Source organism: Nannobrachium achirus, assembly GCF_963921795.1.
Source record: "Nannobrachium achirus genome assembly, chromosome: 14".
NCBI lineage: Eukaryota > Metazoa > Chordata > Actinopteri > Myctophiformes > Myctophidae > Nannobrachium > Nannobrachium achirus.
This window is the reverse complement of record NC_137821.1, coordinates 52,089,472-52,161,560: the sequence shown is the minus strand read 5'-3', so window position 1 is coordinate 52,161,560 and position 72,089 is coordinate 52,089,472. Positions and strand designations below refer to the sequence as shown.

The window sequence follows — 72,089 nt, the reverse complement described above, 5'->3', positions numbered from 1 at the left end:
GCTGGTTGAATCACACACTGCCTTCTCGTGGAAGAAATGGTTGATCTTCAATATAGACAAAGTACGGCCGCGTATATGTGAATAAATGTGCATTGTTTCTGTGTTCGGAACGTATCGATACATATCTTGCCTCCATTCTGAACGGGAGTGTAGACCAATTATTGGTTTACAAACAGAATGCACAGGTGACTGTTTTCCTGTAATCAATTCCCAACAGATCCCCACACCTGTTGTTTTGGGAGTGCTGGTTTCAGCTCATTCAACCTCTTGTGTGTTTGCTAGTGAGGTGGGGTTCATTTGGTGCCAACCTTTGCGCATACTGGTTCTTATCAGTGTGACGTGCACCATTAAGGCATCTATTAATGGGGCTTTCTTATTAAACCGTGTCACAATTCCCTGTGATATACTAGCGTCACGTCCAGGGGGTGTACTCCTACATTAGCCTTACATTAATCCTCTCCTGTAGTAGCTTCTGCTTTGATGACGTCTATGGCTACAGGAGAGTCTTAACGCTTTGACAGACAGGTCGGGAGTATGGTCTGCAAAACTGCTACTGCGGCTCTACACATGCATACATGCGAGACATATCTTCCGTACAAGTTCTGCAAGGTGTATGCGACTTGTAAGGTAGCCTTGTTTAATGTATAAGGCCGTATTGTTAAATAAAATGAGTTTTTACCAAGTGTGTGTCTTTTCCAAATCGAACTTAAGCCCTTTGCACACAGGACAGTTGCGTTTTTTCCGTTTGCTGTATGAATAAAACGCATTGGATTTGGTGTGCAATGCTGTGCGTAATCTGCGCTGCGGATCCCAAAAGGAGTCATAAAAGGAGTGATGAGTTTTTTACCGCATGCGACAAGACGCACAAATCGAACTGGTTTCGATGGAGAAAAAAACGCACGGCCGCAGCCACTCGTCGCGCGGCTAATTCGGATCCGGTGTGCATGAGGTCATAGAGAATCATTGTTTTCTTTAAACAAAATGAAATTGTCCGTTTTATCCGTGCGGATAAACGCGCCTGTGTGCAAAGGGCTTTAGTCTGCTCTAGGCGGGAGGGGCGGTATCGACATTTTGTTACCGCGATTACCGTCTTCCCATTTACCGCCCGTACTGCGGTAATTACCGCACCCCCCCCCCCCCCCCGTATCTATTAATTAAGGTTCGGCGATAAGCTAAAATATTCATCTTCCCAAAAGTCGCCTCTCCACAGCCTGACTGCCCGAGTTATACTTCGCCGTACAGCACAGCGGGTTTGGCTTTGAAAGGAGCAGATCTACAAGCTCACAACACATCGCATCTGCGACGCGTTCTGAGGCTAGCTACTTGAGCTTTTCAGACAAACAGCTATGTGTGAACAAACCAGAAGAGGACGGGTAGTCAGATCGTGTACAGTGATTCTGTAAACTCACGTCACGTCTCAACTCTCAAATTGCAGTGATTGAGTGCTGCTATATACAGTTTTTAGTTACAAGACTTGACAGAAACGGTTATAAAATCGCCGACGCGCCGCCGGACGGGGCACAAAGCGAGACGCGGTGGAAAAAGTAAAATTGTTTCATTTTCGGTTTTAGTCCACGCGGCCCGCGCTCCGCCAGTAATTAACTGCCACAACACAAGGTATGTTCCTTGTGTCGTGTGGATTACAGAGAAAGTTTACGCTGCTCTGTACTCCTCTACGAGGCTGCTGCCTGCCCAGGCTTTGCAGGTCTGTGTCTCGAGTGACGTATGTGGCTTCCAAACATGTGGTACACGGCCCAGAGCAGAGCGGCATGGAGCGCATGCGGTCCTCGCTTCTCCCCTGTTTTAAAACTCGCTTGTTTTCCAATAAAAAATAGACTTTCTTTTTGTCTTTTTTTACCGCGGTAAGCACACTGACACCGCGGTAGACCTCGGTATACCGCGGTACGGCGGTACGGCGGTTACCGTCTCCAACCCTAGTCTGCTCTCTTTCCCCTCTACACCAAACGTCTTTGCTAAAAAATAGCTGAACTACAAGCTCACAACGCCTCGCAGCGCGAGGCGTTGTGAGCTTGTAGATCTGCAATTTTTGGGTTCAAGTGGTTAATATAAAAAGGAGAAAGGTTTCTATCAAACAAAGATTTGGAGGACCCCCTGTAGTAACTCTGAGGACCCCCTAGGGGTCCCGGACCCCCTGTTGAAGACCCATGCGCTAAGGAAACAGGAGACAGGCTCCTGCCCTAAGGGCCTCATGGCTCGGGAACCGTTGGTTTTCAACTAAGGCTGCTCTTTACACACTTACTATTAAACAAATAATATTGCGTAACACATTATTTACTTGCCCCTTAGACTCTAAACACTATAGTAGTAGTCGGACACGGCAGTGCGACTGCTGCTGCCTCACAGAAGAGAGTTTATGCGGCGGCCCGCATTCTCTGCAGGCCGTAACGTTTGAGAGATTTATGAGTTCTTAAAACTGTCGAAAAAGCCGTGTGTCGTGTCAAAAGATGGGCCGTTTGCCACGCTGTTCTTCTCCCACGCAGGGGAGTCGCACCAAACTCTGGGCCCTGGGTACTTTAACTATTGAAAAATGGCAGATATACAAGCTCACAGCGCGGCACCGAGTGCCGCGCTGCGAGCTTGTAGATCTGCTATTTTAGAAAAATTGTTTGAATATTACATATATATGTTTCCATGTCAGACTTTTGTCATTGGTGCTCAAACTTTTTCATGTGAAGGACACCCAAAATGATATGTACTTGGCCACGGACCCCCATCTCAAAATATTTCGTTCCAGGGACCCCCCAGAAGCAAAGTTTTAGTGACAAATTTTCGCTTAAAAAATACATATATTCAAAGATTTGCACACATTTTCACGACTTTTCAAAAATAGCAGATCTACAAGCTCGCAGCGCGGCACTTCTTGTATATCTGCTATTTTTCAATAGCTAAAGTATAAAATAATTCCAGGCTCCTCCACCTTGGGCCCCCCCTTGTGACACTCCTGCTCCCATGTCTCCTATTAGCGCGCCGCAGCTCAGGTGATGAATTGAAACAACAGCTCTCCCTGCGGAGAGGTGTATGTTATTAATTAAGGGATTCAAACCTGTGTGTCCCGCGTGGGGAAACCAAAACATCTGCCGCCTTCGTAGGCAACCGCCTCAAGCGTAGACAGGGTAGATAATGGGCTTGTGAGCTTTGGGCAGGGATAGTTGTCAACCAGTAGATGTCATGTCTGCTATTCTCAATCGAGACAATGTACCAGTTATATTGTATTAACTCAGTGTTTAGTGGGTACGGGAGAAAATGGGAATATGTATTTCATTGTTATTGGTAATGTCAAATCAGTGACAGTCTTTTTGTGAACCTCTTCTCATATGTAAATTGTTAAACCAAATTACGTCAATACCTTGACTAGTACAACTGTTATTGAATGGAAAGCAAAGTTTATTTGCTATTATGCTGTTTTATTAGCTTCACAAATCAGTATAAGCAACCAAAAAAGTTTGAAAACCACTGTATTAACATACTATACCATACAGATTGGTTAAAATAAGTTGGCTAACATAGTTACCTATTTATTATTTTTATTTTTCATTAAAATAAAGTTACAGTTCCTCATCAAAGTAATTACAATCGCTAAAACGATAGAAAGCCGTAATGAAAACATTTTAACACTCATCTTTTCTTTTTTTCTTTAAGGGGAGACCTTGAAATGTGAAAGTTTGAGAAACACTGAGTTAAAACGATAAACATCATTACATTTTCAATCACGAGATCTTTTATTTTGCTTTCATTCCATGGTGGCGCTCCTCCCAAGACGTTCCACACCCCCAGCCTGGGCGATGAGGAGTTCGAGATCCCGCCCATCTCGCTGGACCCCGACTCGTCCCTCACCGTGTCGGACGTGGTGTCCCACTTCGGGGAGCTGTCGGACACGGGCGGTCCCTCGGACAGTGGCAGCGCCGTGGTGGGCGGGGACGACCCGTCCTTCGCCTCCACCTTCGTCAACCCGGCGTCGCAGGGCCTGGAGCACCTGAGCCTGGGGGTCATCAGCCAGCATGACCACTTCAAAGGCATGGTGAGGAGCAGTGTTGTTTTTGACAGCAAATTTTGATTTAGTTTTAGTCATAGTCTTTTGAATAAAATGTCATTTAGTTTTAGTCATTTTAGTCACCTGAAAAGTATTAGTTTTAGTCTCATTTTAGTCGACTAAATATCATAAGATTTTAGGCGACTAAATCTACAGTGGATTTAGACGACTAAAATGTATTTTGGCAGGCCTTGATGGCATCGTAATGACTGATTTTACACTTGATTGCGTGCTGAAAATAGCAGATCTACAAACTCACAACGTGTCGCAGCGCCGCGCGTTGTGAGCTTGTAGATCGGCTATTTTCAGCACACAACACCTGACTAGCGTTTTAGTCTAGTTTTTATTTTGTTGACGAAATTGTCAATATATTTAGTCTTAGTTTTAGTCATCACAGCTTAGTTTTTAGTTTGTTTTTATTTAGTTTTTGTCAGTGAAAAAACGCAGTCGACAAACATTTTTTGTCATAGTTTTAGTCTACAAAATCAGCACTGGTGAGGAGCAACTCAACCTTAACGCTTCTGAACTGTATTTGATACCAGCAATTCAGTGTAAATGGAACCTGTAGGCCAGGGTTACCAACACTCCTGAATTCGACAGGAGTCTCCTGAATTTTGACCCCATCTCCTGCCATGCTCCTGAATTGTCAATTCTCCTGAATTTCTCCTGGATTTTCTATCAAACTATCAAAAAATCACCAGAACACAGGAAATTACTATGTTCAAAAATGTTGGCAACCCTGCCTGTAGGCACCCTGTGTGTTAAAATTGGCTAATGGGCAGAGATGGGCTCAAAATACAAAAATGTATTTGAAATGCTTACCAGGATACTGTCACCAGGATAGTATCTAGGTGACAGTAGGCTATCCTCGTCAGTATTAAACTAAGTACTGACCAATTATTGTTTTTTTTAATTATATTTTTTTAATTTATTTTTCTTTTTTTTTCCTTTTTTTTCTTTTTATTTTGTGCCCATCTCTGCTAATGGGAGGGCGGGTAGGCCGATTAAAGGAGTAGTTCAACCTCAAAATGACTTTTTTTCTATTGATTACTCACGCCATGGAGACTTGAGTTCAATAATATTTGTTTGTATTTTTTGCATTCCTAAGACAAAACATTGATTTTAGTAAATGTAACCCCATTGTATCCGGATGGGGACCCAAATGCATTCAGGTCCTCATCCGGAATCAATGCATACAATTCAATACATTTATTGTAATCAAGTCTTAGGAATGCGACAACAAACTAAAAAAATATTATTGAACTCAAGTCTCCATGGCGTAAGTAATCAATTGAAAAAAAAAAAAAAACATTTTGGGGGTGAACTACTCTAGAATTATTGACTGCTTTAACTATTGAAAAATAGAAGATATACAAGCTTGTAGATCTGCTATTTTTGAAAAACTCAAATCTTTGAATATATGTACCGGTATTTTTAAAGCGAACGTTTGTAACTCAGATTTTGCTTCTGGGTGGTCCCTGGAACTAAATATTTTGAGATGGGGGTCCGTGGACAAATACATGTAATTTTGGGGGTCCTTCACATGAAAAGGTTTGAGAACCACTTACATAGTAGTCTCTCGAGAACAGACTAACTGAGCTCCAGTTAAGTGAAAAGGACCTTTTCTTTGACGATTGCTGACATAGAAACATACGTTTTTCAAATAAACCTTAGAAGGATTCAAAAGACACTTATAGAATAGGGACAAAATTCTAATTTTCACGATAAAAAAAAAAATAGCAGATCTACAAGCTCTGTGAGCTTGTATATCTGCTATTTTTCAGTAGTTAAAGCATAAAATAATAATACACAATAGTGTGTGTACCCGTTCTGAATGGGTTAAGCTGTTGTCTTCAGACTTTTCCTTTTATTTTGATGACGAAATACAAAAGGTAGTGTTTGTACACACTACCTTTTGAACTTGTCTAAAATTAGGGCTTGGGTCATTCGGGGCACTTGTTACGTAGGTATGTACGAGGCATGACCTCATGGGTTTAAATGTGGCTCATGACCTGAGACATCACATGTCTGTTTGGTCATGTGCCTTCTCATTCATGAACCTGGATGCAGCGTTTCACAATGGAGATTAGGATTGGGCAATGTGTTGCTTTCTTATGACGGACGGAAGATAACAGGAATATTATCTTCATTGTAACTATGCAACAGTGTTTCACCAAACAATTCACCAAAAACGTCAAAAATGTCTGATAGCTTGTAGATCTGCTATATATATATATATATATATATATATATATATATATATATATATATATATATATATATATTTTTTTTTTTTTTTTTTTTTTTGAGCGGTGCCAACCGCTCCTATAGACCGCTTTTTTACCAAAACTATGATGTCACAAATGATGATGACATGAGTTCGCTAGACCAATGAAACACCTCGATTCTGTTGATCTGTCCATGATGTCATAGTCACAGAGGCACCCGATTGGTTCACCCTGATTTAGAACACGTTTAGGCCGCGTAAAATACGTCATAACGCGTTTAGGCCGCGTTATGACGTATTTTAGAATATTGCCATGCATGCCTATCAACACTGATTTGCGCAGGAATTAGTTTGCACAGCTCACTTCGCATGGGTGCGATTTTCTTTTTTAATCATGACCATTTCTGCAAATCCTTGAATATACAGTACATATTTTTTAAAGCAAACCTTTGTAACTCAAATTTTGCTTCTGGGGGTCCCTGGAACAAGATATTTTGAGATGGGGGGGGGGGGGGGGGGGGGTCAGCCAGCCAAATACATATAATAAGTTTGAGAACCACTGACATACAGTAGAAACATGCGTTTTTCAAAAACCTTTAGATTTAGAAGACATGTAGAATGGGGTCGTATAGCTTGTATATCTGCAATTTTTTATAGTTAAAGGGATATTCCACCAAATTTGTTTTGGTAATTTTATCGTCTAATCAGGCTTTTATGAACACCCTGAACAGTTTTTAATTTCCTTGATTCAATATTTAGATATTTGATGTAAATGTTACCAGGCCCTCCAGGCCCAGGGCTTCTCCCCACACACACCCATTGCAACTTCAAACTTCATTTTAACCATGATAGATTCATTAAAAACACCCATTATTTTTTCTGGTGACTCATATTACCCCCCTAATACGTGAGCAGGCTGTGTTTTTTTCGATAACTTTTTTCATTTATTTTTAATAAATATTTTTTGTATTTCATTTTTTCCATTTTCCCAAATAATTATTAAAAATAAATGAAGAAAGTTATCGAAAAAACACTGCCTGTTCACATATTAGGAGGGTAAAATGAGTCACCAGAAAAAATAATGGGAGTTTTTTAATGAATCTATCATGGTTAAAATACAGTTTGAAGTTACAATGGGTGTGTATGGGGAGAAAAGCCCATAAGCTGTTTCCCTGTTGAAAGTGGAATATCCCTTTAAAGCATAAAATAATGGTTGAAGTAATAATGTGTAATAATAATGCGTAATAATCATAGCACCCCATCTTTAAGTTTCCTTGTTTTATCCCTGTGCTTCCTCCGCCGTTCACTTCCACAGGACGTGGGCCATCCCATTGGCTCTCAGTTCAATAGCACCCCATCTTTAAGTTTCCTTGTTTTATCCCTGTGCTTCCTCGTCGTTCACTTCCACAGGACCTGGGCCATCCCATTGGCTCTCAGTTCAGCAGCTCCTCGCCAATGACCATCGACGTGCCGCTGAGCGACATGGGCCACAGCCTATTGGGGACCGCCCAGCTGACCACCATCGACCAGTCGGAGCTCAGCGCCCAGCTGGGCCTGGGCCTGGGGGGCCACGGAGGCATGCTGCAGCGCTCGGCCTCCCCCGAGCACCCTCTGTCGGCCACCGCCTCCCCCACCAGCTCCCTGCAGGACGACGACATGGACGACTTCAGACGGGTGAGTCTGGAAACTTAAAGGTTCTTAAATTAAATCTTTTTTCCTACACCATTGTTTCTCAACCTTTTGTCTGCATGGGCACACTTTTCATGTCCCAAGAATCCATGGGCACCAACATAATACACGGGTGTAAATATCGTCACTGTCGGGAAGAAACCTTGTATCTACAAGTTTCAAATTTGTACGTTTCTTCGCAAAGTAAAGCCCTGCTTCATCATACAAGGCTGTCGCACAACAGTAGTGAAAACAGCAGATCTACAAGCACACAACGCCTCGCACCGCGAGGCGTTGTGTGCTTGTAGATCGGCTGTTTTCAGTTTAAATCATTTTTAAAATGATAAATACAATACTGGCTTTCAAGCAGTTTCAAGGGGCACACTTGACCCTTCTCAGGGGCACACCAAAGGTCCCCAGGCACAGTGGTTGAGAAACACTGTCCTACACTTCTATCCTTTCCTTGTATGTTAGTCCCGCCCACTGAGTAAGCATTTAGGAAACGAGAGGAGAGAAGAAAGGAGTAGTCCGAGCGTTTCGGGCAAAAATCGTGCCCGCAAGAACATGCCATATGGAAAGATTTTGGCTATAGGGCCATCGCAGATTTGTCTTGGGAAACGTGTGGGAACCAATCAAAGTTGGGCTCTCATAGATTTAACTATACAGTAAAATAATACAAAAAATTAATATGCTTTAAGTAGCATGTGAGGGGTCAAACGAGGTGTTTTTCGGGATTCTGAATCGAATGCAAGTATTTGTTTTGCACAAAAAACACACCGCACACTCTACTCCAAATAGGTGAATTTATTGACAACGTTTCAAGCACTATCTCTTCATGTGGTCAAACTCAATAATTAATAATAATTGCTTTAAGTAAAACATTTGCGTTCTGTTTCCACCACGGCAGAGCGTGTTGGTGGAGTCCCCGGTGTCCCTGGCCATCTCGCTGGACCCGTCCCTCACCGACTCCCCCGTCCTCACGCCCGCCTCCAGAGTGGCCTCCTCCGCCTCCACGGGGCGCAAAGGGGGCGGGCGGGGCGGCGGGGCCAAGGGCAGGAAGGCCAAGAAGGACCCCAACGAGCCGCAGAAGCCCGTGTCGGCCTACGCGCTGTTCTTCCGCGACACGCAGGCCGCCATCAAGGGCCAGAACCCCCACGCCACCTTCGGGGAGGTGTCCAAGATCGTGGCGTCCATGTGGGACAGCCTCGGCGAGGAGCAGAAACAGGTAGGAGACCACCAGGAGTATACCTGTAGTTCAATTCAATTGTATATTAAGGCCTTGAACACATTTGTGTCAAGCTAGACTTGAACTGCTTTAACCGTTATTTTATGCTTTAGCTCAGGGGTCTTCAACAGTGGGTCCGGGACCCCTAGGGGGTCCTCAGAGTTACTACAGTGGGTCCTCCAAATCTTCCAAATCCTTTTTATATTAACAACTTGAACCCTAATGTCCATATTCTGAGAAATGTAGGCAAAAATAGCAGATCGACAAGAGCTTGTAGATCGGCTATTTTCGGCAAAGAGGTTTGGTGTAGAGGGGAAAAAGAGAAGACTAAGTATAGAGTAAGAGGTCAAGTTTATTAAGTATTGACGGTTCAAGTAGTTAAATATCTGAAAACACAAATTGACAGGAATCCAAAATAGACTGATGATTGTGCTGTCAAACGATGAAACTATATGGAATCCATGAAAAGGTTGTGGGCGTCCCTGCTTCATCTCTCTCTCAACTAAGGGGTCCTCCTTGGCCTGAAAATGTGGAAGACCCTTGTATTAAAGTATCAAATCATAACTCATTATCTTGTTATCTCAAGATAACCTTCCACAGACTGTAACCTCGCGTAGCCAGGCTTACTCATCTGCAAAGAGAAAAGCTTGGGCACGACATGAGGCAGAGAGCGTTCTAGGAGGTGGGGCTTCGGCCGTGTGACTTTTCCCAGAAGGTGTTGGAAAGTGTCTCTTGTAGGGTGTTTGGTAGTCTGGGATCACTTCACTTGTTGGGGTTGTATCCGGTCGGGAGCGGAAACCACAACACGTCATGTTGTAGTCAGTTTTAACCCAAAATGATTCCCCTGCGCTCAATGGGGATTGATTGGGGAAACGAACAGGGGGAACCAAAACAAAGCGACGCCGCTTCGTCTAGTGGTTTCCGCTTTAGGCGGAAACCAAACGACCTGTTGTGAACAAAGGCGAGGTTAGGTGTTTGGTGGAGAGTCACCTTACTAGTATTTCTAGCTGATGTTGACCATCAGTCGTCAGCATTAATCACTGGGCACCTAAACATTGTGGGCACCTCAATGTTAAATTGGATGAATTAATAGCTGTCTGTGTTTTATATGGGCTGTGTCAATAATGTTGACAAATAATAATAGCTTGCAGCAATGTCAAAAATAAATAAATAAGTTTGTTCATTTTAGGGAACAATGAACTTTAGTTCAAAATGAAGAATTATTAACTAGTTAGAATTTGATCTAGTTCATGTAGAAAGTGAACTTTCCCAACACTGTCTGCCTGAGAGTACGAATGGAAACAATTGGACCCGAAAGGATCCACTTTCCACTTGTCCCATTTGTATTCTCTCAGAGCTAAATGGACAATGACGATCTCTCTCTCTCTCTCCTCTCTCTCTCTCTCTCTCTCTCTCTCTCCCTCTCTCTCTCTCCCCCTCCCTCTCCCTCTCTCTCTCTCTCTCTCTCCCTCTCTCTCTCTCTCAGGTCTACAAGAGGAAGAATGAAGCGGCGAAAAGAGAGTACCTGAAAAACATGGCAGCTTACAGAGCCAATCAGATGTCACAGGTGAGGCCTTTTTCTACACCCGCATTACATCAGAGCATCAATCATTCAGAATGAACTTGTTGGGCATTTAGGGGAGGGTGAACGCAACAACCAAAGTGGTGAATGGTAAATGGTAAATGGTGCATTGGACCGATGCAAACACAATTTAACCCATTTAGGCCTACAATTATTGACTGCTTTAACCAGTGAAAAATAGCAGATATACAAGCTCACAGCGCGGCACCGAGTGCCGCGCTGCGAGCTTGTAGATCTGCTATTTTTGAAAAATCATGATTTTTCTTTGCAAGTCTTTGAATATATCTATTTAAAAGCGAACATTTGTAAATCAAATATTTGCTTCTGGGGGGGTCCCTGGAACAACATATTTTGAGATGGGGGTCCGTGGCTAAATTCCTGTAATTTTGGGGGTCCTTGACATGAAAAAGTTTGAGAACCACTGATTTAAAGGAAGGATTTAGAAGTCGGGCCAAAGATCGGGTCAAAGATATTCATGGACTTGCACACATTTTCACGATTTTTCAAAAATAGCAGATCTACAAGCTCGCAGCGCGGCACTCGGTGCCGCGCTGTGAGCTTGTATATCTGCTATTTTTCTAAGGTTAAAGCATACAATAATGGTTAAAGTGGTTAAAATCGAACGCGACTCGGGCGCGTTCCAGGTATTTGAGAGTTAAAGTAACAGCAAAGGTGATACACCTTCCCCTACAACCACACCCTCCCCTGGATGATGACGCGTACGTCCAGAGACAAATGAACTCACCTAATTATTCAAAAAACTACAGATTATAGAAAAACCCCTGAATGTTGAAAGGTCAGGATTTTTTTTGTGTAATTGAGGTCAGGAAACATGAAAAAAAAGCCTAAGAATAAAAAAATTAAAAAAATTGATGTCATAAGACCTTTAAAGCACAGCTCAAGACCTATTTATTTATTCTTCCTTTTTTTTATTTTTTTTTTATTTTTTTTATCCCACGGTTTTTGCAACCCATTTTTCTCACCCGGTGACTACCTAACCTGTAGTCCTGGTTTCCACTCTCCCCCTGCCGCGCCAGGGGACATTGGGGAGCACCTGGCTGGCTAGGGGGAGGTAGTATAGAAACCAGGACTACTGCATGTTTTTGTGTGAGGGCCTATGCCCAAGGAGACACGGGGAGAACATGCAAACTCACCACAGAAAGGCCCTGTTTTTTTTTGTTTTTTTTTTAGATTTGTTTTTGGGCTTTTTATGCCTTTATTTGATAGGATAGTAGACTGACAGGGAATGGAGAGAGAGAGATGGGGAATGACATGTGGCAAAGGTCGTCCGGATCGGGAATCGAACCGGCGACGCCAGCAGGCATCATAGCCTAGTATGTGGTATTGCGCCTTGACCACTAGGCCAGCAGGCGCCCCCCAGGCCCTGTTTTAAATGTTCTTCAGTGTTTTATGTTTTTATTTTTTCTGCTTTATTGTAGTCATGTGTATTTTTTCTGTTAAGCACCTGTGCTTCATTTTCTGCTCTGTAAAGCGCTTTGAGCTGCATTTCATGTCATGAAAGGTGCAATACAAATAACTTTTATTAAAGTTTATCAATTAGCCTGGGATCGCTTCCAATTTTGGGGTTTGATCCGGTCGGGAGAGGAAACGGCCTAGGTCATGTCGTAGTCATCAAAGGACTACACTTTGTCCAGAAAGATCAAACCGGAATCAGCTTTAATCCAAAATAATTCCCCTGCGATCTACAAGCTGCGATCTACAAGCTACGAGCTTGTAGATCTGCTATTTTCAGCACGCAACACCTGAGAGCAACCAAACATAAAAAGACTCTCTTCAGCACTAGTCCCTCCCTAACGTTTTAGTCTTGTTTTTATTTTGTTGACGAAATTGTCAATATATTTAGTCTTAGTTCTAGTCATCACAGTTTAGTTTTTATTTAGTTTTTCTCAGTGAAAAGTTTTAGTCGACGAAATCAACACTGCTCTCCTGTCTCTCCTCTCCTCTCTCCTCAAGGCCCCCATCGAGGTCCTGGACACCACCCCGTCTCCTCCACCCCCGGCCCCCATCATCACCTCCGCCCTCTCCTCCGCCTCGCGCCCGTCCCGCGCCCAGCAGTACAACCCGGAGGAGAACACCATCACCAACATCTGTGCCTCCAACATCATCCTGGACCTGCCGCAGGTTAGGAGTGGTTAGTGGTTAGGGGTTAGGGGTGGGCGATATGGTGATAAATAGCATTGAGACCATACAATAGGCCCTATTTTCGGGGCTAGATCTCGATATTTTCCGATGGCCTGAAAATCCGACGGCACGGAGATCCGAATCCGATGTCCCAGAGAGAGAGAGAGAGAAGTCGGGTCCATTTGAAGAACTATAATCCAGCATTTTGAGGTGGAAACATGGAGAATGCACAGGCTTAATCATACATTTGCTGAGAGTGAGAACCATAAGTTATTGTTTAATGTAACTTGGAGTTGGAGGAGAGCAGAGCTGGTCAGTTAGTAGGCTAACTTCTAACTAGCAAGTCCAGAGTCTGTGCCTGTTGTGTTAATTGACACGACGTTTTGTGTGTGCGTGTGTGTGTGTGTGTGTGTGTGTCTGTCCGTCTGTCCCTCCGCTCTAATAGTTGAACAGCGGCATGGTAATAGGAAGCGAATCAACAGAAATTCAAGAAAATGCCCATTTTGCCTGTTTCCATTCACTGATAAAATGCGATTCTTGGAAGATAGTTCATGTCGGACAGGCGCTATTTTTTCCAGTCAAGTGAGACACATTATTGAACATGCACTCTAACCCAGGGCTCTTCAGCCTATAGATTTCATATATAACTCTCAAATACCTGGAACGCGCCCGAGTCGCGTTAGATTTGAACCACTTTAACCATTATTTTATGCTTTAACTATTGAAAAATAGCAGATATACAAGCTCACAGCGCGGCACCGAGTGCCGCGCTGCGAGCTTGTAGATCTGCTATTTTTGAAAAATCGTGAAAATGTGTGCAAGTCTTTGAATATTTCAATAATTGTAGGCCTAAATGGGATAAGATAAGAGAGAGAGAGAGAAGAGAAGACACTCCACTCCACATACTGTAACTACTTCAACCCCGCAACAGCAGTGCGCACGATAACAGCTGATATACAGTACAAGCTCATCACAGCTCGTTTGCGGATGTCTCTCTCGCTCTCGGACGTTAAGGCCATCGGAACAGCACCACGCGCCCCTATTTTCGTCCATGCTAAACCCTAAAATTCTTTGCATTTTCTTACTATTTAAAAAAAACATGTTTAAAGGAATAGTTCACCCCCAAAATGACTTTTTTTTCTATTGATTACTCATGCCATGGAGAGTAGAGTTCAATAATATTTTTAGTTTTTTGTCACATTCCTAAGACATAAATGTGATAACAATACATTTACCTCCATTCATTTCGGATGGTGACCCGTTTCGAAACGGGCCACCATTTGGAATCAATGGGGGTAAATTTACTCAAATCAAATTTTTGTCTTAGGAATGTGACAAAAACCAAAAAATATTATTGAACTCTACTCTCCATGGCATGAGTAATCAATAGAAAAAAAAGTCATTTTGGGGGTGAACTACTCCTTTAAGTACTTCAAATAGCCAATCTACATAAACACGTTGTGAGCTTTTAGATCAGCTATTTGAACAATTTAAACATTTTCAAAATGTTTCACTAAAGTTTAGGGGTTTAGTGAAAATAGGGCCCAATGTCTCCACGATATGCCTTTTCAGAGATATCGTATATATCGTGATAGAATGAGGGAGTCTTATGAATAAAATCCTGTTGAATTGTTAATACAGAGATTCATTGCCGAATCCATTTAAACCTGTACTTTTGGTCTAAATCAGTAGTTCTCAAACTTTAAAATGTCTCCCCTTAACTCTGGGGTCCATTTGGGTCAAATTTAGACCTCCCAAAAGGTAGACTGGGATCACTTCACTTTTCGGGTTTGTAACCGGTCTGGAGCGGAAACCACAAAACGTCATGTTGTAGGACTACAATTTGCCGGAAAGATCAAACCGGATTCAGTTTTAACCCAAAATATTCCCCTGCGCTCAAGGACACACTTATAGGGCCTACCTAATAAACTCCTTGATGCGGAGTAGTTTTGGTTTTGAAAAATTAGTTTGGTATATGCATCTTTTAGTCCAACTTTTAGCGACTGGCAAGACTACACTAGGCTACTGGAGCATTTTAATAGGGATTGGGGAAACAAACGGAGGGAACCAAATCAAAGCGCCGCCGCTTCTTCTAGTGGTTTCCGCGCTCTAGGCGGAAACCAAACGGCCTGTAGTGAACGAACACCAGGCTTTCTCTCAGAAAGCCTGGTGGGTGAGGTTACCCAAAAGGAACCCAGAGAGTGCCTGGAACCCACTTTGAGGACCACTGGTCTAAATGGTCTCTTTTTGGTTTTTGTTACCTTGTAGGTGGTCGTACTGTTAAGTAACTTGAAAAATAACCACAAAACATGAAAAAGAATTGTGATAAGATCGTGCATCGTGACACCGCTTGGAAAAATATCGTGACATTGTATTTTTTCCCATATCGCCCACCCCTGCCGCAGGTCACCACCCGCTCCCGCACGGGCGCCATCAAGCCCGCGCCCCTCCCGCCTCCCCCGAGCCCGCCCACCGTCACCAAGATCATCATCAAGCGGGCGCCGTCGCCCTCGGGTACGGGCGTGGTGGTGACGGCCACCGCGGCGCCGCCCTCCTCCTCGTCGTCATCGCGGGCACCGCCCCCGCTGCAGCAGATGCAGAACACCAAGGTGGGAATGGATTTGGGGATATGTCGTTGTAGTTTAGTTTGTTTTGACTTCTTTCTAATTCTGTTGGTTTTAACACTTTTACTGCCTGGTATTAATTAATTAATCCAAACGTTCACTGCCATGAGATTTTTTTTTTTTTTTTTTTTGTGTTACCTTATTTTTGCTGGCAGCTGGAATGCACCATGTGACCCGTTGTAAACAAAAAGCCTGGTCTCAAAGGAGTAGTTCACCCCCAAAAATGATTTTATGTTCAGTACCCCTGTATGTCCAGTATTTTAAAATGGGAAAAAAACGTTTAAAAAAAGAAGAAAAAATCTTTTGATTACTCACACAATGGAGACTTGAGTTCAATAATATTTTTTTTGTATTTGTCGCATTCCTAAGACACACAAAAAAATTATTATAGTAAATTTACCCCCATTGATTCTCGATGGGGACCCAAATGCATGGGCCTGGATGGGGACCCAAAGGCATTTGGGGTAAATTTACAGTCAAGGGTCAAGTAAATTTACCTTTGATTCTCACACAAATGCATGTGGGTCCCCATTCAGGGCCTTGTATTTGGGTCCCCATCCAGAATCAATGGGGGTACATTTACTACAATACATTTTTTGTCATAGGAATGTGACAAATACAAAAAAATATTATTGAACTCAAGTCTCCATGGTGAGACTAATCAATAGAAAAAAATACATTTTGGGGGTGAATGGACACTGGATGGACACTTTTTTTTAATTTATTCAGCTCTATCTCAGGAACCATTTGTCCGATTGACAAAATTCGATCAATTAGTGGGCCCCCTCCCAAAAAATATTTTTTCATTTCACAGTAAAGAAAAACATACAAAATCTGGGCATATCTACCTTGGAGCCATTTTGGCTTCTGGCACGGAAAGAGTTAACCATGATAACCTTGATTGCAGAACACGTCGCAGCTGCCGCCGCGCCTGCAGCAGATGGTGCACCACGGCCACCAGGCCCCTCCCCCTCTGCAGGCCAAGCCGCGGGGAGGCGGGGCTTCCTCGTCGGCCCCGCCCCCGCTGCAGATAAAGCTGGTGGCGGTGAAGAAGGAGGCGGACGCGGCGGCCATCTTGGTGGCGTCGTCAGCGGGGGAGGCGACCACCACCAAGCTGAACACCTCCTCCTCCACTGCTGCCTCGCCCTCCAGTCTGGCCATGGAGGCGGAGCGGAGCGCAGAGGAGGACGTGGCTGACGGAGAGGAGGGGGTAAGAGTAGGGCAGAATAGTTCTCAAACTTTAAAGGAGTAGTTCACCCCCAAAATGACTTTTTTTCCCTATTGATTACTCATGCTATGGAGACTTGAGTTCAATAATATTCTTTCGTATTTTTCGTATTTTTTTTTCGCATGATTTTAGTAAATGTACCCCCATTGATTCCGGATGGGGACCCAAATGCATTTGGTTTCCAAATGCGTTGTAATTAAAGAAAATAAAAGATTTAGAATGTTCATGTCGTGACCGATGTGAATGCACCTCAACAACCAGGAATGTTAAGGTTGCACAAGCATTGTCGTGAAGCAGTTCATGTTTTTGCAAAACACATTTTTGTATACTGCTCCTACAGATTTTGCCCTAAAATCACGCAAAATCCCATTTCCCATATTCCCTCCTGATTGGCCACCAATGCCTTCTAAAGTTTGTGTATGCGACCTGACGGTCGCTTATCTCCCGATTAGGGAGTGTTACTGGTCTGTAGTAGTCTGTTCTCTGTTTGGTGGAGAGCTACCTTAAAGGTTGAGGTTAATGTACTTTTACAGCCCTGTTTAGATATACAGAGCCATCAAAAATATATAATATTCTGAATGCAGTGACATATTCTAAACCTTTTTTGTTTTAATTTAGATGCTTTATGGTATACAGCTCATGAGAATCAAAAATCCATATCTCAAAATATTACAACATTACACAAGACTAAAGGCCCTTTTCCACCGGCAGCGATAACGATGACAATAGCCATAAAATATCACAGCGATAATTATGCCTTCAAATTGATGTCCAATAAAGTTATCGGACATCAATGTGAAGAGGCGCCAATTAACAGCCGCTCGCGCAGAGCGCACCTCGAGCTGTTTGTCAGAGACCCAGTTCCATATCACTGTGATCTTATCCACATCGTTGTTGATCCTAACGATGTAGTTGTCGGCTATCGTTGTCTGTATCGGTGTTGAGTGGATGCTGCCGATCTACTTCAATTGAAAACCCAATTTTTTAAATCGTTATCGTCATCGTTATCGCTGCCAGTGGAAAAGGGCCTTTACAGTTTATGTTCTGATAAGCTCATGATAATCAAAAATCCATATCTCAAAATATTACAACATTACACAAGACTAACAGTTTATGTTCTGATAATACTAGTTACTAGTGTTTGGTCCATGTTTGGAGACATGTTTGGAAAAAGGTTTTCCTCCAATCAGGATTAAGAGTGACTTAAGAGCTACAATCTATTTAGGTTTGTTTCGCTGGCAGATGTAAACAGACCTGCACTGCGTGACGTAACTTCTCTTAAAGGAGTAGTTCACCCCCAAAATGACTTTTTTTCTATTGATTACCCATGCCATGGAGAGTAGAGTTCAATAACATGTTTTGGTTTTTGTCACATTCCTAAGACAAAAATTTGATTCGAGTAAATTTACCCCCATTGATTCCGGATGGGGACCCGTTTCGAAACGGGTCCCCATCCGGTATCAATGGGGGTAAATTTATTGTCATCGCATTTTTGTCTTAGGAATGCCACAAAAACCTAAAAAGGACAACTTTGTTTTTTTTACAACAAGGTTTCATATTTTAGATTGTAATTAGAGAAAAGAAAAGATGAGTCTTAAAATGTTTTACAGCTTTATATTGTTTTAGCGATTTTAGTATTTTGATTTCAGTGGTTGAGGGCATGTGTACAAGTGGCTAAATATCTTTTTTAGACACAATAAGCCGGCAATTTCTGTGTTACTATTTACACCAGTCCCCATAAGTCACATTGCGGTGCATCTTGGGAATGGGCTTATTGTGTCTAAAAATACATATTTAGCCACTTGCAGGCATGCCCCCAACCTGGGGGCATGCCTGCAAATCAAAATCGTTAAAACCACTAAAAGGATAGAAAGAAGTAAATGAAAACATTTTAACACTCACCTTTTCTTCTCTCTAATGACTATCTTCTAAAATATGAACCCTTGTTGTAAAAAAAAACAAAGTTGTCCTTTAACCGCAGCACTTCCGCCATTTCAGTTATGCAGCCCACAGCGCATATTGTGGCCAGGGTGGGTGGAGTGGGGGGAAGGACCCCGCCTGTCACCTACATGAAAAAAGAAACTGAAACTGAAAGGAAATCACTACCTTTAACCCATTTAGGCCTAAAATTTGTGGATGCTTTAACCTGTGAAAAATAGCAGATATACAAGCTCACAGCGCGGCACCGAGTGCCGCGCTGCAAGCTTGTAGATCTGCTATTTTTGAAAAAGTCGTGAAAATTTGTGCAAATCTTTGAATATTATGTATTTTCAAAGCGAACGTTTGTAACTCAAATTTTGCTTCTGGGTGGTCCCTGGAACTAGATATTTTGAGATGGGGGTCCGTGGCCAAATAAATATCATTTTGGGGGTCCTTCACATGAAAAGGTTTGAGAACCACAGACATAGTTAGTCTCTCAAGAACAGACTAACTGAGCTCCAGTTGAGTGAAAAGGACCTTTTCTTTGACGATGGCTGGCCAGATTGCTGACATAGAAACACAGGTTTTTCAAAAAATCTTAGAAGGATTCAAAAGACACTTATAGAATCAGGTCAAAATTCTAATTTTCACGATTTTTCAAAAATGGCAGATCTACAAGCTCGCAGCGCGGCACTCGGTGCCACGCTGTGAGCTTGTATATCTGCTATTTTGTTATATTTAAAGCATAAAATATTGCGTCATATTGTGTTCAGGCCTAAATGGGTTAAAGAAGAATATGCCTGGAGATCGGATCAGTTACTGTAAATGTCTCTCTCTCTCTCTCTCTCTCTCTCTCTCTCTCTCTCTCTCTCTCTCTCTCTCTCTCTCTCTCTCTCTCTCTCTCTCTCTCTCTCTCTCTCTCTCTCTCTCTCTCTCTCTCTCTCTCAGATGGAGGTGGAGGTGACGGTGGCCCCGGGGCTAGGCGTGGCCCCCGCTCCCGCGCTCAACCTCTGCGTGCGAGCCGGCTGCACCAACCCGGCCGTGGAGAGCAAGGACTGGGACAACGAATACTGTAGCAACGAGTGTGTCGCCACGCACTGCAGGTTGGCATCTGACAAAAAAAAAACATGGGTTGTGTTTTCTTCGCGTTGGACTGGTACAGTCAGGGACGTGCTGGCCATTGGGAAAAGCGGGACAACTCCCGAACGGCCGGTTCATTCCCGGCCGGTCCAGGCCAGCCATTAGGAAAAAAATACAAATAAAATGTCGGCCTTTGGGGGCTGTGCGGCCAACAAAGTAAATCGTCACTGTCGGGCAGAAACCTCGTATCTCCAAGTTTCAAATGCATAATTTTTTTCGCAAAGCAAAGCCCTGCTTCATCATACAAGGCCGTTGCACAAAAGTAGTGAAAACAGCAGATCTACAAGCACACAACGCCTCGCTGTGCGAGGCGTTGTGTGCTTGTAGATCGGCTGTTTTCACTAGTTTAAATCATTTTTAAAATGATAAATACAAAACAAACGATTTTGGACATATAAGGTTTCCACCCGACAATGACGAAATATAACAAAACAAAAATAAAAATGAGGGCCTCTCCAACTCTTTTTCCCGGGCTGAATCAGGGGCCTAGCACGTCCCTGGGTACAGTTGCATGTGCAGCCATTTGGCCACAGACCGCCATTTGATGAGATTTAGCCTCCAAACTTGTTATTGTTGGATACCATTTTTTTTCCCTCTCCTACAATTCCATGCTGTATTGGTGTGGCGTGCCATAGGAGAGATAAAAGGCAAACTTTGATTAAAAAAGAAAACAAAAACAAAAATCTACATTCTCTAATTGTGTAGATTTCTTTTAAATTAAGTAATGCAGATATTTTACAATAATGTAACTCTTGAGAGTGAAAGATGGAACCAAATGGTCCCGTACGGGTCCATTTGGTTCACCAAATCTCCATCATTTAGCTGGGGACCACCTGGAACCCCCTCAAGGACCACTGGTGGTCCCCGGACCACTAGTTGAAAACAACTGGACTAGAGTGACACCGGGGTCACTTTTTATGTGTCACTGGTCAAAGACGCCCAAATGGACATGAATTTGACCGCCTTCCGAAAAGATATTGCGTCAGCTAGTGGCCCCTATTAGAGAAGATTTGTTAAAAAGATTCTTGAAAATTGCAGTATTACAAACTCACAACACTGTCACATTATGCGCTTGTAGATCGGCTATTTCCTAATAGCCGAAGTATAAAATAGGGTTACAGTGTTCTTCAATTTGGGACAACATATCATACCGAAATCCGTCATATTTATTTGCACTAAAACAATACAATTTCCAAACCATAGCTTGTTTTGGGGTGCTCTTTTTAGCTCTTGGGTTATGTGGGATCTTAAAATATATCACCCCTGATCACCAACCACGATGACAAGCAATGATTGGATTCAGGCACGTGCACACAGACATCAAAGGGGGCTTGAGCCTCTGCCCTTTTAGCCGTCTGTAAAAAAGTGCCCTCTCCAGACAATGATTGCAGCTTTTACTATGGTGAAAGAAATGAAATTGCCCTCTTTCCATGCCATACCTGAAGGCAGCATTCAAGAGAATTGCCTTTGTCCAAACTCTCCTGAACTTGAATGCAATCAAGAAATATGTAGAAATCAAATCGAAAATAGCCGACCTCCAAGCTATGTTGTCACCAAAAGGCCCTTTTAGAAATTTCAGCCCCTGCCTCTCTAAGGTGCCAGCTACACAGAGCTGGATATTTCTGAAGCTACACATTTCTTTGTGCGGTTGGGGCTTGCAGCCACACGAAGCTGGATATTTCGGCCGCTAAACGGGATTTTTTTTAAACCGGATAAATAAGTGAAGACATTGACAAATATCTGATTCACTGGATCCATGTAGGCATGAAACACAGATATCTCCTCTCCCTAGTGGAGGTCTGGGGACTCATTTTAGACCTAGATATCTTTGTCGTGTGGACCTAGACATTTATGGATATCTGGAAACCCGGGATATATGAAATATCCAGCTCCGTCTGGCCTAGGCCTAACATTCTCTGCACGTCCCTGAAGGGATGCTGTTAGGGATCTCCATATATGGGCATGAAAGGGATTATGTTAGGGATCTCCATATATGGGCATAAAAGGGATTGTATCCCAGATGATGCCCTGTTAGGAGATCCACACTAACAGAATCCATATATGGTCCTACCGACAGCTGCTATAAGCCAACCCTGCTGTGCCACACTCAGCACCCCTAAAAACCAGTACTTGGGATTTGTTGATGTAAATGTTCACATAGAGTGTAATAATTGGTAAAACAAACTTTTGGCCTATTTGTGGAGATAAGCGACCAACGGTCGCTTATCTCCCGATTAGGGAGTCTTACTGGTATTATTGTGTTCTGTCTCTGCAGGGACGTGTTCATGGCCTGGTGTGCCATCCGAGGACAGAGCACCACCGTCACATAGGACACGGACAGCTCTGACGGAGGGCCGGAGCTAAGAGATGCTTAAAGGAATGATACACCAAGATCAAATACTATTTACAACAACAACAAAAAGTTTTGTTTCATAGTTTGTTTTTGTATTACGTAAAAAGCGCCAGACGGGTGGGGTTTGCCACGCGGCGACTGCACAACTCAGTGGGAAACGAGAGAAACAATCGAAGCAAGGGGTTGAAATAAAGAGTTTATTTTGCTCATTTTGTCCGACGGTTCTGTGTTTCTCAAACAAAGAACCGGCTGACAAAGTGAGCGATATAAACTCTTTATTTCAAGACGTTGCTTCGATTTTCTTCCACGCTTGAGAAGTAAAACGATGAGAGATCAGCGGAAAACCTTCACTTTTTGGATAGAATGTTAACCAAAGGTAAGAAGTGTCTTTAACGGCGGATCTTCCACCCAGCCGGATTCCACCCGATTCTGGTTGACGCCAGGGATGGAACCTCATCTCGGAGCTGCATAGCAGCGGAGGGAGAGGTTCCGAAAGGAGCTAGTGGGAAACGTTTTTTGAAAAGCACAGGGAAAGTATCCTTACGGCTCATTTCAGTGTACTTCCTCTGCGATCGACGAACGGGCCGGCCGATCTGCGTGCGGCGCTGTCGTGGAACGCCCCACCCATCTGGCAGACCAAGGGGTTTAAAACAAACGCCTTTAAAGAAAGAAAAAAAAAGAGAATGAATTGTATGCAATGACCGTTTGGCCTAGCGTCTTGAATGACGGCTCAACAGGACGGGATGGACAAACGACGAAGACGAGATCATGATTTTTATCCTGAAACTTAAACCAATGGAAAAACCAGAGACACTTGATCCTCATTAAAGACAGCTACGGGAGGGATTTCTGATGATCATCTTGTCTTGGCATTTAAATTATGAACTTTATAAATACTGAGATTTTTTCTATGATATTGTTTTTAAGTCATTTCATGACGAATGCAGTGGACACACACACACAGCTCGTTCATCTCACGCGGAGTCGAGGGATCTTTAAAGGACAGCTCCGCCCTAAATCACTTCTAGGCTCATTTTCCTACTTATCTAGATCCCAAAAGACCATGTCCATGGAGTCTATTAGGCAGAAATGCCTCTGTTGTCCAGTTTCCCCAGCAGATCCCAGCAGCCCTCATAGCATAGAGTGGAGCCTGTAAGCCTATCACTTTTACACTATTTGTTGTGGTCAGAAGTGATTTATCTTTTTCATGAATGTGTTACTAGTTGTCATTACAAACACATCCATGCCTTGGTTGTCCCACACAAGCCGCCACAATCTCATAAATAATGTTTTGGGGTGAGCATTCGGCACAAGTGCCAATCAAAGTGACTGTACTGGCCAAATCACAGGGCATCTTTTCCGGGACTTGGCAAAACACATACAGTTTACAGTTTAGGCATTTAGCAGACGCTTTTAATCCAAAGCGACTTACAATAAGCAGGTAATACACATCACTATAATAAGCAAGATAATATTTCAGTACATTAACAACAATATAACAATATACCAAATGCATAGGCACATAACATCTGTTTAGCAGAGTGTGGTGGCTTGTGTGGGAAAACGATGACATGGATGTGTTTTTAATGACAACCAGTACCACATTCATGAATAATAAAAACACTTCTGACCGCAACAAACAGTGTAAAAGCGATAGGCTTCTAGACTCCACTCTATGCCATGAGAGCTGCTGGGGAAACTGGACAACAGGGTGCATTTCTGCCTAATAGACCCCATGGACAGTCTTTTTGGATCAATATAAGTAGGAAATGAGCCTAGAAGTGATTTAGGGCGGAGTTGTCCTTTAATGCTGCGCATGTTGCTTCCAGACAACATAAGTAGCAATTTTAAGGTTAAGGATACGGTCACACAGAACTTAGATTCTGCCAGTGCTTTTCAATGCAGGATCTGCCACATAATATGCAGAATCAAAGTTCGGCAACCATATCCTAAGGGAGATTATTGTTTTATTTTTTTCCAATGGTGATTCTCAACTGGTTTTCACACTCGGACCTGATTACTTTTATTATTATTATTTTTGCATTTATTGTCGTGAAGCTATGGCCGCCTAATATGCTGAACAACACATTGTTCCTTTTTTTGTTTTTTTACAGTTGCTCTTTGCCTACAACCCTGCCAGATCATCTCATTTGTCCAACTTTGGGTCCCAGCAATACACTGGTTCAGTGGTCAGATAATGGGCGGGGCCACATGCATTTTCAGAGCATGTTCATTTTAATGTCGATCATTGTCCACCATTCGATTGTGTTTTCGGCTTGGCTCATTGGAACCAATGTAGCATACAGTACATTAAGTTCTTATATATTGGGGCCAGTATGAAGACACATTTTCAAGATTTTAGCCACAAAAAATATATATATTTTATTTTATTTTTACATTAATTTGTTTATAGGCTATTAATCTTATTCATTCAAATCTTAGTGTTTTGCCAAATATTTGGAGGCCCACTTACAATACCCTCACAGCCTACAGCAGTGGATTCCAGGGACTCTGTGGGTTCCTTTTGGGGGGGTCTAAATTGACCCATACAAGGCTGTAACTGACAGTGTACAAATGGAACCAAATGAACCCTGACGGGTCCATTTGGTTCCATTTGTACACAGCCAGAGTTAAGGGTAGACCGCTTGAAATTATAAAGTTTGAGAAACACTGGCCTACAGGTTTGGAACCACTGCTCTAGTCAGTCTAAAAGACTCGCAGTTCACAATTCACTGAATCTGGAAACATTTCCCAGACGAGAAAGGTGTCATTTTCTGTCTTAACCACATTCAATCTGGAATCCCTATTTTGGACACGTTAATATAGGTGACTTTCATTGTGCAGATCTACAAGATCGGCTATGTGTTGTACACTGAAGTATATTGGGGCTTAAGACATCTTTAAATCAGTCGTTTGTTTCACTGGTGGTATTGAGTTTGACCTGGGCTTTTCTGGATTATTTTGTTTCCCCCAAAAAAACTTAAACAAAACACGGCTGTGACCAGTGTGGAAAACACTTTGAAGTCAGGCCTTTTTAAACACACCAGATAATTCACACTGGAGAGAAACCATGTTATCACTGTGGGAAAATCTACACACTAATTTAACGTAAGGCCACTCTGGAGAGAATACCCTTTGTTGCGAACGAGCGCGGAAAGATTTGTTTAGAAAATGAGGTCTCAAGGTTCCCCGGCGCGTCCATTCATAAAATAAATGTCACCTGACTGCTTATGATTCACAATATGAAGACGCTGAGGGCAAGTGCTCTTTCAAACTTGGGAGACACAGTGGAAGAGCAGCTTGAGCTGTAGTAAGCATAGAAGAGCTACTGCCAATGTCATGGAGGTCTTGTTTGATGTTGGGGAAAAGAAACCTGCTGCTTTCTGTAAAGGTTTTCAACACCATTGGGAGGCTTATTTATTTTGTGCTTTAGCTGTAGAAAAATAGCAGATATGTAGATCTGCTATTTTTTAAAGTTCGTGAAAATGTGTGCAAGTCTTTGAATATATAATTTTCAAAGCAAACATTTGTAACTCAAATATTTTTCTTCTGGGGGTCCCTGGAACAACATATTTTGAGATGGGGGGTCCGTGGGCAAATACATGTAATTCTATGGGTCCTTTACATGAAAAGGTTTGAGAATCACTGATGATAGAAACATGAGTTTTTCAAAAACCTCAGAAGGATTTCAAAGACATTCATAGAATCAGATCAAAATATTCAAAGACTTGCACAAATTTTCGTGTTTTTTAAAATTGGTCTACAAGCTCGCAGCCGCGCTGTGAGCTTGTATATCTGCTATTTTAATGGGTTAAAGGTTCATCCTTCTTGGACGGAGTGCATCGCTTTGCTGACCTGGACACGTGTGCTCTTTCTGGCTGGGCTGCAGAGTGCATTCCAACTGTCGCTGCCACATTCCCAGTAATTACCCATGACCAAGCAGGCACGCTCTCTGCTTAAAATGACACCTAACATGTAAAGAAAGTCAACAGATGATTATTCTGTTTATTTAATTTTGTTTTATGTCAAATTGTATCATGGGTACTTTGGTTCTGAGAGATGCACAGACTTGGGGATTGTGTGTTCCAAGATTTCGCCGCATGAGCTGCTTGGGTTGGATATCATATCAGATATTCACAAAACGTGAAATTTGTTTTTGGACAAGAGCTGTTTTCAAGCTTTTTAGAGGAAGGCAACATGGAACTATTGTGATACAGACATGATTTTAAGTTAACACTAAACAAAGCCACCACATTTTGTCTGCTCCACCCAGCTCTTGCTGCAGCAGGTGATCAAACCAACACAAGTGCTATCGAGGGTTTGTTTCTTACTCATACAGGTACAAGAAGAGAAAGTATGGTACACTGTCACCAGTGGTGGACAATCATAGAGTCAATTTACTTAAGTACTGTACTTAAGTACAGTTTTTGAGTGTCCGCACTTATTGGATGACCTTCACTCCGTCTCCACTACATTTCAAAGACTCTTCTCATGACTCCACTACATTTCTAAAGGGGGGGGGGGGGGGGGGGGGGGGGGCGGAGTACATTATGAATCAAGCACTTTCAAATAACTGAAAATAGCATATCTACGAGCTCTGCTATTTTCACTATTATCGATTTTTTTTTTTTGGCTCTGGAAAATCGGAATTATCATACAGCAGTGCATTGACAAAAAAATCAAATGACAGAACAACTTTCACTTATATAGAGTTGAGTAATAATGACCAGGAGTGGCTATACTTTGACTCAAGTAATGGAGTTGAGTACTTATTTGTCCACCACTGAGTGTCAATGGAGAGCCACACTGTCATAGGACCACGACAATAGAAGCTCCGTAATAGGCTATATGTAGAGCAGCCATATTTGAGAGAAGTTGGGTCTTTTCTCACTTCCTTCACAGGTGTAACCAATGATACTAATAGTAATGAAAGCTCTGTTCCGTTTCATGTGGCACAGTGGTTCTCAAACCTTTTATTTCAAGGACCCCGATAACTCTCAGAGTTACACACCTTTAAGGGGTCATTTGGAACCCCGAACTGGACCACATTTTGAGACCCACTGGTGTAACAGTGTTTCCAGTGAGCCAATGAACAATATCAGCACCCTGACTCTGTTTGACCAGAATGGAACTGAGCCTTCATTAGTATTATTGGTAACAGCTGTGAAGGAAGTGAGAAAAGACCCAATTTCTCTCCAAAATGGCTGCTGTGCATATAGCCTATTTACCAAGTTCTATTCCCATTTTCTAAAAGCCATGACCGGTGGAGAGTTGGGATGTACCGCACCACTGTGACCCCCGTGGACAATAAAGGTAGATTCCTGACCGGCATAGAGAGCAGGCATGTGCACACATGGACATCAAAGGGGGCTTGAACCCCTGCCCTTTTACCCTTATGTAAAAAGTGCCCTCTCCAGACTGTGAATGCAGTTTTTATTATGGTGAAATACGGTAATATGCCATACCTGGAGCCTGGAGGCAGCATTCAAGAGAATTGCCTTGTCCAAACTCTCCTGAACTTGAATGCAGCATCTTATGTTGAAGGAATTGCCCTCATTGTGTAAATCCATGCCGTTATGCCACATCTCCATTTTTGACTTGATAATGCTCAGTTCAGTGTGGTATCTAGCACTGAAAATAGCAGACCTCCAAGCTCACTGCGACGCGTTGTGAGCTTGGAGGTCTGCTATTTGTGATATTTTCAACAAAAGGCCCTCCTGCATGGCTATCCTCTCTCTGCCCTCAGTTTCCTGTCTCTACGCTCTTATCTCAAATACATTAAAATATAATGTATATATTAAAAAGACGGTCCCCATCACAGCCCACACCCTTCTTATTATAACTCTATGCCCACACCCCCTGAAAATAAAGTGTTTTTATGTTGTTTTATTTCATCAGAACGTTGTTTGAAGAACAAATACAACATTGGAATAAGAAATGTGCAGTTTGTGCACACCAGCAGCTTTGCCATAACACTACTTGAGAGGGGATGGGGAATGTATATTTCTTTTCTTTTCTTTTTTTTTTTTAAAGACATCCTGGAATTTCATTCAGACTTGAGTAAGTCAAGTTTCTTTTAAAGAAAGAAACTCACTGTTACCACTTTGTTTGGTTTAAAAGCTTGATGAATCAAGAGTGTAATGATCTGTCTGGTGTATTGTAGATAAACATGGAATTGTTTTTAATGGTGAAATAAAATATTTTATGTTTTAATATACATTCTGTGCAGTTTCACTATTCATTCTCCCTTCAAAAGCTACATGAGAGATGTTTGATGCAATTGTTCAGGCTCTCTTCATTGATTTAGTATAGTTAAAGCGGCACTACTATGTACTTTTTCTTCTTAGTGAATACAAAATTATTTTGTCCAATATGTGTGGTAGAATACGTTAATACAGTATAACTTTTTGGGGTGGTTGTATTTTGTCTCCCTGCTTTTATTTAGACAAAGGTCATGTCTCTCCTAGACACAGATTTTGACCTGATGGCTCTAGCTCAATTATATATATATTTTTTTATTTTATTTTATTAGTTAATAGTTAGGAACCAAATGGACCCTTTGTGGACCTGCAACTCTTGTCAAGATTGTAGGCGTCAATTGGGTATGGCAGGGGTATGCAGCTGCCATACTCTGGGTCCAGGGGGGAAGATAAAAGTCAGTTCTAAATGTGAATCCATGAATGTCTCTTTGTCTATCTGTGTGGGTTATTATGTTGGTAAATTACAGTAAAATATAACTACAAATGCAAAATTTGACAAAATTGTCACTTTAACAACCAACTGTCATTCATTCATTCCGCTCTCTCTCTCTCTCTCTACTACACTTGCTGCTGGGGTGACGTAGTAGCAGCAAGGATTTTGAGGATTTCGGACTTGATGACGGTGGCGGGAAAATACACCGTGGCGGGAAGAACAGAAACCCCGCCCACAGCATGCCTGGACGACCAGACACTAGGGGGCGCTGTATAGCAGCAGCATTCCAACATGCTGCGCCACAAACATCCATCAAGAACCAACCGTGTTAAAAGATGTTAGGCTACTAGTACTGTAAGGGCGAATGTACCAATTGTAGTGGAGCACTGTCAAATACAGACATTTATTAAAATGTCCTACCATACACACGTCAACAGAAACCCTCACACAATGTATTATTGTGCATATTGACATGGCTGCAGTGCTCATATTTCCCAGGGCAGGTTGTTGTTGTAGCGAACACGAGGAGGTACGTGGGACTGGGAGGAGGAGAGAGCAGCCAGTGGTGTAAAGTAACGAAGTAGATACATTTACTCAAGCTAAGCACTGTGCTTTTACTCAACTGGAGCAGAGGCGTCAATTGGGTATGGCAAGCCATGGCAGCTGCCATACCTTTGGCTACAGGGGGAAATAATAAAATGTACTTTTCATCCTGTGCCTGTTGCTAAGGTATGGCAACAGTCATGTTGCCATACCTTAGCTTTTTCTGAACTGGAGTATTTCCAAATGGGACTTTCTGCATAATGAGTACTTTTACTTTTGGTACTTTAAGTACATTTTCATGCCAAATACTTGTGTACTTGTCTTTACTCAAGTACATTACGAATTCTGGACGTTTTTATATTGCAGTATTGATACTTTTACTTGAGTAAAAAAAAGTACTTTTTTTCCACCACTGAGAGAGAAGAAAGGAGGGGGGAGGAGGAATTAATTGTCCCACATTGTTGCGCCGCGGCGTGGAGGGAGGAGGGGGAAATACCCGCATGTTGTTTATGAATGCGAAAATTATATAAGCCTTGCTTCACCCATTGTAGTCTACATTTAGCAGCACTTCAGTGGTTTTTATTCATTTTTATTGTTTATTTGTGTGCATATTAATTTGTTTTAATAATCGATCACCATATGCGATCGAGGCGTGGGTAAAGTGCATTTATATACATCATCATCATCATCACCAGCACCAATCCGGCCTAGTGGCTCGCACACAGAGCAGTGAGCAGAAGCAGAGAGATCTGAGCCACAGGGGAACTGGAGTAGTGTTGAGGAGGGAGGGTTTGTGAGGAAGAGGAGCTACACACACACACAACATCATCACTGATCAGAAAGAGCCATGGCGGTCAACTTGGACAAGGAGGCGTACTACCGCCGGATCAAACGACTCTACGGCAACTGGAAGGTATTAAAAAAAATAGATTTTTTTGGACATAATTCATATTTTTTTGTTGATTTGTGACTTTTTGGGGGCTTGTGTTTGTGTACAATGTGTAGCCCCAGATCACTGATCACTGAACAGGGGCTGGCATTGCAACAATACGTGGAGAGATGTGGGGGGGAAAGTGGGCCTTACAATCGTCTACATGTTTTACATGTGTCACCTGGACGTCCTCTTTGCAGGGATCAGTCGGGGTGACACGAGAAACGTGTCTTAACGCGCGCGGCTGCAGCGTATGAAGCTTCCTCAGTCAGTTTTAGAGCTTTGCTAGCTTAGCTTTTGGCTCTTTTTTTTTGTTGGGCTAACATGAGCATCAAGGAAGAGAAGGGAAAGGATAGCCGCCACGTCGTTGTCGCCAACAAGGATGCGTACGTGACGTTGCAACCAAGCGCCCCGCGGTTGACACTTTGTCGCGCGTTCCTTTAATATGTCCTAAAAATGTATGTTTTTGTTATAAATAATATTAATGTTTGGAATTGTGACTTATTATTATTTTGTTGAAAGCAACACGTCTAAAGAGTTAGTGTAACAATGGGGAATACACATTTTAGTAAATGTCAGTGCCAAACTACACCACACAAGGTGCAGTTCATTGTGACATCACTAGTGTCATCCTTGGTCTTTTTTTCCTCTTGTCTAGTACCAGTCAGTCACCACGTTAGCTAGCGTGTTAGCATGCTAACACACTAGCTAGCCAAGTACTACAAGTGTTAAAATGTTGATGAACATCAGCAAAGGTCTCTAAGCACGTTTTTCCAAACACAATAATATACAGGTTGCACAATGATGTCCTTTCCCTGCAGTTCTTAATTAATTTAGTCTTGGACAGCAGTACATTTCATACATACTGTAAACTGAATGGGCTTCATATTGAAACCCATCAAAAAAAGTGGTTTAAATGCAACATGTCCATGCATTTCAGCCAATGTGTGCTGCCAGATATATGCAATGAGCAGAATGAGCATAAAGCATAAACACCTTTTCTCACACACTTTGACAGGATGCTGATTCTCTCTCTCTCTCTCTCTCTCTCTCTCTCTCTCTCTCTCTCTCTCTCTCTCTCTCGCACACATACACACACACACACACACACACACACACACACACACACACACAAGCCAGCCTGATCAAATAGAAAGGTGTTTTTGGCAATGTATGTTTCCTCAGTAATAAACAAACATGTCTGCATCTGAACTAACTTGTCCCTCAGTAACTGATCTATCTACATTATGATGATGGTATTATGATACGTCCAATATATACAACGCTTTTCTTGGTACTCAAAGTCGCTTTACACAACAACAAATAAGATAAACAACTTTATTTGGGGGGGCTATGACGAAATGATATATAATGTGGTCTTGCTTGCTCGTCGTCAGGTGCTGATGTTGCAGATGTGTTTTATGGTAACTAATGTGTCAGATTACAAAATGTGGTAACCAACGTTGTAAAATAAACTGTATTTTGTTTGTATACTAACTAAAGCATTTTTAATAGTTTTTGTTCTGATAAAAGTCATAATGAAAGTGGATATTATAATAATAATAATAAATCAATATGGATGTTTTGTGAATCCCATCTGTCTGTGTGTTGACAGAAAGGAGAAGATGAATTTGGCAAAGTGGATGCTCTCGTGGTATCTGTTGGGGTGGACGAGGAGATTGTGTACGCCAAATCAACAGCTCTACAGGTACAGTGTACTATGAGTCATTAACGTAGCAGTGTTGTACTCTTTTCAAAGTTAACCACACTCGGTCCATATACAGACGGACAGAATAGCAACACCCAAGACTGTACAGTGTGGCATTCATGCAGAGATGTAATAGCTACATAACATAGTAGATACAGAACGTGGATCAGCAAGTAAAGCCACTTTCTCAATTCTCACATGAACATATCCTGGAAATCAAGTGAGGACATTGTCCAGTGTTGGCCGTTCACCCATGTAGCATGCAACAGGAGAATATCTGTTTAAGATGTGTTCACACTTTAAGGTAAATATTCAGTTTGATAAGGTGACGTGTGGGTTCTGGGTAGTAGCTAGCTAATACAGTATATAACACAGGTATATGTGATAATGTGAGAGATGCAATACTGTTCAGAGAACGTTGGTCTCCTATACAGCCAAGTGTGCACTGTGGAGGGAAGCGTCACCCAGGTGTAGCTCGTTGTCTACCATTAGGCTACTGCAGTAGGCTAGTAAAAACATGGCTTGGCATTAACTTTTTGAGGCACGAAAGTTACTTGTCCGGATATAAATTTGCAATTTCAGTCATTTCTGTTTTATTTATTTCATTTGACAAATAAATGAGACCCCCCCCCCCCTGGCCCCCTCCACTCCACAGTCCATAGTCTGCTTACAGCACACAGCTGCTTGGAGCGTCACAGAAAAAGTGAAACCAAAAGCCACTTTTAATGAACTTGTCCATAAAGATTTATTAGTTGTCCCGGACACCAGGACCAGCCTTAATGTCATGCCCTGAAAGATACGTTTATGTTTGTTCAGGCAATATGTGTTTCGAGCTTGTAGGTCTGCTACTTTTGATACTTTCGTGTGATGCTGCAGTATGATCAATAGGGGTGGATATTGGCAAGAATCTCGCAATGCAATACGTATCACGATACTTGGGTCACGATGCAATAGTATCACGATATATTGCGAAGATTTGCGATACGATACTATTGCGATATATCATCTTTAAAAGCTGAAGGCGCTGCTCTAATGTTGTTGTTTTTGTCGTTCATAGCCATTTTCTCGAGAAACCTCACTCACTGATCCTGGGAAGTGGAAGTAGCTACTATAGTACAGCGACATCTAGAGGCAGCGGAGTGTCAGGACAGGACTTCTACCATTGGTTCCTATGCATGGGAACATATTTTATTTTCCTCAAAGTATCGCGATACTACTGCCTGAAGTATCGATACAGTATTGGCAAATAAACTATCGTGATGTATTGCCATATCGATTATATTGCCCACCCCTAATGATCAAGTAGCATTAAAAAAAATAAAAAAATAAAGTTAAAATATGGAGATGGGACGTTACTGCCCAACAACAACATGTCGTCTTGTTTTCCCATAGACATGGCTGTTTGGCTACGAGTTGACAGACACCATCATGGTTTTCTGCGAAGCCAAAATCATCTTCCTGGCCAGCAAAAAGAAGGTGGAGTTCCTGAAGCAGGTGGCCAACACCAAGGGCAACGAGAATGCCAACGGAGTTCCGCCCATCACCCTGCTCACCAGAGAAAAGGTAACGGCACGCTGTGATCGTCAATCTCACAGAATATGTGGATTAACCCATTTAGGCCTGAACACATTATGACGCAATATTTTATGCTTTAAATATAAAAAATTGCCGATATACAAGCTCGCAGCGCGGCACTTAGATCTGCTATTTTTGAAAAATCGTGAAAAATTGAATTTTGACCCGATTCTATAAGTGTCTTTTGAATCCTTCTAAGACTTTTTGAAAACCCCTATGTTTCTATGTCAGCAATCTGGCCAGCCATCGTCAAAGAAAAGGTCCTTTTCACTCAACTGGAGCTCAGTTAGTCTGTTCTCGAGAGACTACTATTAGGGATGAGGCCGAATATTCGGCACCGAAAATTTTCGGCCGAAAATGGCTAAAAATGCATTTTCGGTTTTCGGCTGGATAGCTTTTAAAACCGAATAGTTGAGCACCGAATAGTGTGAAGGACAGGGTCAGGGGTCCTCAATAGGCGGACCGCAGTCCATGTCCGGACCGCGGCACATTTCTGAGAAATCTCCGCACAGTTGTATCTGACGATCGGACTGACTGTGTGTGATGTGTGTTTGTGTGTGCGTGGGTGTGTATGTGCTGATTGTGCTCATTCGCTCAAACACATACACAGGCTCACAAGACACACCCCTACGCCAATTTGCAAGCCCACAAAGCGTCGCGGGTGCAACGTGCTGTGGGCTTGTAGATCAAAGGTTTTCCTTCCCTCCGAGTCTCCGACGCAGTCTGCTCTCCATGCTGCTCCCCCCCCTCCCCTCTCCTCTCCTCTCCACACACTCATGCCGCTCGCTGCCTTAAAAAAGTTGCTAAAACCTCTTGGAAACCATTGCTCCCACTGGATTAATAACTTAGAGATCTTCTACCTTTGGCTGTTCAATTGGAGAGGACAACAGCAACACATTAATATCCACGATGTAAGGCTCCAACTGCTTGCATTAGACGAGAAATGGTCGCGAAACTCGCGATGCGTGATCATGCGTCTTTAACAATGTGATGTGTCGTCGCATATTATTGCCAGCTATCCTAGGCTGTGTTAGGTTAATAACTATGACTCGTTGACCCTGATTTGACTGGTCATTTGACATAGTCAATCAGCACAGTCAGTCTGGCTTGTGCAGTACGTGTGTCAACTAACTGAATGTCAAGTAATCCTCTCCCCCTCACGCTAAGTTCCACTTTATTTTCCATTCTGAACGACAAGCCTAATATTGCATTTATGCTCTTTAGTTTCCAATAATTAAACTATAAGCCAGTGTTTTATTGCTACACAATAAATGTAAATAATGTAGCCTACTCTACATGCATAAATAATTATCCATTCATCCATCCATCCATCTTCAACCGCTTATCCAGCATCAGGTAGCAGGGGTAACAGTTCCAACTGAGATTTCCAAAGTTCCAAATAATAATAATAATAATTAAAATAAACAATTCTAATGATTATAATAAACATACATACATACAGTACATACTGTATAAATGTATCCGCCTTATTTCGCCTTCGCCTTTTTTTCGGACCTGGACCTGTTTCAAAAAAATATTTCTGGACCTTCAAGATTTGTATTTGAGGACCCCTGGGCCCTAGATCATTTTGCAACATACAGTATGTGCATTTGTTGTTGAAGGCCTGGCTGTTACAGCCCTTGTGTTTACAATAATATTTTGTTGTAGGCCTAGATCATTCTGCAGTTTTAAGAACCTTGTTCTGATGCACTTTTATCTCTGTAGGATACTACAGAAATAGTTGCACTATTTTGACTTTGTTTTATGCTAACATTGCAAAGAGAAAATATTTTATTTTGTTATGTGTGCATTCAAAAGTGAGAAATAAATGTTTTATGGAACCATATGGTGATTATTATTTAAGTTAGGGTTTGCCATAATCAGGTAGCTTTACAACAAAGGTACAGCAATGGTACAAACATTTATTATACAAAATAAATTATATACATGTATTATTCGGCTATTCGGTATTCGGTATTCGGTGGAATGTTTCCAGTATTCGGTATTCGGTTTCGGCCAAGAATTTTGCTTTCGGCCCATCCCTAACTACTATGTCAGTGGTTCTCATAATTTTTCATGTGAAGGACCCCCAAACTGATATTTATTTGGCCACGGACCCCCATCTCAAAATATCTAGTTCCAGGGACCACCCAGAAGCTAAATTTGAGTTACAAACATTCGCTTTGAAAATAGAGATTTGCACACATTTTCATGACTTTTTCAAAAATAGCAGATCTACAAGCTCGTAGCGCGGCACTCGGTGCCGCGCTGTGAGCTTGTATATCTGCTATTTTTCACTGGTTAAAGCATTCAATAATTCTAGGCCTAAATGGGTTAAAGTTCTCAGTCGCCACAACTAATTTCAGTCAGTGGTTCTCAACCTGGGGGTCGAGGACCCCCCCAAATTATTTTGAGGGGTCCCCAGATGATTAACCCTTTTAGTGCCTATCCCGAACTAGTTTGGGATATTCGGGATCAAAAACTATTTTTTATTTGCTATTTTACTTACCCCGAGCTGCTTGGAGCAACGTGGGTGGTCCCGGCTCGCCCAGCGCTCACCAACGAGAGACGCTAGATGCTCCGACGATTTATTCCATTGAAAATGGTTTAAAATAAAGTTTAGACCCCCCCCAATGTTCACCAAATGTTCATTGTAGGCGGCGCGACGTATTCCAGGGTGCCTATCCCGAACATGTCCGGGATATTTAATAAAATGAATTATTTTATCGGAGGCCTCAACGAAGCCCCGGTCTAGACGTCCATCCTTGGCCGGGACTTAGACTCGGCCATCCACGGGCCGTATTCGCGCTAACGGCCGAATCGCGCCGCCCACTCCAATAATAAATCACATCTTTAGACAGGATTTTCTCCGGATTGTGTCCCCAGACCCAATGAGAAAGTTTTTTCTCGGCTGAAATAGCTTTTGATCGGGCTTCTAAATGGGTTAGCATTTTGGCTACGTGTCAGCTAGCTTCCTCCTCTGGTCACCCATAGGATTGACCGGAGTGAAAACACAGGCCAGTTGGGAGAGGGTCGACGAAAGCTATAAAGAAGGTCAATGGAGAAATTTCTGGCACTCTAGCACCCCTTGTGGCCGGATGGCACTGTATGAGTTAACTTAATGTGCAACATGTGCAACATTAACATTACACTCAACAGTAAACAAACCAACATAAAGTTTAATAGTAGGGCAGGAGAGAGGGGTCTACCAGCACCCCAATGAAGCTTTTTCGAAACCTGTTTTTTTTGGACCGTTATGATGTCTAGTTATGATTTCTGCTTGTTGCCGTCGCCAACTAATGTCCCATGGGGTTCATTTTTAACCTTTTCTCACAACTATTCCCAATCTGAACCATACAATGGTCATAACAGAAAATGCCATAACGCTTGATGTAAACAACCTACAGGGAGAAATGAACACACTTTTCTATATGATTTTGACCCAGGGAATTCATTAAAGTGGTTATTTTTAACATTTAAGCACATCTTGACCCTATTTCAGGACAGAAACGGCGAAGAATAACCCAAAAATGTTCAAAACACGTCTATACTTCTCTTTGTACAGATGAATTAAGGTGTATTCTTTTGATACCACAGGTTTTTTAGGACCCTTATGATGTCTAGTTATGATTTCTGCTTGTTGCCGTGGTCAACTAATGTCCCATGGGGTTCATTTGTAACCTTTTCTCACATATCCCCAATTAGTGTGGGGATTTAGGGGAGCAAATGCTAATTTCGTGCAATTTTGACTTAAAGCGCGAAATTTTGCACAGATGTAGCCCAGGGCTTGCTCTAATGATTTAGCTAGGGCGCCCGAGTCTGCGACCTTCGGGGTCGCCACAGCGGTCAAATCAAGTTGGGCTTCCATTGACTTTCTATACAGGAGGAAAATACCCAGAAAAATATTTTTTTTCTGGGTATTTAAGGAGGATCTGAGGGGTCTAACTAGGGGTTTGTCATGATGCTGAATCCATTGCAGGCATTTGTTTTGCACAAAAAACATTCAGTGGGCTAGAAATGGCCTTAGAAAACAATACACGTATGGGTGAGTATTCATGTTAGTCGGAGGCCTTAGGGTTTTTTTTTCTCGTGCTAATCAGTCTAAAAGTTCAAGATTTTGCACAGATGTAGCTCAGGGCATGCTCTAATGATTTAACTAGGGCGCCCGAGTCTGCGACATTCGGGGTTGCCACAGCGGCCAAATCAAGTTGGGCTCCCATCGACTTTAGTGATGAAAAGTGATGAGTCATCACTTTTCAGAGTTGTGTGGGTGCTGTGGCGACCCCGAAGGTCGCAGACTCGGGCGCCCTAGCTAAATCATTAGAACATGCCCTGAGCTACATCTGTGCAAATTTTTTAACTTTTAGACTGATTAGCACAAGAGAAAATAACCCTAAGGCCTCCGACTAACATGAATACTCACCCATACGTGTATTGTTTTCTGAGGCCATTTCTAGCCCACTGAATGTTTTTTGTGCAAAACAAATGCCTGCAATGGATTCAGCATCATGACAAACCCCTAGTTAGACCCCTCAGATCCTCCTTAAATACCCAGAAAAAAAAAAATTTTCTGGGTATTTTCCTCCTGTATAGAAAGTCAATGGAAGCCCAACTTGATTTGACCGCTGTGGCGACCCCGAAGGTCGCAGACTCGGGCGCCCTAGCTAAATCATTAGAGCAAGCCCTGGGCTACATCTGTGCAAAATGTTGCGCTTTAAGTCAAAATTGCACGAAATTAGCATTTGCTCCCCTAAATCCCCACACTAATTGGGGATATGTGAGAAAAGGTTACAAATGAACCCCATGGGACATTAGTTGACCACGGCAACAAGCAGAAATCATAACTAGACATCATAAGGGTCCTAAAAAACCTGTGGTATCAAAAGAATACACCTTAATTCATCTGTACAAAGAGAAGTATAGACGTGTTTTGAACATTTTTGGGTTATTCTTCGCCGTTTCTGTCCTGAAATAGGGTCAAGATGTGCTTAAATGTTAAAAATAACCACTTTAATGAATTCCCTGGGTCAAAATCATATAGAAAAGTGTGTTCATTTCTCCCTGTAGGTTGTTTACATCAATCGTTATGGCATTTTCTGTTATGACCATTGTATGGTTCAGATTGGGAATAGTTGTGAGAAAAGGTTAAAAATGAACCCCATGGGACATTAGTTGGCGACGGCAACAAGCAGAAATCATAACTAGACATCATAACGGTCCAAAAAAAACAGGTTTCGAAAAAGCTTCATTGGGGTGCTGGTAGACCCCTCTCTCCTGCCCTACTATAAGTGTATAGAGGGTGTCTGCACATTTCTATTAAGTGACAATCTAAGGACTTTTTAATACCTCTAAAATGACAAATTAGACATTGTCCAAATTGTCAAATATTAGAGGCAGAAATTGTGAAAATAATAATTTCAATGTATTGCAATTATATCGTATCGCTGGCAGTGTATCGAGATGTGTATCGTGTCGCCTCAGTGATGGCGATTCACACCCCCAATACAGATGCTTTCTCAGTCTTAATGGGTTAATCCATAAGAATAGCAGGTGTCAAGCTGGTTGCACACTACTGCGTTTTTCGGGCCGAATATCGGAGTGAATTTCGGAGCACGCAAATAACAAATCAACCTCACGTTATGTCAGTCACGTTTGCACACTGCCGCCCGTTTCGCGCACCACGCGGTCCCTTGCTCTCTCTATCTCTCTCTCTCTCCTTGCCCTGAAAAACGTATTTCGCAACGAAAAACGCAGCAGTGTGCAAAGACCTTAAGAAATGGATCTCATGGAAATGGTTATGTACAGTATGTATAAAGTTTGTCCGTTCTACTAGCCAACCTGGCACTTGGCCAACTGCCATTTGGGGTTTTGAGATATGCCAAATTTCTTTGAGCAGACGAATCAATTAAGTAGATCGTGACTCGAGATGTTTCCGATAGTTGTAACGTCCGTGGTCCGTATGTGTCATTACTACTTAGTCACTCTGAACATCAAGACAAATGACTGTGCACACTCGGTGTACTTACTGAGTTAAAGCGAATCTGAGGGCATTTAGGTGGTGTGGTGTTAAAGTGCCTTCCCACCACCGCGTAAGCTGTGGGTTCTAATCCACGGTGTGAGAAGGGTGATAATAGCCACCTGCACGAAATCCTACGGGCTGGGGTGGCACCTGTCAGTCAGCATGGAGTGTTGGGCGGGAGTAGGCCTGTCATAATCGTTTCCATGTTGAAAAAATGTTCATACATCGGTATCGGCCAATATCAAAAATCGGCAGGTATTATATCAAACCGGCCGAATCGGTGATCGGCAGGTCACTGACATAAAACCGGTTTTATGCCAATTGTGTCTATGGCACTGCACAGGATGATGCTCTGGTCCTGTGACTAAAGTAAACATTAGCAAGTAGCAGCCAGTCTACTTAGTGGCAGCCTACAGAATGCATATGGTGCTGATTACTGCAATATAAGGATATATTCCATAATCCTGTGTCAATGTCGTCTCCAAAAAGAAGGAGAAAAAAAACAAACAGACGGTCATATTAGACTGGATATTGTCTGTGTTTTTGGATATTGTACTATTGTGATTGATTTGGCATTAGTGTTCTTCTAGCTTATTGGTACTCAAATTGAAGTATGTCTTGTAGGCCTACTTGGCCTGAAAAAAGGGTATTTGAGCAACACCATTTTCTAGTTCTTAGCTAAAGAAATCGGTATCGGAAAAATCGGTTTTGGCAGGTCAGACCTTCATAAAACCGGAGGATCGGTATCGGCCAAGAATTTAGCAATCGGTCCATCTCTATATATTTTCAAACATTTTCATAAATAGTGGACATAGCCGATCTACAAGCTCACACTAGTTGATCTTCTATTTCCACTATCAATGTTATTTTATAAGTATCATTTCTTTTTATATTTAGGTTATGTGTCATATCTGCCATGTGCAACTGCAAAGCCTACAAGCCAAACAGAAATTAAATTGTCAACAACAAAAACACAATTAAATCGTTAATTGCAATTATTTGGGTGACAATTAATCGTCATGTAAAATGTCATAATGGTGACAGCCCTAGGCGAGAGGAGTATCCTACTTCAAAGGCTTAACGTCCTCCCGGTGGGGAGTTGGAAGGATTCGGCACTAGTGACAACACAAATGTGTGTGGGGAGGAATTAATTGACATAACCTAATAGGTTTATGTCAAAAGGTGAACAAAGCAAAAAAAAAAAAAAATACAAATGAGGCGCCAGATTCTGTAAAACACTTTCTTCCACCACACCACAGCAGAGATCTTGTTCAGTAGCCGGTAGCAGTAGCCTCTGTCTGGCTTGCCCATGGGTGGGAAGGCAGCAGTTGTCCCTGTCACTAGCGACTTTAAGCTTTTGACGGCCACGGCAGACAACAACGGTAACCGGAAATGATCAGCGCTCGCTAGATAAACCTGCCGCCGCCGTAGCCGTCTCTACAACGCCAGAAGCTCCCTTCCCACGGTGTGGCAGCATCGCCTGCTGCGTATACGTGTCGCCATGGGAACCAAAGCGTTCAGTAAAAGGGGTGGGACCCTGTCGCTGTTTGCTTAACGGTTTTGACTGCTACGGCGATTACGTCATAGCAGCCGTGGTCCCGCCTCGCGTCGCGGTTGTAGAAACGGGCCGCTTAAACTGCCTACTGACTGCACCTGTCACCCTTGCTGGTTGCTTGGGATGCCTGTTCAGCGGGAGGGGATCTCGGGCGGTGATGGTGTGAACCTTGGTGCATGTTACACACTCTCTGCGACAGTGGCGGATTGTGACCCCATGTGTATCAGCGGAGGCCAACATCTAGGGGGCGGGGAAGGTAGAATCAGCCATGACTGAATTGGGGGTGGGGGAGAACAGGCGTTGACACTAAGGGTTGCCCACCTGCCCCTGGCATGTAAAAAAAAACTTTCGTGCAGGTGGAGTTTGCTTTCAGGTTGCCCGACCGGGCAGGTGCTTGTTTGGGAGGGGACGCAACCGTTTATACACAACATAACGAGATATTTTAGATTCTTGTTTTGTCTGAACCTTTTCCCACACTGGTCACAGAGGTAGGGTTTCTCTCCAGCGTGAATTCCGCTGTGACGTTTTAAACTCCCAGGATTAGGGAAACACTTGTCACATTGATCACATTGGTAGGATAACACCTGAAAATGAAGTATGAAATGTTGTATTGTGCAAAAAAGAAAGTAAAATAAGTTTTAAATTGAACGGTAATTCAAATTGTACCTATCATTTTATAATGGACGATTTTCTTTTCGGGCAAGTGGGCATAATCTTTGGGCAAGTAGAATATGACCAGCACTTGCCCGACAGGCAAGTGCCTCTGAGACCTTGGTGTCAACACCTGGGTAACATGTGGCCTAACTAACGTGTCCCATGTCTTGACAGAACGAGAGCAACAAGGCCAACTTTGACAAGATGATCGAGGCCATCCGAGGCAGCAAGGACGGCAAGACGGTGGGCGTCTTCAGCAAGGACAAGTTCCCCGGGGAGTACATGAAGAGCTGGAACGACACCATCACTGCAGAGGGCCTGGAGAAGGTAAGGGGAGAACCCATGGACCACGCACATCCGTGGTCCAGGTGCAAGATAAGCAAAACCAGTACGATTCGCTAATCGGGAGATGAGTGACCGCCACGTCACATACACAAACTTTAGAAGGCAATCATTGCCAATCAGGAGGGAATATGGGAAATGGGACAGATCCATCTTGATGACGTGACTTTAGAGATACTGTGTACCGCGTTGCGTGATTTTAGGGCAAAATCTGTAGGAGCAGTGTCCAAAAATGTGTTGTGCAAAAATCGGCCTCATCCCTAGAAGAGGGCCATGTGAGAAATGAGGGGTGGAGGTTGTGGTTTGGCAAAGTTTGGCATGGATAGAGGCAAGGGTGGCGGAGATAGGAGTAGGGCAAAAGTGTGATGTGGGTTAGGGTTAGGGTTAGGGCTAAGTGACGTGACAGACTGACAGCCGGTGGAGGTTTTGATAGTAACTGCGACCTGGCAGTCGCAACCATTCACTACCATCACTATGATCATCATTTCAGGGTTTTCAGTGATTACGCTAAGAGCACCGATTCCCAAACAGTGAGTCGACCAGTACCCATTTGTGGGTTGCAGACACATTTTTGTGTGTCCCTTTGTTTTTGGTTTCCTACATTTTGTTTTTGAATTATTATTCAAAATATTTTCAAAAAACATTCCCAAAATAGCAATTTTTTGTGTTTTTAAAAACTAAATGAAATTATTTCCCCCCCCCCCCTTTTTTTTTTTTTTTAATTTTAATTTCGTGAAGATATCCAAGAAAAATCTAAGACATTCCATAAATTATAGAGCACAAATGTTTAACGTGCTTGCTGCCAGAATTAAAATCGATCAATTAGAGCCCTGCAGCGGGAGCGCACTCCCGCGGGACCTGCAGGACCCGTCACCATGTATTGCGGCGCGGGCGGTAGTTTAATCCCTGCGGGAGGGGACGGGCGGTCAAAATAAACTCGGCGGCGCCGCAAAATCCCGCACTCTCCCGCAATAAGCTTTTATCTATACTTTTAGCAAGATGTGAATATGTAGAGAATCAATGTAACTTCCCCTGCTGAGCGCCTGAGGAGAACGCATGGACCTACAGCACGTGGAATTTCTCTTTCTCTCTCTCTCGCTCTAACCCCCCCCCCCTCCTCCCTCCCTCCCTCTCTCGTCTGTTAACGGCTAACCGGTGGGCAGATATTTGCGGCGGCATTGTCGCTCACTATTTAGCCTAAATAACAACTATTTATTATAATATAGTCCCATCGCCTATGTCCAATCGCAATATAAACACTTTACCTCTGTTAACAACCTCACAAATGCTCCTCTCTCGCGCACGTAGCCTTCACTAGTCCTGTTGGTTTTGGATCTCAATGGATTATACAAACGTCAACGTGCCTTCTTTAGCAAGTCAAGATGTGTGAATAGAGAACGCAATTCTCCCTGCTGAGTGAGGACAACGCACCCACATTGATACAGTACGTGGACTGCGTCTCTCTTTCTCTCCACCAAGTTCTCTCTCTCTCTCTCTCTCTCGCCTCTTGCTCTCTCACTCCGTGCCGTGGCTCCCTCGCTCGCCCTCTCCCTCTCTCTCTCTCTTTCTTGTTCTCACCAACTGTCAGTAGTCACAAATGTGCTCCTCGCATGGCGCACACGGCACACTTTTTTGTTTGGTAATGGTTTTGGATCTCATTTCAATGTGCCTTCTTGGGAGGGAGGCTGTTGGACGTTCTGCGGTAATGTGCGCCGCGGGAGTCCGCGGGTCAAAATTCACATAATTTGTTTGTCGCGGGTGGGAGCGGCGGAGAGGAATTGTCTGCGGGCGGTCAAAAATAAAATCATTGTGGCGGCGGGCGGGAGTGGTCAGAAATGATGCGGGAGCGGGCGGGAGCGGGATCAAAAAATCAGTCCCGCGCAGACCTCTACGACCAATGTCTTCAATTGCCACGATTTTCTTACCTTTAAGTAACCTTTAACAAACTCAGAACGTGGCGCGATGCGCTGTGAGCTTGTTGTGATCTTCATCTTAACCGATGAAGATTTATTTAAGATTGGTGCCGCAATAAAATACAGCAGAGCTTTTTCAACATCACCAGTGTGTAGGTTATTTCTTTCCGTCCATCACAACTTCCTCCCTCAGTATTAACTCTCAAATACCTGGCACGCGCCCGAGTCACGTTAGATTTTAACCACTTTAACCATTATTGTATGCTTTAACCTTAGAAAAATAGCAGATATACAAGCTCACAGCGCGGCACCGAGTGCCGCGCTGCGAGCTTGTAGATCTGCTATTTTTGAAAAATCTTGAAAATGTGTGCAAGTCTATGAATATCTTTGACCCGATCTTTGACCCGACTTCTAAATCCTTCCTCTAAATCAGTGGTTCTCAAACTTTTTCATGTCAAGGACCCCCAAAAATACAGGTATTTAGCCACGGACCCCCCATCTCAAAATATGTTGTTCCAGGGACCCCCCAGAAGCAAATATTTGATTTACAAATGTTCGCTTTTAAATAGATATATTCAAAGACTTGCAAAGAAAAATCATGATTTTTCAAAAATAGCAGATCTACAAGCTCGCAGCGCGGCACTGAGTGCCGCGCTGCGAGCTTGTATATCTGCTATTTTTCAATGGTTAAAGTAGTCAATAATCCTAGGCCTAAATGGGTTAAATGTCCCTGGGTGCACCCCTAGTGCTGCTGATTCTTCTCCTAAAGTTGAGTAAAGAGTCAACTTCGGTATTCGTGTATGCATTATTTATGTATCCTGGAAATGCATTTGAAGCCATTTCCATAATTTTCGTATTTGAGTAATGGCATTAAATTGTTCTTTGTAGAGTACGCCATAAATGACTGACTGACTGACTGATGTCACTGGCTGAGTTTCACAATGGAACCACACCGTTCCCATGTGAATCCAGAGAAGATGTTATTAATTCTTTATTTTCTTTGTAAAATAAATTACTGCTCTATTCTTTGAAGAATACTGATGTTCAATTCAAGTACTCTTGACCAGCCATAGTATGTATTTGGACATAGACATATTGATTTATTGTTTAATAAATACTTTTGTCTGAATAATGATAGCTCAGATGTATATAGTGCCCAAAAGTCACTTTAGTTGCTTTTTTGTAAAGGAAGGAACCAACTTTATTAAGAAAAAATAGAAATAAAACAATAACAAACATCTTAAACTTAAGCTCAGCTGGGAAAAGCTATCCTGGAGAGATGGGATTTGTGGGCTTTGCTTGAGTAATCAGTATCTTATGGTATTAATTGTAACACTTTAAATTGATCATTTGGAGCCCAGAATAGCTGCTGTATTCCTTAGCAGCCAATCCAAAAAACTATCCACCCGTTTCCGCGGGAGTTTACTGGAGATTATTTGGACCTGTTTGGACCACACTTCCGGTTTAACAGCAGACATACAAGCTCACGTCGCGTCGCAGATGCAGCCCGTTGTGAGCTTGTACATCACACTCGGCTGCGGCGCCGGAAGCTCGGTACAACGTCTGCGCAATGCACTATGGGGCGTTGGAAACCCGTGGATACACGAATGCACTGGTTCAACTAATGGTTTGTAAATTCCATTGTGCTCCCAGGTGGACATCAGTGCGGTGGTGGCGTACACCATGGCGGTGAAGGAGGACGGAGAGCTGACGCTCATGAAGAAGGCGGCGACCGTCACCAGCGAGGTCTACACCAAGTTCTTCAAAGAGCGAGTCATGGAGATCGTTGACGCGGACGAGGTAAGGGGAAAAGAGTGGGGGATAATGTAGATCAGGGGTCTTCAACGTTTACTTGCCAAGCACCCCTTAGTCAAGAGAGAGAGATATGAAGCAGGGACCCTCCACAACCTTTTCATAGATTCCATATAGTTTCATAAACTTGACAGCACAATAATCAGTGTATTTTGGACTCATGTCAATTTGTGTTTTCAGATATTTAACCACTTGAGCCGTCAATACTTAGGCCATGGCTACACAGAGCTGGATTTTTCATATATCCCATTTTTTTTTAGATATCCACATAGAAAAATATCTAGGTCCACACGACAAAGATATCTAGATCTAACAAGCACACACAGTAAAGTCTTCAGAGATATCCGGGTACCGTGTCTACACGGATCCAGTGAATCGGATATTTTTCAATGTCTTCACTTATTTTTCCGGTTTAAAAGATATCCTGCTTCGCGGCCAAAATATCCAGCTTCATGTGGCTGCAAGCCCCAACAGCACAAAAAAATGTCTAGCTTCAGAAATATCCAGCTCTGTGTAGCCATGGCATTAATAAACTTGACCTTTCACTCTGAACTTGTTCTGATCCTTTTCCCCTCTACGCTAGCCTGACTTCCGTCAGATGGTGGCAGTAGTGCGTAGCGCCCTACTTTACCGTCTGAGTTCTCTGGGTAGAGAGTTGATAACACTCGTAAAGCCCCGGGCCGGACCAATCAGCGGCAGCTACGGGCGGGCTCTGAGCGGCTCTGAGCCAATAGAGTCTGATTGCAGACCACGTGGAAACCCAGGAGGCGGATTCTGGGTGTAACGTCATGCAGACAAGCCAATATGAGTGGTTGGAGTTGGCACTCCAGACTGTGATAGACAGACGGCCCCATCCAATCACCTGCTTAGCAATTCAAAAAATGGCCCGCCCCTTACATCGAGTGTGCCGGAGCAGTACCAGATGCTAGTAGGCAGAGCGGACGCACTGCTACTATCATCTGGCGCAGTCAGGTTACCTCTACGCCAATCCTATCTCGCAGCTGTGAGCTTGTAGATCTGCTATTTTTGGCCACGGTTCTATGGTTCAAGTGGTTAATATAAAAAAGGAGAAAAACAGTTTATATTACACAAAGATTTGGAAGACCCCCTGTTCTAACTCTGAGGACCCCCTAGGGGTCCCGGACCCCCTGTTGAAGACCCCTGTTGTAGAAGCATGAAGTAGACTTCATCATTCGTCACTAGGGATGGGACGATAAGAAAATTTCATGTCACGATTATTGTGACAAAAAAAAAGGGGATTTACAATATTATCTCGATAATTAAAATATCCCCAAAATCCATTATCTTGGGGAAGAACATTTGCCAAAACATAGCAGATCTACAAGCTCACAACGGCGTCACAGCTCGTAGATCTGCTATTCTTTGGCAGAGACATGTCGGTAGAGAGTGAAAAAAAAAGACTTTATCAAGTACGTTATTTCCAGTTCCGTTTTACCAATTACAGAGGGTTTAAATGGTACCGGATATGCAGCTCGGCAAATAAAATGTGTATTGATCCCAGTGCATGACGGAGGACGATAAATTAGATCTCCACGATACGATTATCTTGAGTGGTTTTTTTAATCACAATAAATCAGGGGTCTTCAACAAGGGGTCCCCAGAGTTACTACAGGGGGTCCTCCAAATCTTTGAGTGATAGAAACTTTTTCCTCTTTTTTATATTAACCACTTGAACCCACTTGCGTCCATATTCTGACAACTTTAGCCAAAAATAGCAGATCTACAGGCTCTGCGAGGCATTGTGAGCTTGTAGATCAGCTATTTTCGTCAAAGAGCTTTGGTGTAGAGGGGGAAAAAGAGCAGTCTAAGTACAGAGTGAAAGGTCAAGTTTATTAAGTATTGACGGTTAAAGTGGTTAAATATTTTAAAACACAAATTGACATGAATCCAAAATACACAATGATTGTGCTGCCAAACAATGAAACTATATGCAATCTATGAAAAGGTTGTGGGGGTCCCTGCTTCATCTCTCTCTCTCAACTAAGGGGTCCTTGGTAAAGACCCCTGCGATAAACGATAATAGCGGTTATCGTCCCATCCCTATTCGTCACTACATGAACTTTTATCCCATGAACCAACCCCCATGTCCAATCCCCCCCTCCCCCTCCCCCAACAGAAAGTGCGTCACAGTAAGCTGGCAGAGTCTGTGGAGAAGGCCATAGAGGAGAAGAAGTACCTGGGCGGTGCGGACCCGTCCACAGTGGAGATGTGTTATCCTCCCATCATCCAGAGTGGAGGGAACTACAGTCTGAAGTTCAGTGTTGTCAGGTATGTGATGTGACGCAGCCTTTGACACTTGATGGGCTACTAAGGCTGGGAAATGTTTCGAAATAAAGTGTTGTCCTATGCAGGGTATAATCACTTAATACATTATTTTATACTATTAACCCAAGACCTGGAACACCTTATTACTGTCTTTAACCACAATCTTTTGCTTTAACTGTTAAAAAATAGCAGATCTACAAGCTCGCAGCATGGCACTCGGTGCTGCGCGAGCTTGTAGATCTGCTATTTTTGAAAAATCTTAAAATGTCAAAGGTCTTTGAATATTTTTACCCGATTCTATAAATGTCTTCTAAATGAGTGGTTCTCAAAATATTTTCATGTGAAGCACCCCAAAATTATATGTATTTGGCTGCAGAAACCCATCTCAAAATATGTTGTTCCAGGCAGCGACCCCCCCCCCCCCCCAAGAGCAAATATTTGAGTTACAAATGTTTTCTTCTACAAAGTTATATTCAAAGAGCAAAAAAAAGCAAAACAATTACAAGATCACATTATATTTATATATAATATATATTTTACAAATATATAAAATATATATTTTGCTTTAAATGTTAAAGAATTGCAGATCTACAAGCTCACAGCACGCTGTGAGCTTGTATAGTATAGCTGCTATTGTTTTAATTGTTAAGGATAAAATAATGTTTAAAGGTTCTGTGGGTTAAAAATATATTGATCTATAATCTCAAAATGGGTTCACACATTTATTTGTTTATTTATTGAAAGTAAAACCACAGGCCTGACATCATCTCTTGTATTGCAAGTGAAACTAGAAGTTATTCTTGGACCAATAGCACCAAAATCTCACGTCTATATCCTGTCTGTGTCGTTTGGCTCAGTGACAAGAACCACATGCACTTCGGGGCCATCACGTGCGCCATGGGCATCCGCTACAAGTCGTACTGCTCCAACCTGGTGCGCACGCTGATGGTGGACCCCCCGCAGGAGATGCAGGACAACTACAACCTGCTGCTGCAGGTGGAGGAGGAGCTGCTCAAGGAGCTCAAACACGGTGGGTGGAGGACCACTTGTGTTGGTATTGCTGTGTCACTAATAATGATAAGTAACTATGTAGGTCGGAGTGGCTTGTCTATGGTATCCACTGACGGGGCTGTCACAAGTATGACGTTTTACATGGCGATTAATTGTCACTCAAATGATTGCAATTAACAATTTAATTGAGTTTTTGTTGTTGACAATTACATTTCTGTTTGGCTTGTAGGTGTTGTAAATTACTGACATAGTTGACAACTATACACATTGACACTATTTCCACTATATTTGAAAATGTCTGAAAAATATATAAACATTTTTCAACATGTAAACGATTATGACAAAATAATTGTGATTATGTCAAATAATTGTGATTAGACGATTATGTAATACTTGTGACAGGTATAGGTGCTCGTGAGATGAATGACGTGAGTTTTGGATCATGTGGAAATGACAATATTTCACATCCAGGGATGAACGTGTCTCCTGTTTTATTTCGTTAACCGTGTGAACGACTCTGGTTTCTTTCACAGGGGTGAAAATCTGTGATGCCTACAACGCCGTCCTAGAGTATGTTAAGAAAGAGAAGTCAGACCTCGTGTCCAAACTTACCAAAAACCTTGGGTAAGAGGGAAACGCTCACACTTTTCTTCTGTATGCCTATTATATGTTGACTCACTAATGCTTGTTTGATCCATTCGTTTTATTGATATCTGCTATTTTTTAATAGCTGAAGCATAAAATGATGGTTAAAGTATTGCGTTCCAGGTATTTTAAGTTGATTAATTTCCTCTTGCAGGTTTGCCATGGGAATAGAGTTCAGGGAGGGCTCCCTGGTGCTTAATGCTAAAAACCAATACAAACTGAAAAAAGGTGAGAAAGCACATCTTTTTATCCACAAGAAACCCTGGCTACCGAATTCATTAATTTGTCCAAAAATGAAAATAACTCATCTAGAAACTCTCATGTGATGCATTGTGAGCTTGTAGAGGCCTATTACCACTATTTTACATGTTATAGTCAATGGGTTATACCTGGTGATTAATACTTTGAATGTGCGATGATGTTGTATTGAAGATAAAGACCAAATAAAAAGATAATAATCGCCTATATGACATGCCCAAAATAGGAACTCTAGGTTCAAAGTGATTAAGAAAAGCCAATGGAGATTCCCTTTTGTGTTCATGTGTTAACCAATGCATTAAGGAGCCTTTTCCACCAGAAGAACCTTGGTTCCAGAACCAGTGCCGTTCAACTTTCTTGGAACCTTGGTTCGTTTTTGCGAAACAATGTTCCAAGAAAGTTCCGTAAAAGTTGGTTCGGAACAGGAACCACAAAATCCTTGGTTCCTCTGGTTCAATCTGGTTCAATCTGGTGGAAACACAAGCCGGTTCACAAGAACGAACAAAGGTTCCAAGAAAGTTGAACCGGCACTGGTTCTGGAACCGGTTCTTTGCCGGTGGAAAAGGCCCCTATGAGTGTGTTGGGGCTCTGTACAGCTATCTCCATGGATGTTTAATGTGTGTGTATGTGTGTGCGTGCAACAGGTATGGTGTTAAGCATAAGCCTGGGATTTGCTGACTTGGTGAATAAGGAGGGGAAGAAGGAAGAACAGAAGAAATATGCCCTGTTTGTTGGTGATACAGTACAGATCAACGAGGTATGACACACCAAGAACAAAATCACTTTGTGTGTAAGTTTAAATTAAAAAATGTAAATGTTTACTATTTTACCATTACGTTACATTTTGAATGTTGCTGACATTGTAAATGGTTTATAGAGCCTTGTAAAGTGCTTCACAATTTGCTTTACATTCACCCTTCACACACACATTCACACACTGACGGCAGAGGAAACCATGCAATCCTTGGCAATTAACCACAAATATAGTCATTTAAAAACCAACAACCGATTGGAATCGAATTTGATAATTTCTTATATATAAACGAAAAACTGTGATAATAGCTGATCTCACCTTGTGAGCTTGTAGATCTGCTATTTTCACTCTGTATATATTATTTTAATCGTTAATTAATCAAATCTTAAAGGAGTGGTGACACCGGCCGAAATGTAACATTATGGTACAGTAGGTCACGTGGTCTTTGTTGAAACGGTTTGGAAAGGGGGTGGAGCCGGCTGTTGCTGCCGACAGGCCCATCAACAGTAGCTGTATGGGCCTGTCGGCAGCAACACAGAGCCCCCAGTGATAGGCTGTTGATTGTACTGCATCATTTGATTGGATAATTTAACATGGGGGTACATGACATCATTAAAAAAAATTGCTAATTTGATAGCCATAATTAGCTGTTTTGGCCGTGTCACGCCCCCTTTAAAATGTCTTTATGTCTGTGACAGGAGGAAGCGGCCACAATACTAACTCCAGTGAAAAAGAAGATCAAGAATGTGGGAATCTTTCTGAAGGTAAGATGGTGGCGTCAAATCAATGTATTACAACATTGAATGTCATCAAGTCCAGTAAATAATTCATTTCAGTGTTTGTCATATTTTTTTAAATTGTGATGTTCCTCCCCTCCCCCAGAATGATGATGAGGAAGATGAGGAGGAAGAGGCAGATGATGCAGAGGAGCTGCTGGGAAAAGGAGCCCGCAGCGCCGCCCTGCTGGCAGACAGAACCAGGGTAAGAACCACAATTACTAAAATGACACCATAACATAACAGCTCTCAAATATGCATTGTGTCTGCCAAATGCCTAAATTGTATATTGTATGATGACTGAAGCGAACTCGGCAAATAAAAACTAGTCTTAACTTGTCAGGGAGGGACTACTGGAGAAGAGATCCAGTAGAACTAAAAGAAGAAGAAGTCATTTCATGGGGTGTTGCGCTCTGAAAATGGCAGATCTAAAAGCGCTGTGAGCTTTTAGATCGGCTATTTTCAGCATGTAACCAAGTGTAAATCTGGCCATTACGACGCCATCAAGGCCTTTAAGTAAGCCTTGCCGAGCCATGAGTCCCATATGACTCAGCCGAGCCATGAGGCTCATAGGGCAGGAGCCTTTCTCCTGTTTCTGTAGCGTGAGGCAGCTTGATGTACAAGTACACCCCCTGGACATGACGCTAGTATGTCGCAGGGACTTAACCCCAATCCAACCCCAAACCAAGTCTTTGGTACGACCCGACCGGGGTTTGAACCCAAACCCTAACCAGCTCAGTGGCCTAGTGGTTTGAGTGTCAAGGCCTGCCAACATACATTTGTGTTGACAAAATCAACTGTTCATTTAGTCAACTATAATCGTATTTAGTCGACTAAAACGTTGTACTGTATGTGTAGGATGTTTGGATTCCATTTCACTTTGTTTACATAGCCTCTGAGTTGCATTTTCTTATGTGCTGTATGCATTGCTCAGGTATGATTCAAGTTCAAAGTGTTGGAGTTTTATTCCCTTTTCTTAATTCATGTACATTAAAATGGTAAATGGTGTATGTATAGCACCTTTATCCAAGGCGCTTTACAGAGATTGTGCATTACATTCACACATTCACACACACATTCATACACCGATGGCGGAGGAAACCATGCAAGGCACCAACCTGCTCACCGGGAGCAACTAGGGGTTCAGAGTCTTGCTCAAGGACTCTTTGACACCAGCTCTGGGGGAGCCCAGGATCGAACTGGGAACCCTCTGTGTTCTAAGAAACTCTACCCCTGAGCCCCTACTTTTAAGTCCTCGATCAGGACAAAAGCATGAACACAAGAGGTTATTAATGTTGCCACAAGTAAATGGACATACATGAAACTGTACTTATAACAAACGTGTTCAGTTTAATTTCTCTGTTTGGCCATAGTTCCTCCACCAACAGTCCAGTGTCTTCTATCCCAACACAGTAATTCATCCTAATGTTTAATCGCTGCTGGTTTTCCTCCTGGCCAGAACGAGATGACGGCAGAGGAGAAGAGGCGGGCCCACCAGAAGGAGCTGGCCAATCAGGTGAACGAGGAGGCGCGGCGACGTCTGACGGAGCAGAAGGGAGAGCAGCAGATTCAGAAGTGAGTGTCAGACAGGGTTACTGTGGATCCTTTGACCCGTAGAATTATTGAATGCTTTAACCAGTGAAAAATAGCAGATATACAAGCTCAAACGCACCGAGTGCCGCGCTGCGAGCTTCTAGATCTGCTATTTTTGAAAAAGTTGTGAAAATGTGTGCAAATCTTTGAATATATGTATTTTCAAAGCGAACGTTTGTAACTCACATTTTGCTTCTGGGTGGTCCCTGGAACTAAATATTTTGAGATGGGGGGTCCGTGGCCAAATACATGTCATTTTGGGGGTCCGTCACATGAAAAGGTTTGAGAACCACTGACATAGTAGTCTCTCAAGAACAGACTAACTGAGCTCCAGTTAAGTGAAAAGGACCTTTTCTTTGACGATGGCTAACCAGATTGCCGACATAGAAACATAGGTTTTTCCAAAAATCTTAGAAGGATTCAAAAGACACTTATAGAACCTGGTCAAAATTCAAATTTTTAGATAAAAAAATAAATAGCAGATCTACAAGCTCGCAGCGCGCTGTGAGCTTGTATATCTGTTATTTTTCCAGCATAAAATAATGATACACAATAATGTGTACCTGTTCTAAATGGATTAAGACCTAGTATTGTAGGCCTTAACTATTAAAACATAGCAGTGCCACGCTGTGAGCTTGTAGATCTGCTATTTCTGAAAAATCATGAACATCTGTGCAAGTCTTTGTATATTTTGACACGATTCTATAAATGTCTTCTAAATCAGTGGTTCTCAAACCTTTACATGTCAAGCATCCCCAAAATTACATGCATATTTTCATCTCACGGAATGGTAGTTCTTTAACTCTTGCTGCTCTTGCGTCGTCCTCCCCACAGGGCCAGGAAGTCCAACGTGTCTTACAAAAACGTGTCTCAGATGCCTCGAGAGAAGGACATCAGGGACATGAAGATCTTCATCGATAAGAAGTACGAGACGGTCGTCATGCCCGTCTTTGGCATCTCCACGCCTTTCCACATCGCCACCATCAAGGTACGCTGCCATGCCAGTGTACATATCGTCGTTGTCGGGTGGAAACCTTGTATGTCCAAAACCGTTTGTTTTGTATTTATCATTTTAAAAATGATTTAAACTAGTGAAAACAGCCGATCTACAAGCACACAACGCCTCGCACCGCGAGGCGTTGTGTGCTTGTAGATCGGCTGTTTTCACTACTTTTGTGCGACAGCCTTGTATGATGAAGCAGGGCTTTACTTGGTGAAAAAACGTACAAACTTGAAACTTGGAGATACGAGGTTTCTGCCCGACAGTGACGATATATACCAGTAAGACGCCTAAGGGCGAAAAGCGACCTCACGCCATCTGTCTTGGCCATATATGGATTCCGTTGTCCGACATCATACATACAAACCCTTTTATGCCCATATATGGAGATCCCTTTTATGGCCATGTATGGAGATCCCTGCTCTGAGTATCTGACATCACAGTCAGCCTTTTATGCCCATATATGGAGATTCCTGCGTCTGAGGATCTGACATCACTGTGATGTCACATGTGATGTGAGGGGAACCACAGTGTCAGGCGTTATAGACAGAGATACGGTCAAGCTGTGACAGTTCGTATACTAAACTGCGACCTGCGGTCGCAATAAGCCATTGGGCCATATTTCTTTCGCCATATTTCAACTTTATACCTTTTCATTGATGCCCTGCTTTGTACAGTCTAACAAAAGTAGCAATACTAGTCAACATGGTGTAGTTATTTATTGACTTACAAGCCGCTGAGGGAATTACACAAGACATTGTGAGCTTGTAGATATTTTCAAATATGTTGCATCTTTCTTATATATTTTCAAATATGTTGCATCTTTCTTATATTATTTGAAGATTTGGCCAATGTCTGACCATTTTCTATTGTATATTTTGTTGATTGCCTTTGATGTGTGTTTTTTTTTTCTTCTTTAAAACTGACCCAAGATTTGCCAACATTTGGGCCATTATATCTCCCCTTTAATTATGCCAAATGGTATTGTGTTTGATATCATTGTTATCGTTGATTTGTGACTTTTACAACGAGGTACAGCTTGTAAGGATCTGGCATTCGTGGAATGAGCAACACAGCCAAACGTGTGGGTAGCCCCTCCAAAAATGGTTAAAATGGCCTGGCAAGCCTTTGCCCACAATCATGTGGGGAGTTTGATGTTTGAAGTTTGATTAGAACTCAGGTAATTGTTTCTGCGGTTTTGGACATTCGTGGTTTCCACCTGATGACAACGTTGCACAGCTTACAACCAACTTATCACGTTGGCAACAAAACAATAAATATATACTGTATGTATGATTTCATGACTCGCCTCCTTTCTTCCTCTTGTAGAACATCAGTATGTCGGTAGAGGGAGACTACACCTACCTGAGGATAAACTTCTACGTTCCTGGCAGCTCCCTGGGTCGCCACGAGGGCAACATCTTCCCCAACCCTGACGCTACCTTTGTCAAAGAAATGTAAGCTGCCGTACTGTTTGGAAACGTTTACTTGATTGAGAAGCTTTATTTTGTGCTGGGTGCCGCCATTATTATGTACAAACCGGCCCCAGCCGGTGTGAACACTGGCTGGGGACGAGAGTCCAAGCGAGTTTGCATGTTCTCCCCGTGTCCTTAGGGTAAGGTACCCTTACAAAAACATGCTGTAATCCTGGTCTCTATGATGCTTCCCCCTGGCCAGCCGGGGGGCCTGATGGAGGGGAAAGGAACTGGTTGGAATAACGCGTTCCTTCCACACGCTATGTCCAACCGGGGAAGCTTCCACCCGTCAGGTGATAAGAAGCGGCCTGCTCACTCCTCATGCACCGAAGGAAGCATGAGCTCAGTTCTGGGCTCTCCCCAGGTTGGCAGAGGGAGAGCAGTGCCCAGGATTACAGCTTAGGCAATTGGCACTGGGTGAAAAATGGGTTACAAAGTCACAGGTTAAATAAAAGGATTATGCATGTTATGAGAAAAAAAGTACAAATAAACTCCTGGACCAATCTTTTTTTTGGTGAGAACACCAGCAACTAAAGGTAAAAAATGTATAAAAACCTAAGCCTGAATTCTCCTTACATGACTTAATTGAAACTAGGGATAAGCGATATTATCGTTTATCTTTAAAAAAAAAGAAAAAAAAAAAGAGAGAGAGATTTAATTTATCGTGAAATTGTCCTCCGTCGTGCACTGGGATCAGTTCACCTTTATTTGCCGAGCTGGATATCCGTTACCACTTAAATCCTCTATAATTGGTAAAAAAGTACTTATAATATACGTACTTAATAGTCTTTTTTTCCCACCTTCTAGCAAATGTCTTTGCCCAACAATTGCCAATCTACAAGCTCACACCGCATCGCATTGCGAGCTTGTAGATCTGCCATTTTCTAGCAAATCTTATCGCGATAATATAGTAAAATCGCGATATCTTTCATCACATTAATCGTGATACGAAAGCTTCTTATCGTCCCATCCCTAATTGAAACTCTCTCTCTCTCTCTCTCTCTCTCGCAGCACGTACCGAGCGTCCAACCAGAAGGCGCAGGGCGACACGTCGGTGCCCGCCACCAACCTGCAGAACGCCTTCCGCATCATCAAGGAGGTGCAGAAGCGCTACAAGATGCGCGAGGCGGAGGAGAAGGAGAAGGAGGGCATCGTCAAGCAGGACTCGCTGGTCATCAACCTGAACCGCAGCAACCCCAAGCTCAAAGACCTCTACATCAGGCCCAACATCGCCCAGAAGAGGATGCAGGGCTCGCTGGAGGCGCACACCAACGGTGAGGAGGGGGTCTAAGGCAGGGGTTTTCAAAGTGGGTGACGGGGCACCCCGGGGTGCCGCGACGGCAGTCCAGGGGTGCCGCGAGATAATTTGATAATATTTGGAATTTATTTGGACAAAAGAATGATTTAGTATGATTTTAAAATTGAAGTACAAAGTTATTTTCAGTCAGTTCTAACCAAAATGGCTGTTATCTCAATGTTTTCCTCACAACATAATCGCTAAATTATCGTCACTGTCAGGCAAAAACCTTGTATCTCCAAGTTTCAAATGTGTGTTTTTTGGTAAAATAAATGCCCTACTTCATCATACAAAAGTGTCACACAAGTAGTGAAAATAGCAGATCTACAAGCACACAACGCCTCGCATCGCGAGGCGTTGTGTGCTTGTAATAAATACAACCGCGATGATCTGTATATAAGTTATGATCCATAGAAAATAAGCTGTTTTGCGTGATATGGGAAAAGAAGTCAAATTATTTTTTCTGCAGCCATGTTGACTACAATTCAGTGGACTGCTGGATGTGTATTTCGCAAGGCATCATGGGAAACTGAGTCTTTTCCCTCACTCCCGCCTGCGGAAGTGTGCTGGCTATGGGTTGAAGCGTCTGGGAACGTGTTAGGCACTCCAGGTGTTAATCTAAACCAGGGGTCTTCAACAGGGGGTCCCCAGAGTTACTACAGGGGGTCCTCTAAATCTTTGAGTGGTAGATTTTCCCCTTTTTTATATTATCCACTTGAACCCTAGCATCCATATTCTGAGAACTTTAGCCAAAAATAGCAGATCTACAAGCTCACAACGCCTCGTGCTGCGAGGCATTGTGAGCTTGTAGATCGGCTATTTTCGGCAAAGAGCTTGCAGAGGGGAAAAGAGCAGAAAAGAGCAAGAGTACAGAGTGAAAGGTCAAGTTTATTAAGTATTGACGGTTCAAGTGGTTAAATCTGAAAACACAAATTGACATGAATCCAAAATGCACTGACGATTGTGCTGTCAAACAATGAAACTATATGGAATCTATGGACAGGTTGTGAGGGTCCCTGCTTCATCTCTCTCTCAACTAAGGGGTCCTTGGCCTGAAAACGTTGAAGACCCCTGATCTAAACGATTAATAATATAATAAGGCAATAATGGAAGAAAGTTGTTCAATTGAAGTCCTCGGTGTCCCGTCTCTCTGTGTCCAGGTTTCCGTTTCACGTCGGTGCGTGGAGACAAAGTGGACATCCTCTACAACAACATCAAGCACTCCATCTTCCAGCCCTGTGACGGAGAGATGATCATCGTATTGCACTTCCACCTCAAGGTGTGTGCTGTCAACTAAGGGCAAACTCTCAATTATTTTAGATTGATTTTGAGTCGGTTACCTTTGCCTCTGTTATCCGGTCGATTTGAAGAAATAATCCGAGGTGGGAACTTGCAGAGTTGGTACGTTTCAATCGCAAGTTAACCTTTTGGCTGAGAATCCAGTAAGCCATACTACAGCGCATGTTATGTTTGAAGGGGAGCTGGTCAGTGGTGTGCCTTTGACCAGCTCCGGTTTGCGCTGGAGTGACGTCATAATTGATATGAGATACTTTTGCGCACTGGCCATGAAATTAGTTATTGGGAGCAACAGAGTAGATTCCAATAGTATAAGCATTTTATAAATGGATTTTATATACTCTTCCAATAGGGTTTGGCCTTATAGATCAAAATGCGATTTGGTTTTGGATATTATTAATCGTATTAACATACATTTTCAACTATTCAAATTAACGTTTTCAACCATTTTCGGTACACGTCAGTGAATGGGAAGGGTGAATGGGAAATGTTTTGCTTCTCGATTATCCATATTGGTTCTAAATATCGGTTTTGATATATTTCCGTACTTTTAAAACTATCAATATTTTAAATGTTTTTTTTTTCTGACTGACTTTTCACCAGAACGCCATCATGTTCGGCAAGAAGCGGCACACGGACGTGCAGTTCTACACGGAGGTGGGCGAGATCACCACGGACCTGGGCAAGCACCAGCACATGCACGACCGCGACGACCTCTACGCCGAGCAGATGGAGCGCGAGATGAGGCACAAGCTCAAGTCGGCCTTCAAGAACTTCATCGAGAAGGTGGAGACGCTCACCAAGGAGGAGCTGGAGTTTGAGGTCCCCTTCAGAGACCTGGGGTGAGCAGAGAGAGAGGGATGGGTTTAACTCTCAAATACCTGGAACGCGCCCGAGACGCGTTAGATTTGAACCAGTTTAACCATTATTTTATGCTTTAACTATTGAAAAATAGCAGATATACAAGCTCACAGCGCGGCACCGAGTGCCGCGCTGCGAGCTTGTAGATCTGCTATTTTTGAAAAAATCCTGAAAATGTGTGCAAGTCTTTGAATATCTTTGACCCGATGTTTGACCGACATCTAAATCCTTCCTCTAAATCAGCTGTTCTCAAACTTGTTCATGTCAAGGACCCCCAAAATTACATTTATTCGGCCGCAGACCCCCATCTCAAAATATGTTGTTCCAGGGACCCCCCAGAAGCAGAGATTTGAGTTACAAAAGTCTGCTTTGAAAAATATATATTGAAAAATGTGCACGCATTTTCACGATTTTTCAAAAATAGCAGATCTACAAGCTCGCAGCGCGGCACTCGGTGCCGCGCTGTGAGCTTGTATATCTGCTATTTTTCACTGGTTAAAGCATTCAATAGTTGTAGGCCTAAATGGGTTAAAAAAAAGAAACCTTGCTTTACAACAAAACTTGTTTTGTTGTAAAGCTAATTTGGGTACAAAGAAAAGCGCTATATATATAAATCTGATGCATTATTATTTTGGGGAGGGTTAAGGGGGCTATACCAGGGTTTCCCAAAGTGGGTGGGGATACATGGGACATTGTCTGAGCTTGCCGAATATAAAGCACACGAAGAAGAATCATCACAAGCCCTTCCTACAGCAAACCCTGCTTTGACATCAATTATAACATAAATTGGACCATATTTATAACATAAATTGGACCATATTTTCACTAAACGCATATCATAGTGATTGAAACGAGGCTTTAAACTAGCGACAGGAACCATAAAGTGTTTATGACAATGTTTATTAAGGTAAGAAAATCAAATGTAAAAGTTCGGGGGAAATGAATGGAATCCTATGGAGAACATGTTGCTTCTGGTGGAACTAGAGGCCAATCATAGGAACTTTCAGTTCTGTGTTTGCTTCATTTTAAATCGGGACAACTACACCCCCTGGTAATGACCAAACTATTGCTTTGTGTAATGATGTAACAGCACTTCTCCAAGGTCTGATGGATTTGCCTGCTGGTTTGTGTGTTTTCAGTTTCCAGGGCGCCCCCTACAGGAGTACATGTCTCCTACAGCCCACGTCTAGTTCACTGGTCAACACCACAGAATGGGTGAGAAATGATGACCTCATGTCACTTTAAAGGTGTATTCAGTGATAATGAAAGTGGCCGGGGGTCATCTTGTCACAGCATGGAAATGTTTAGTTTTTTCTAGATTTTCTACACCATTATAATGTTCTCGTTTTAATCATTAGATTAGATCACTGAATATCGGTAGGCCTACGTCTCCAGCTTCAGGATATGTATGATGCTGATTTACTACGAGACTGTGGCATTTTATGAGTTCAGTAGTTTACAATCTAGGCATTTAGCAGACGTTCTTAATTCAGAGCGACTGTGGTTCTCAAAACTTTAATTTTGACCATCATAACTAAACATCATAACATAACTACGGCCATACTCTACCCTGATTGGTCGAAGACTGGCTGGCCACCTCTGAAAAAGGAATCTAGCTATGCTCGCAACACGGGCCATGGTGGAAGTCCTTATATGGTCAGCACACATTCTAGTGAGGAGAATGAATGGAAAATGTACCAATTATATTTTTAATTGAATGAAATACAATCACTGAATATACCTTTAAGCTGAACTACCTTAAAACAAATGTACAGCATGTGTAATGATTTGTTAAAGGACAACTTAGTTTTTTTACAACAATGGTTAATATTTTAGATTGTAATTGGAGAAAATAAAAGATGAGTGTTAAAATGTTCTCATTTACTGCTTTCTATTGTTTTAGCGAGTTTAACCATTTTGATTGCAGTGGTTGGGGGCATGCGTACAAGTGGCTAAATATGTATTTTTAGACACAATAAGCCAATTCCCAAAATGCACCGCAATATTTCATGGGCAGATGTGACTTATGGAGGCTTGTAGTGTTACTGTAAATAGTAATAAAGAAATCAACGGCTTATTGTGTCTAAAAATACATACAGCCACTTGTATGAATGTGGCTATCAAAATCTTTAAAATTGCTAAAGAAAGCAGTAAATGAAACATTTGAACACATCTTTTGTTTCTCTAATTACAATCTAAACTTCTAAAATATGAACCCTTGTTGTAAAAAAAAACACAAAGTTGTTCTTTAACTCTCAAATACCTGGAACGCGCCCGAGTCGCGTTAGATTTGAACCACTTTAACCATTATTGTATGCTTTAACCTTAGAAAAATAGCAGATATACAAGCTCACAGCACGGCACCGAGTGCCGCGCTGCGAGCTTGTAGATCTACCATTTTTGAAAAATCGTGAAAATGTGTGCAAGTCTTTGGATATGTTTGACCCGATCTTTGACCCGACTTCTAAATCCTTCCTCTAAATCAGTGGTTCTCAAACTTTTTCATGTCAAGGACCCCCAAAATTACAGGTATTTAGCCACGGACCCCCCATCTAAAAATATGTTGTTCCAGGGACCCCCCAGAAGAAAATATTTTATTTACAAATGTTTACTTTTAAATAGATATATTCAAAGACTTGCAAAGAAAAATCATGATTTTTCAAAAATAGCAGATCTACAAGCTCGCAGCGCGGCACTCGGTGCCGCGCTGTGAGCTTGTATATCTGCTATTTTTCTAAGGTTAAAGCATACAATAATGGTTAAAGTGGTTAAAATCTAACGCGACTCGGGCGCGTTCCAGGTATTTGAGAGTTAAAGCTATGAAATTATTGTTCAAAAACATTTGCTCATACAAAAGATAAGAAAATCATTAATTTTCTCTCTCTCTCTCTCTCTCTCTCTCTCTCTCTCTCTCTCTCTCTCTCTCTCTCTCTCTCTCTCTCTCTCTCTCTCTCTCTTCCCCCCCCCCCTCAGCCACCATTCGTGGTGACCCTGGACGAGGTGGAGCTGGTGCACTTTGAGCGCGTGCAGTTCCACCTGAAGAACTTTGACGTGGTCATCGTGTACAAGGACTACAACAAGAAGGTCACCATGATCAACGCCGTGCCCGTCAACTCCCTGGACCCCATCAAGGAGTGGCTCAAGTAAGGCCTCCATCACACAATGTATCACAGTAGATCACTGGTTCTCAACCTGTGGGTCAGGACCCCCAGGGGGGTCCCCAAATTATTTTCCCCAGATGATTAGTTTAATTAATGTGCAACATTGTTTTCCCTCTCAACTGTAAACAAACCAACATAAAGTTTAAGTGTATAGAGGGTGTCTGCGCATTTCTAAAGTGACAATGTAAGGACTTTAATACCTCTAAAATGACAAATTAAAGGACAACTTATTTTTTTTTTCTACAGGGGTTCAAATATTAGATTGTAATTAGAGAAAAGAAAAGATGAGTGTTCATTTACCGCTTTCTATCGTTTTAGCAAAGTAAACCCATTCCCAAGATGCACCACAATCCTTCATGGGCAGATGTGACGTATGGGGGCTATTAGTGTTACTGTAAAGAAATCGCTGGCTTATTGTATCTAGAAATACATATTTAGCCACATGCATGCATGCCCCCAAACACTGAAATCAACGTCATTATAGTTGCTAAAATGGTAGAAAGAAGTAAGTAAAACATTTTAACACGTCTTTTCTTTTCTCCAATTTCAATCTAAAATGTGAACAAAGCTGTCCTTTAAACATTGGTCAAGTTGTCAAATATTATCAAGTTGTCAACACATGGCACGGTGGCACAGTGGTTAGCGCTTCGCCTCACAGCTATAAGGTCCTGGGTTCGTTTCCCGCTGTGGCCGCTGGGGGCGTGTTCCTCCCTCTGCGTCATCAGTGCCCACACCCTAGGTGGGGTTGGCGATGGGGCCTTTCTGTGTGGAGTTCTCCCCGTGTCTCCTAGGGTAGATGCCCTCACAAAAAACATGCAGTAGTCCTGGTTTCTATACTACCTCCCCCTAGCCAGCCAGGTGCTCCCCAATTCCCCTGGCGCGGCAGGGGGAGAGCGGAAACCAGTACTACGGGTTAGGTAGTTGGCACTGGGTGAGAAAATGGGTTGCAAAAACCGTAAGATAAAAATATATTTAAAAAAAAGAAAGTTGTCAAATATTAGAGGCAGAAATTGTGAAATTAGCCGATCTACATCAGCATGTAGATCTGCTATTTGGTAGCATAGCAGGAGAATGAATTTAACCCCTGGTGTGTGCCAAATCTGGGTTGAACATGATTAGTGCTACATCATGTCGAGAGTATCAAACTACTGTGTTAGGCCATCCTCTAATGATGTTGTAATGAGTTTTGGTGTCTGTCTGACTCTCTTCTCTCTCTCACAGCTCCTGTGACATCAAGTACACAGAAGGAGTCCAGTCTCTCAACTGGACCAAGATCATGAAGACCATCGTTGATGATCCAGAGGGCTTCTTTGAGCAGGGAGGCTGGTCCTTCTTGGACCCAGAGAGTGAGGTACGCACCGACCGATCCACCTTTTGACCATGAAACATAAAAAGTTATTTGCTTTTGACATAATCTAGTCTGGACCAAGCACTACGTCACTGTCATCCAGTTCATTGTTCTTTATCTTAAGTTTCCTACATTGTTTTATGTGTGATTTGTACACATGTCTATTGTGTATGTATGCGTATGTATCAACTAAGGATTTCTATAGTCCAATCTCATTGGCTGACTAATGCCAATAGTCGACTGGCAGTCAACTATTTGGTAACTACAGGAAAAAAGAATCATGGTTTGACAGAGAATGGCAGTCTGATCAGACGGAGTCATATACTTGCTTGGTTTCTCACATTAAATCATGATGATATATCCCACTATTTATGAATTAATATAACAAATTAGACCTATCTTAGTGTACAAATAATGCACAAAGAAATGTACTCCCTCAATCAACTATTCCACTAGTTGAGGTCAGGTCTAGTATGTGTATAGCCCTGTCCCTTTGGGACATGACATTGGGCTGTAATAAAATGTGACTTGACTACTTGGTAGCAGGCCCCTGCCCTTATATCCGTCTGTAAAAAGTGCCCTCTCCAGACCATGAATGGTGTTTTCACTATGGTGAAAGAAATACCAATGCCCTCTTTCCATGCCATACCTGAAGGCAGAGTTCAAAAGAACTGCCTTGTCCAAACTCTCCTGAACTTTAATGCAGCGTCTTATGTTGAAATGATTGCCCTCACTGTGTAGAAATTCATGCCGTTGTGCCACATCTCCAGTATTCACTTGATTATGCTTGGTTCAGTGTGGTATCAAGCACTGAAGATAGCCTGCTATTTTTGATAATTTCAGCAAAAGGCCCTTTTAGAAACTTCCGCCCCTGCCTCTCTAACATTCTCTGCACGTCCCTGCTTGGTAGAGTAGACCAAGAGTCCCCCAGGGCAGGGGGTCCAACACATTTGATCAGCTTCAGTGTGTGTGTGTGTGTATGTCGCCTCCTGGTGGTGTGACTCTGCCACTGTATGTGTTCCTCCATCAGGGGAGCGGGGGAGAGGAGGACTCGGAGTCAGGGGAGGACGAGACGTTCAACCCCTCTGCCGGCTCGGAGGAGGAGGCAGAGGAGGAGGACAGCGATGAAGATTACGACTCTGAGACAGAGGACTCTAGTAAGTATATGACTCTGAGACAGAGGACTCTAGTAAGTATATGACTCTGAGACAGAGGACCCTAGTAAGTATATGACTCTGAGACAGAGGACTCTAGTAAGTATATGACTCTGAGACAGAGGACTCTAGTAAGTATATGACTAGTAAGTATATGACTCTGAGACAGAGGACCCTAGTAAGTATTATGATTGAGACAGAGGACTCTAGTAAGGTATTCTGACTCTGAGACAGAGGACTCTAGTAAGTATATGACTCAGAGACAGAGGACTCTAGTAAGTATTCTGACTCTGAGACAGAGGACTCTAGTAAGTATTCTGACTCTGAGACAGAGGACTCTAGTAAGTATTCTGACTCTGAGACAGAGGACTCTAGTAAGTATATGACTGAGACAGAGGACTCTAGTAAGTATTCTGACTCTGAGACAGAGGACTCTAGTAAGTATATGACTGAGACAGAGGACTCTAGTAAGTATTCTGACTCTGAGACAGAGGACTCTAGTAAGTATATGACTCTGAGACAGAGGACTCTAGTAAGTATATGACTCTGAGACAGAGGACTCTAGTAAGTATATGACTCTGAGACAGAGGACTCTAGTAAGTATATGACTCTGAGACAGAGGACTCTAGTAAGTATTCTGACTCTGAGACAGAGGACTCTAGTAAGTATTCTGACTCTGAGACAGAGGACCCTAGTAAGTATATGACTCTGAGACAGAGGACTCTAGTAAGTATATGACTCTGAGACAGAGGACTCTAGTAAGTATTCTGACTCTGAGACAGAGGACTCTAGTAAGTATTCTGACTCTGAGACAGAGGACTCTAGTAAGTATTCTGACTCTGAGACAGAGGACTCTAGTAAGTATATGACTCTGAGACAGAGGACTCTAGTAAGTATATGACTCTGAGACAGAGGACTCTAGTAAGTATTCTGACTCTGAGACAGAGGACTCTAGTAAGTATTCTGACTCTGAGACAGAGGACTCTAGTAAGTATATGACTCTGAGACAGAGGACTCTAGTAAGTATATGACTCTGAGACAGAGGACTCTAGTAAGTATTCTGACTCTGAGACAGAGGACTCTAGTAAGTATATGACTCTGAGACAGAGGACTCTAGTAAGTATATGACTCTGAGACAGAGGACTCTAGTAAGTATTCTGACTCTGAAGGGCAAAGGATTTTTGTCGACTGCCTTTTTTCACAGACCAAAACTAAGTGAAAACTAAATAAAAGCTGAACTATGATGATTAAGACTAAATATACTGACATTTTTAATAACTAGACTAAAATGTTAGGGAGGGATTAGTGAAGAGATCCAGTAGAACTAAAATACATGTCATTTTGTGTTTGGTTGAGCTCTGGTGGTGTGTGTGTATATATACTGTATATATGTATGTACATTTATTTGCCGAGCTGCATAACTGGTACCATTTTTAAGCCCTCATTGGTAAAACGGACCTGGAAATGATGCACTAAATAGTATACCAGTATATATATATTTTTTCACTCTACCAAATCTCTGACAAAAAATAGCCGACCTACGAGCATGCAACGCGTTGTGGGCTTTTTTTTTGGCAAATGTCCCGCCATAGGATAATGGATGTTGGATTTTTTGGATTATCGCGATAATATCGTGAATCTCAATTCTTTTGGTAACAATAATCGTGACATGAAATGTTCATATCGTCCCATCCCTAACTCACTCACACATATAATGATGTCTTTGTGTGTGTGTGTGTGTCTCTCCTCAGACTACAGTGAAGGCAGTCTGGGCAGTGAGGAGGAGAGTGGTAAAGACTGGGACGAGCTGGAGGAGGAAGCCAGGAAAGGTTTGTAGTGCTCCTAGATCTTCATTAAGGGACCGTGTCTGTCCACCCACCCAGGTGGTGTCTTTGACCTGGAACGCATTATTATTTTATGCTTTAACTATTGAAAAATAGCAGATCTACAAGCTCACAGCGCGGCACCGAGTGCCGCGCTGCAAGCTTGTAGATCTGCCATTTTTGATAAATTGTAAAATTTAGATAAATTGTAAAATGTATGGAAGTCCTTGAATATGTTTGACCCAATTGAATTCTATAAATGTCTTTGAAATACTTAAGGTTTTTGAAAGACGCATGTTTCCACGTCAGTGTTTCTCAAACTTTTTCATGTCAAGGACCCCCAAAATGATATGTATTTGGCCACGGACCCCATCTCAAAATCCTTCGTTCCAGGGACCCCCAGAATCAAACTTTTTGTTACAAATGTCTGCTTGTGTATTCAAAGATTTGCACACATTTGTACGACTTTTCAAAAATAGCAGATCTACAAGCTTGCAGCGCAGCACTCGGTGCCGTGCTGTGAGCTTGTATATCTGCTATTTTTCAGTTGCTTAAAGTATAAAGTAATCCCAGCCTCCCAGGTCTTAATGGGTTAAGGGACTGTGTCCACCCACCCAGCCCTGGTGTCGTTGGGGGTTTAAATGGGAGTGCCGCGTAGCTCAACTAGGTTTTCTGTAGTCTGGGATCACTTCACTTTTCGGGCTTGTAACCGGTCTGGAGCGGAAACCACAAAACGTCATGTTGTAGTACTCAAAGGACTACAATTTGGCCGGAACTATCCACCGGAAACGGTTTTAACCCAAAATAATTCCCCTGCGCTCAAGGACATACTTTTAGGGCCTACCTAAAAGTCCTTGATGCGGAGTAGTTTTGCTTTCGAAAAATGTGTTTGGTATACAGTATTTTCTGGACTATAAGGCGCACCTGACTATAAGGTCACTGTCAATGAATCGTCTATTTTCAAACTGTTTTCATATATAAGGCGCACCTGACTATAAGGCGCACATAATAGACGCTACCGTTGCGTTATGCATCAAACAGATGGAGCTGTGCTAAAGGGAATGTCAATGTCAATGAATGATCCATATATAAGGCGCACTGGACTATAAGGCGCACTGTAGTTTTTTGAGAAAATTAAAGGCTTTTAAGTGCGCCTTATAGTCCGGAAAATACGGTATGCATCTTTTAGTCCAACTCGTAGCGACTGGAAAGACTGCACTAGGCTACTCCAGCATTTTAATAGAGATTGGGGAAACAAACGGAGGGAACCAAATCAAAGTGACGCCGCTTCTTCTAGTGGTTTCCGTGCTTTAGGCGGAAACCAAACGGCCTGTTGTGAACGAACACCAGGCTTTCTCTCAGAAAGCCTGGTGGGCGAGGTTAGGTTTTCTGGTGTGGCTTTCAAATGAATCCTATTCGAACTGGGGTTAACCCTTCGTAACCCTGTGGTCTCTCCCCTCACAGCGGACAGAGAGAGTCACTACGAGGAGCCCGAGGAGAACAACAGCAACAGCCGGAAGAGGAAGTCTGGCGCTCGGCCGCCCGCCAGACCCTCACCCGCCAAGAAGAGACGGCGGCACTAAACCTCTCTCACACACACACACACACACACACACACACACACACACACACACACACACACACACACACACGCACACACGCACACACGCACACTTATACATATTACTGCCAAACATCGCTGATTTGACCCACCCTTTCTACCCCCAGCCAGCTCTTTTTCACTTCACAATCGTCGTTGTCGGGTGAAAACCTTGTATGTCCCAAAACCCTTCGTTTTGCATTTATCATTTTAAAAATGAATTAAACTAGTGAAAACAGCCGATCTACAAGCACACGCGTTGTGTGCTTGTAGATCGGCTGTTTTCGCTACTTTTGTGCGACGGCCTTGTCTGATGAAGCAGGGCTTTACTTTGCGAAAGAACATACAAATTTGAAACTTGGAGATAGGAGGTTTCCACCCGACAGTGACATTATACACCACACACACACGTGTATATAGAGGTAGCCCCACCCCGAAACGAAACACTTTTCTGTTGGTCCGTGCTCCGCAAGATCGTGGGTGTAAAGATGGCGCCCCCTGTGGGTCCATTCTTACAGTCTTAAAAACAGAGGATTTTCTTTCTTTTTTTACCGTGGCGTTGATGATAATGGTAGCAACGGACCCGCAGGACAAATGCAAATTGACTTTATTTCAGTGGTTCTCCAAACATTTTAATTTCAAGGACCCTTCCCCCATATAACTCGAAAGAGTTACAGAACTGTAAAGGGTTCCCTCAAGGAACCGCGAGGGTCTCTGAACCTATTTTCTTTTCACCTCCTCACACACACACACACACACACACACACGCACGCACCTCATTCGTCAGGCCTTTGTGTGTAGTTGTGTGTGTGTGTGCTCGTTTTGTTGAAATGGATTTTTATTGAAAACTTGTCGTTGGGTTATAATTTTCTGTTTAAAAACATAAAAAAGCGAATAAAAAAAAAAAGATTAAGAAATTGTTTCTTAAGTAATAGAGATAGTAAAAGAAGACTTAACACCTCTTCTGCCAAGCATTTTATATAAGAGTCCAATAAACGATTGAAGAACCCCTCCCCAATATCATCTTCCTTCATCTAATATTGTCTCCATGTTTTCCCCCATTGTTCGTTTTTATTTGTGGAGAGAAGGGGGAGGAACCATTATGGTTTTTTTTTCATTTGTCGATTCCGCTTTTGAGTTTTTTTTTTTCTTTCTTTTTTTTTTAATAATAAAGTTTGTAAACTTACGCAGACAGACACACACCACTGATAAACACTTGTCTCTCCTACCCATTCCTCCTTCCTCTCCTGTTCGTTCTCAACTTTCTGTTTGTTTCGGTTAGATGGACTTGTATTGTTAATTCTCTGGAAAAAAAATCCTGTTTTTGTAATAAAAATTTAAAGGAAATACTGTAGTCTACTCTTTGGGGATGTTTGTATTATTATTATTGTATATTCTCCCAGTATTTTAGGGTGCTGTGGCATTGGTCCCGACATTTCATTGTTCCTACATCCCATTAGTCAGAATCTGGTGAATGTTAACCTGGTGAAAATAATATGCCTAAACATAACCCTAGCCTCAGTAAAACTATGCCTAAACCTAAAACCTAACCATAACCAAATTAGGACTAATGAGATGTTATGGGCAGTCCCCGTATTTTAGTATTGGTAAATGTTATGTCAGGCTGTCACATTTCTGTATGAATAGGCTCTATCCAAGATGGAAATGGCAATACACGGCATCTCCGGTTTACTTCCCTTATCCACTTGACGTTGGTGGACATCTTTTTAGGCTGCAGGAAGCAGGTTGGAGCCTATTCATTTCCAATGGGAGAGTGAACGCAAACACATGCAGCCACAGATATAAAGAGCTAGATGCCTCGTTCGCCTCTGCAGTTCATTGGAGCGACGTGCAACAGTTGTAGTCCGGACATCCTGGAAAAACTAAGGGAGCCGTTTGTTTACACATCCGTCGGCAGGTTAGTTACTCAGAGCGTTAGTTTCACTGTAATTTTCAGGTTTTTGCCCCCTAGTGGCGGAAAAAATTACCTCTGGGAACTCAGATTGGTTTCACTGAGGTTAGGGTTAGGCATAGCTTTACTGAGGTTAGGTTTAAGTGATCGCACCTCCGTGCGGACCAAGCGAACAAAAAGGAGCGCTCCCTAGCGCCAGTTCAGCCAATCAAAAGCTTCCATGGGCGGGGTTTGCCCAGAACTCGGGTGTGATTTCCAATAACGCCCCATGCACCATATTCACACCGCGGCCATCTTGGATCACATGACTTCCTGGGGTAGCAGCCTGCATTACAAACCATTGAGAACGATGGAGCGATGGTCCCAAAATATGAGTTCTATTCAACAAATGTATTTTTACCAAATCGACAAATGGGCAGATGACAACATCAACATCCCCAAAAGGCTTTGGTGCCGCAAAAAAAAGAAAAGAAAAAACTACGTAGAAACGTAGTTAATAGCCTATACTGTGGATCATTTTGGTGGGGGGTCTGGGGGTCCTCCCCCAGAAATATTTTAAAAGTAGATGTTATTTCCTGTATTCTGTTGCATTTTACAGGGATTTTTTGATACTTTTATCAGGCTTTTAGGATGAGAAAAGATTAGATAAATGTTAAGCTGCAAGTAACACGTCTTTTGCTTGAAGATCTGTTCTTTTTGCACACGCATCCATCCAAAAGTCCCTCCTCATTTAAACTGCCTGCTAGTAAGCAATGGGCATTTTGGACGTGTTGAATTAATGTTGTAGCCTAGATCCTCCTGTCGATCTTACTGTAGAGAATGATGTGCGCACGAACGTGCACGCAGCGTTCCTCACACCAGACGCTCACGCACACACAGCGACGCATCTAATCATTACTTCAGAATCAGATACAGTATTTTAAGCCCTTTAATTGCTCAAATCGTGGCCGAAGTGGATGTCTCAGTGGCACTTGAGTTGACGCAGTTTTCCACTTTGTGACGGCTGGCTGGCGACATATTAGTACTACTTATTATTGTTGCTCCCCCATAGCCCCCCCAGTCACAATTCTCTGGAGCTGCCGCTGCTTGTAGGTGGTGATCAGTATTTTGAAATCAATGCTATGTTTTACTGGGAGACTGGGAGACAATGAAGGCCTCACCCTAGTTCTCCATGACGGAGAACTAGGGTGATGTCATCTCTTGATCGGGTTTTGGTGAGGCCTGCAGAGTTTTGCACATATTGAAGTTTTTTTGAGTACTTTGGAGGTGGCACCGTAAAAGGCCATTGCAGTAGTCGAGTCTGGATGTGATGATGGCATGGATGAGTGTCTCTGCAGCAGTTTGGGATAGTGTGGGACGGAGGTGCATGGACAATGTTTCGGAGGTGGAAATGGGTGAAGATCTTTCACACAGTATTCCTTTCACCATCGTCTACCACACTAATCTGTCGTTGACCCTCCCCAGCGAGGACCCCTGCCACATTACTCAGCCTCTGTATCGGATTGGCGGTTGACCAAAGTTCGCCCTGGAGGAACGCCGGAGATGTCCATCAGGTAATCGTTTTGAGCGTGCTGTTTGGTTGTTTTTTCTTTTCTTTTTTTCCTTAGCTGCTGTTTGGTTGTTTTTTCTTTTCTTTTTTCCCCTAGCTGCTGTTTGGTTTTGTTGTTTTGTTTCAGTTTCTTTCTCCGGCTGCTGTTGCATGGCTGCCAGTTCCCACCTGATGTCGTGTGGGAGCTCTGACTGCTCAAGACCATACTGAAGAACCGCTAGTTTGGATTGTGTCTTCAGTGAAGGACTCATGTCTAAGATGCATAGGTCAGTGGGGGTGGAATTTCCCCCAAAGAGGATGATACGATCTCCCACCGTGCAGCAGATTGAAAATGTCTGATGTGGGCCTTTCCCCTTGGGCTCAACCTTCTTCCAGGAGAAGGTCT

General features: G+C 42.6%; 2 protein-coding genes across 3 annotated transcripts in view; both read left to right on the top strand.

The window, feature by feature from the left end:
- Positions 1-24,662, top strand: part of tox4b (TOX high mobility group box family member 4 b) — a 32,163-nt gene extending 7,501 nt beyond the window's left edge. For both annotated transcript variants that reach the window (XM_080741321.1, XM_080741320.1), the window contains exons 3-11: positions 3,779-4,039; positions 7,689-7,952; positions 8,854-9,171; positions 10,658-10,738; positions 12,728-12,895; positions 15,301-15,504; positions 16,427-16,729; positions 19,616-19,770; positions 22,083-24,662. In XM_080741321.1, the coding sequence (XP_080597447.1) occupies positions 3,779-4,039; positions 7,689-7,952; positions 8,854-9,171; positions 10,658-10,738; positions 12,728-12,895; positions 15,301-15,504; positions 16,427-16,729; positions 19,616-19,770; positions 22,083-22,137 (1,809 nt within the window). In that variant the 3' untranslated portion in view covers positions 22,138-24,662. The remainder of the gene's footprint in view (positions 1-3,778; positions 4,040-7,688; positions 7,953-8,853; positions 9,172-10,657; positions 10,739-12,727; positions 12,896-15,300; positions 15,505-16,426; positions 16,730-19,615; positions 19,771-22,082) is intronic.
- Positions 24,663-30,180: 5,518 nt separating this feature from the next.
- supt16h (SPT16 homolog, facilitates chromatin remodeling subunit) lies at positions 30,181-68,469 on the top strand. Its single transcript, XM_080741283.1, has 24 exons — positions 30,181-30,309; positions 31,943-32,035; positions 33,428-33,598; positions 42,013-42,165; positions 45,747-45,893; positions 48,043-48,194; positions 49,049-49,221; positions 49,736-49,826; positions 50,002-50,075; positions 50,750-50,862; positions 51,558-51,623; positions 51,742-51,840; positions 53,095-53,210; positions 54,063-54,216; positions 55,558-55,685; positions 56,715-56,977; positions 58,161-58,279; positions 58,900-59,138; positions 60,297-60,372; positions 62,131-62,300; positions 63,540-63,669; positions 64,697-64,823; positions 66,572-66,649; positions 68,108-68,469. The coding sequence occupies exons 1-24, from the start codon at positions 30,244-30,246 to the stop codon at positions 68,224-68,226; spliced, it is 3,117 nt and encodes a 1,038-aa protein (XP_080597409.1). The 5' UTR covers positions 30,181-30,243; the 3' UTR covers positions 68,227-68,469.
- Positions 68,470-72,089: the final 3,620 nt, after the last annotated feature.

Coding starts and splice junctions, on each gene's coding strand:
- supt16h (XM_080741283.1), top strand. CDS start 30,244: ATGGCGGTCAACTTGGACAAGGAGGCGTACTACCGCCGGATCAAACGA. Junction 42,166..45,746: donor CTGCAGAGGGCCTGGAGAAG/GTAAGGGGAGAA, acceptor TTGTGCTCCCAG/GTGGACATCAGTGCGGTGGT. Junction 60,373..62,130: donor TGGTCAACACCACAGAATGG/GTGAGAAATGAT, acceptor CCCCCCCCTCAG/CCACCATTCGTGGTGACCCT.